Source organism: Trachypithecus francoisi, unplaced genomic scaffold, assembly GCF_009764315.1.
Source record: "Trachypithecus francoisi isolate TF-2019V2 unplaced genomic scaffold, Tfra_2.0 Lachesis_group11, whole genome shotgun sequence".
Taxonomy (NCBI): domain Eukaryota; kingdom Metazoa; phylum Chordata; class Mammalia; order Primates; family Cercopithecidae; genus Trachypithecus; species Trachypithecus francoisi.
Window position 1 is genome coordinate 16,714,107 of NW_022681456.1, and position 72,089 is coordinate 16,786,195.

Consider the following 72,089-nt stretch of genomic DNA (forward strand, 5'->3'; position numbering starts at 1 on the left):
TGAATAACAGTTGCCAAGAGAGATCAGGGGAACCTGGTGTTAAGGTTCTAAGTCAAATCATCGGTATGAACATCCTGCTCTATTTCCTGAGGCCAGATAGACCCAGGAGAGAGAAGGCTATAAGATGCCGTGGTTACAGGGTCCTGGATTTGGCCAATGTAAACAAAAGCAGCTATGAGTGATGTACTCAGATAAATTGGCGTGAACCATCATCGAGGAGCAAAGGCAGAGCCCAGTGACACGATTGTGTGTTAGGAAGTGAGTTGTGACCCATTGTCCAGGAGGGAACCATGAGATCACAGCCAACGGCGTGGAATCATAAATCAGTCCAGCAGTTAATATAGGGGTGGGAGCCAAGATACCTAGAAGACAGTAGGAACAAAAGCCAAGCTAGCTATGTCAAAGAGAATGGTTCAGGACAAAGACTATGAATGAGTTGAGTTCCAGTGGTTCATTTGTACTGAATGCTGACTGTGCAGCTGGGGTGAGACCTACCAGCTTAAAGGCACGTGGTCAGGCCAGGCCCCATTGACATAAACATTAGAACAAGACCAGGAACCAGCCATCGCAGGCCCTGGCACATAGAGCCAAAAATCTCCAACCAGATTGGGAGCTTGGGATCCTTTCCAGGGCAAAGTAGAGCCCGTTAATCAAGGTCCTGTTGAACTTCAGACCCAGCCCCAACAGAAGGTTCAGTCAGTGAAGATCCAGGTGGGTGGACAGTAGAGGAGTCAATAAACAGCAATCATTTCTAAAGAACTGAGATTTGAGACTGGGAACCTGTTATATAAAGAGTTCATCCACCCATCCATCCACCCATCCAGCCAGCCATCCATCCAACCATTCATTCATTCTTTTATGCACTGCGCAAGTGGAGGGAAAATGCAGTATCCCTGTACCCAGGATACTCACCTGGGAACCTAGTTGCTAGCATTGAGGTCCTGAAGTCTGAGCAAGGCCAGGTGTAAATCTAATTCAATGCTGGGCCTTTGAAGCCATGGACTACCACGTCACTCTCAGAACAGTGGCAGGATAGACCAGAAAGCCTAAGCCAAGACCAAGCTGGCAGGCAGGGTTTTATGGGACTCAGTTTCCACAGATTGGCTAATGCAGAAGCAAGACGCCAGGCCCACACATACACACATGCACCACCCCTGCTTCAAGTATCAGTCTAGTTGACCTTCCCAATATAGACAACTCTTGACTGCCAATGTATGGATTAGCCACCTAATGATCCCAACACCTAGCAAACCTCCCCCCACCATCACTCAATCTGTGCAAATTAAGTTCTGTGTTAGTCAAAGAAGAACATAATTAGGAAGGTAAATTTGCAGAATTCAAATTACATAATGCATTCCAAAGTCAAATAGAAATTATTATGGATTAGCACAGCTAGTGAGAGGGTGGAATCTGCAGGATATGCTCGTTCATGCATTCAGTCACCCGCTCAGCAAATGTTTATGCACGGAGAGGGTGGCCAGGGAGAAGGGGCTACAGCCCCTTGGAGTTTTAAGCTTGGTGCCGTATCAGCTGTCTACCTTACTCTGAGCCACAAGTGGACCAAGGGAGATTGTAAAAATAAGGCCTCATGAGAAAGAATCAGAGGAACAAGACACTAGATCTGTTGAGGAAAAAAGTGGGCAGGACATGCAGTGGAGTGAAAACCCCAGATCCAGTCGGGTGTCAGGGAGTATGAGCCCTTCTAGTCCCACTGGAGACCCATGCCTCTGTCCCCAGCATGCCCCAGCCTATCAGGTTAGATGGAGGCACTTCCTCCTCCTCCTCCTCCAAACTCATCTACCATGTTTCTGGGTGTGCAATGGGGCTCAGCACCCCTGTATTCCAGTCCTTGCCTCACTGCGATGACTTGGGTTCTAAGTTCCTGAGCCTGTCTGGCAACCTGACTCTAGACTCCAGATACCCATGACTTGATGCCTTGTTTGGTGCTCATGGCTCTGAACGATGTGTGATCAACCTGCTCAACCAGTCAGGATTACATTTGACCGTCTATAACCAAAACCATTACAGTGGCTAAACAGCTAAGGATTTATCTTCTCTAGAAACAGAAATCGTGGTATTGGTTGAGTGGCCCAGTCACATCAGGACCACTGTCTCAGCTTTCACCATTTGCTCATGATCACACAGTGGCTGCCCCAGCTCCACCTTCCCAACTCAAGGCAGTAAGAGGGTGGCAGAGACAATGCCAGCTGTGAACTCACTTGTCAAAAAACAGAAGCTTTCTGCATAGATCTCATTGGCCAAAACTGGGTCACATGGCCAGGTTGCTTAAATTCATCTTGATCCAAACTTCGAGGCTGGCACGTGGCTACTCCAAGCATAATTGCATTCTGTTAGCAAAGTCAAATGAGAGAATGAATATTGGGTAACTAACTAACAAGGTCTATACAATGGTCAAAACAGCTAAAAGGCAGGCATCAGCTTCTTCTCCAAAGATATTAATTAATAAATCAGTGGTGCTATAGATGAAACAAAGAACTTGCTTTTTTTAGGGACTATGTACCATCTCTCTCACCTCCTTTTGCCTGTGGGTGAGGAGTAGGCAGGAGGTGGCAACTTGGCAAGGATAAACATACACGACAATATCTAGCTTTTACTGCCTCCAAATGCTTTCAGTATGTTGTTTCATTTTATTCTGTTAACACCCCTGTGGAGTTGTCTTTATTGTCTCCATTTTTCAGATGTAGAAACTGAAGCACAGGTTGCTTCATTGAATCCACATTCCACGCAGCCAAGACTCAAAACCTCCACGATGTAGACACGGTGGGTTTATGAAAAAAGTCGGGAGCCCAGCAAGCCTTTTAAATTATGTTTAAGAACAAGCTTCTGGTATAACAGCACGTTCAAAACACTGCCAGAACATCTGTGGTATTCCCTTGTACTGAGATATGGAGGCCCGAACTCCCCTCAGCATCTGGGCCACTCCCATTCATCCTGCCAGGGAGCTCAAGCTGTTCCTCCAGGAAACCAGGAGCTATACCTTTTGCCTGGACTGATTCATCTTTCTTGCAAGTTCCCTGCATCTTGGGCCTGGCTCCCCTTCTAAACCGTTTTGTGAGTGTGTGTGTGTGTGTGTGTGTGTGTGATGCAGTCACACTCTGTCACCCAGGCTGGAGTGCAGTGGTGCGATCTCTGCTCACTGCAACCTCCACCTCTCAGGTTCAAACGATTCTCCTGCCTCAGCCTCCAGAGTAGCTGGGATTACAGGTACCCACCAGCACGTCTGGCTAATTTTTGTATTTTCAGTAGCGACAGGGTTTCGCCATGTTGGCCAGGCTGGTCTTGAACTCCTGACCTCAGGTGATCTGCCTGCCTTGGCCTCCCAAAGTGCTGGGATTACAGGCCACCATGCCCAGCCTCCCCCTCTAAATTTTATTAAGCTCCCTAAGGACAGGAACCATGTTAGTCTTATCGTCTGCTTAATCCCCACTGTCTAGAACGGTGCTTGGAGCTCAGTAGATGTTCGGTTACATGATTTCAGTAAGTCTATTTCTGTAAATTACTGTAAGACATCAATGCCTCCAATGCCTACAGAAGTGTCCAAATTACTTAATGTGATACACAAGCTCCTTGCTGTTATTTATGTTTTTAACTCTATTTTATTTTATATATTTATTTTTAGAGTCAGGCTTTTCCTTGGTCACCTAGGCTGGAGTGAAATGGCACCATCACAGCTCACTGCAACCTCCAACTTCTGGTCTCAAATGATCCTCTGTTCTCACCTCAAACTCCTGAGTTGCTGGGATGACAGTCAAGAGCCACCGCACCCAGTCCCCTCACTGTTGCATGAATGGATGAATAAGTTGATTATGAACCATTTTGGTAAGGTAAGATGATCATTGCATTTTGGGTAACAACATTTGACCTGTAGATAGTCTGCACTCCTGGGAATTATGACACACCTGCAAATACTTGGCATTGCTATTTAAGACATCTATTGACAGGGTACTAAGAGTTATTGACCAAGCACCCACCTTGGGTCAGGCACCAAGCTGGATCCCTCATGTACTTTACCTTGTTTAATCCTCCAACCAGCCTATGATCAAGGAAGGCATTTTGCCTTCTGGTGGTCTGACATAACCGAGTGAAGTGGAAGGACTGGTGGCCATGAAAGACTTAGACTAGAGAAGACAGGGAGGGATAAGAAAAAAGTGTTCAAAGATGAGGGTGGGGGCTGGGCGTGGTGGCTTATGCCTATAATCCCAGAGCTTTGGGAGGCCCAGGCAGAAGGATCACTTGAGACCAGGAATTCAAGATCAGCCTGGGCAACACAGTGAGACCTCATCTGTACAATTTTTTTTTTTTTTTTGAGACACAGTCTCAGTCTGTCTCCCAGGCTGGAGTGCAGTGGCGTGATCTTGGCTCATTGCAACCTCTGCCTCTCGGGTTCAACTGCTTCTCATGCCTCAGCCTCCCGAGTAGCTGGAATTGTAGGCACCCACCACCACGCCTGGCTAATTTTTGGATTTTTAGTAGAGACAGGGTTTCACCATGTTGGCCAGGCTGGTCTCGAACTCCTGAACTCAGGTAATCTGCTCACCTCATCCACCCAAAGTGCTGGGATTATAGGCGTGAGCCACGGCGCCCTGTCTACAGTTTTTTTGGTTTTGTTTTTGTTTTTTTTTAAATTAGCTGGGTGTGATGGCACATGCCTGTAGTCCCAGCTACTCAGGAGGCTGAGGTGGAAGAATTGCTTGAGCCTAGGAGGTCGAGGCTGCAGTGGGCTATGATTGGGCCACTGCACTCCAGCCTGGGTTACAAAACCAGGCCCTGTCTCTTAACCAAAAAAAAAAAAAAAATTACAGTGAGTGAGGGCGAATGATGAAAGCTGGAAGACTGGTGATGTGAGGGGGTTGCTACTCGGAGGGAACAGGTGGGTGAAACAGGAGCTCTGAGGGTGGAGATTTTCAGGAACACTTCAGTGAGAGCCATCGAGGCAGAGCCCAGTTGGCTTTTGTTGAGTCAGGGGCTTTCGGTCACAGATGAAGCATCTGTTGTCCAATATTTGTTTTTATTTCCCTGCATGGTTAATTATTATAGATGGTGTCTGATAAGGCAGCGGCCCTCCTGCCCGGAGAGCCAGGGTTATCTGCAGTTTTACAGCCCTGTCACACAGTAATGAAGCAGATAAACTCCTAGGTGGTGGCTGCTTGGACAGTAATTAAAAACTCTGCTGAAAAATATGAGCAAGAAGTGGGGAATATCTATGGCAGAAAGAGACCAAAGAGATACAGGAACAGAACTGGTGATTGGAGCTGGTTCAATGACGCCTGTGCTTCCAGAGCAGGCTGCCTGGGTGGTAGCTTGGCTCCTCTGCTCCTGGAAAGGTCAACCCTGCAAAGGTAGAGGCTTCTGTGCAGGTGCTCAGCCCTCATTTCCTCAAAACAACCCCAAGTGCTGGGTATTCGCCTATCCTGTCTCGGAGAAACAGCCTCAAGAGGCCAGTTGACTCCTTTGTAAGCCTAAATTGATGCAAGTCAGGTTCTGTGTTATTTCCCATATTTTAACTCAGGGGTCAGCTGTAATTTAAATTTTGTGTCATTTTTATGTATCACAAAATATCGTTCTTCTTTTGATTTTTTTTTTTTTTTTTTTTTTTTTTTTTTTTGAGGCGGAGTCTTGCTCTGTCGCCCAGGCTGGAGTGCAGCGGCCGGATCTCAGCTCACTGCAAGCTCCACCTCCCAGGTTCCCGCCATTCTCCTGCCTCAGCCTCCCGAGTAGCTGGGACTACAGGCGTCCGCCACCTCGCCTGGCTAGTTTTTTGCATTTTTTAGTAGAGACGGGGTTTCACCGTGTTAGCCAGGATGGTCTCGATCTCCTGACCTCGTGATCCGCCCGTCTCGGCCTCCCAAAGTGCTGGGATTACAGGCTTGAGCCACCGCGCCCGGCCTCTTTTGATTTTTTTCCCTACCATTTAGAAGTTTCAAAATCATTCTTAACTCGTGTGCTATACGAAACATGCAAGCAGGCAGGGTGTGGTGGCTCATGCCTGTAATGCGAATTCTTTGGAGGGGGGGCAGAGGTGAAACGATTGCTTCCATGAGTTCAAGAATAGCCTGGCCAACATAGCAAGACCCTGTCTCTCAAACAATTTTAAAACTTAGACCAGGTATGGTGGCTCACACTTGCAATTCCAGCACTTTGTCAGGCTGAAGTGAGAGGATGATTTGGGCTCAGGAGTTCAAGACCAGCCCAGCAACATAGTGAGACCCCCAACTCTACAAAAATTTCTAAAAATTAGCCAGGGGTAATGGTACATGCCTGTAGTCCCAGCTACTTGGGAGGCTGAGGTGGGAGGAGAGCTCAAGCCCAGGAGGTCGAGGCTGTGGTGAGCTGTGATCGCACCACTGCACTCCAGCCTGGGCAACAGAGCATGACCTGTCTCAAAAAGATTTTAAAAACAGGCAGCAGATTTGCTGCCTTTTTGTAATACATGAAAACGACAGGCAAAATTCAAATTTTCATATTCACAAATAAAGTTTTAAACAGCTTTATAGAGGTATAATTTATAGACCATAATTTTCTCTTGAAAAGGTCCAATTCAATGATTTTTTTAGTGTATTTAAGGGAGTGCCAAAAAGCTCAGTATCAAGATAAGTAGTATTTTATTACAATATTTTTAAAAATAAAAATTAATGCCAAAAATTCATGGTGAACCAAGCATCAATGTCTTAAACAGAGACAGACTCAGTAACAGTGCCATGCCAAGGCATACTGGAGTCAGAGGAAAAGGGAAAAATCCATAATACTGATCCTGCCTTTATTAAAAATGTTAATATTTTGTTCATCATGGATTTTCCCATTAATTTTGATTTTTTTTAATATGGCATTAAAATGTTTATGTTGATTGCTGAATTTTTTGGCATCACCTTAAATTTTGCAGCCAAAGCAAGTCCTGGGCCTGTGTCTGGGAGCCAGAGGCTGGAGGCAGTGGCATTTGAGGTGAAGGCAGTGAAAAGATAGACAGGGGAGAGCACAGCAAATTCCTAGTGACTTGGCTTCCTTGCCAATGTCAAATTTTTAAGTTTTCAGGAAAGTTTTTTTTAAAATTATAAAGATAATAAGTGGTCCCTTAAGAAAAATACAAACCTTCAAATAGTAAAAATAAAATTCACTCCAAATCCCATCACCCAGAGATAATTGCTACAAACATATTTGGTATTTGCCCTTCTAGATTGTTCTCTATGCATGCACAAGGAAATGGATCAGTATTCAGTTTATATAAATGAGAACATACTGAGCATGCTGTTCTGTAATGTTCCTTTTCATTTGACAGTATGTCATGAGCATCTTTCTATCTCAGTAAATGCAGACCCAAAGCATCATTTTTAATGGCTGCATAGTACTCCATCACAAGGACGCCACATTTAGAAAACAAACTCCCTACCCGTGAGCATCTGGGCTGTTTCTGATAAGAAGGGATTTTAAGAGTAATAACTTACTTCAAATCACTCCCAAACAACAGATTTCATCTTCGCCTTCTCTTCCTGCATACACACAGGACATCTTTTTTTTTTTTTTTTTTTTTTTTTGAGACGGAGTCTCGCTCTGTCGCCCAGGCTGGAGTGCAGCGGCCAGATCTCAGCTCACTGCAAGCTCCGCCTCCCGGGTTCACGCCATTCTCCCGCCTCAGCCTCCCGAGTAGCTGGGACTACAGGCACCCGCCACCTCGCCCAGCTAGGTTTTTTTTTTTTTTGTATTTTTTAGTAGAGACGGGGTTTCACCATGTTAGTCAGGATGGTCTCGATCTCCTGACGTCGTGATCTGCCCATCTCGGCCTCCCAAAGTGCTGGGATTACAGGCTTGAGCCACCGCGCCCGGCCAGGACATCTTTTAAAATGGTTGATATCATAGTGAAATTCCATTTTATATTTCGCAATGCTTAATGTACAGTGTACATTTTTCTATGCTATTCTATAATCTTTATCCAATTTTTTCTTATTCTAGAGGTCAGCTAACTTTACACTTTTTTTGTTCATGTTTGTGTTCTTTTAAAAAGCCTTTAAAGAAAAAACATTCTTAACTTGCTGGCCATACTTTACATTTTTTTTTGTTCATGTTAATATTCTTTTAAAAAGGCTTTAAAGAAAAAACATTCTTAGCTGGCTGGCCATACAAAAACAGGCCTCTGGCAGAATTTGGCCCATGAGTTTGCTAGCCTACATATGAGTCATTTTGACACCCTTCTCTCTATACTGCAGTGAAGGCTCTGTATACAGCTCTTCCTTCTATGGAATCATTTCCTTTGGACAACTTCCCAGGAATGAGATTACAGAATCAATGGACAGCATCTTTTTAAATGATCCCTGATATATATTACTGTATTATAAAATTGTACCACCCAGCAACTTGTGAACATCAAGCTTCTTTCAACCTCACCAGCATGTGATAGTTAAAAAAATTTTTTTAAATGTATCAGTTTAAATGTTATGCTGATTTAGCAGGTATAAAATAATATCTTGTTTTCATTGCTCTCTCTGATTGTTCTCAAAGTAGGGGATGTTTTCATGTGTTCGACTGCTCTTTGTTGAGAATCAGCTGAAAAGAAGTGATCCCAAACCCCCAGTTCAAAGATGAGACCCTCCTTTGGCTCTAACACGAGTTTGCATGTAACCCCGCTGCTGCATTCAAATGCCAGAGAGAAGCCCAGTGCAGCCTTATCGCTCTGTGGCAGAAAAAAAAAAACAAAACTGGAAAGTAGGTCGAGGAATTAATCCTGCTGGTTCCAGTAATTAGAGTAGACAATGGGGTCGAAAGTTCAGGCTGAGACTGGAATGCTGCCCGAGTGTCTCTTGCAAGACCTGGACACGTTGCCCCCTGCTCTCTTCCCTATCATCGGCAGTCCATAAGTGCGTTTTCTTTTTTCCCTCGTCTAGTTTAGGGAGACATTTCTGACTTTTCCTCCCATGTGAAGTCAGATGGACGACAGGTGGATATGATCCCACTGAGAAACCGCTTTGCTTCTAAAGGGAACTCTTCAAGGGTCTCCTCCTGCTTGTCTTTGGTAACAGGTGAGAAGTGTCAGTTTCTCTCCTTAGACGAGTCCAATACGAGATGCTGCCTTTACTTCCAACGCGGGTTTGCACATCACTCTTTATTTGCACATTCAATGCATTGAAATGATAAGGCTCATAGGGTGGGGCTCTGGTAGAAGTGTAAGATTTCAAATGTAAGATAAGGGTTAAACTTAATGATAGGGCCTTTCTAACCCTTTCCTAAAAAGCCTCTACCCAGGCTTTTTACATAAAGCACAAATGACAAACTCAACTGGCTATAGAACAAGATCATTAGAATCCAATTAAGTGGAGGAAGCCATTGGGAGGACAATAGGGAGTGGTAGGGACTATGGTGAACAGAAAAGTGCATTCTTGTCATCAAAGCATTTACACTCAACATTTTTTTTTTTTGAGACAGAGTCTCGCTCTGTCGCCCAGTCTGGAGTGCAGTGGCCGGATCTCAGCTCACTGCAAACTCCACCTCCGGGGTTTACGCCATTCTCCTGCCTCAGCCTCCCGAGTAGCTGGGACTACAGGTGCCCGCCACCTCGCCCGGCTAGTTTTTTGTATTTTTTTAGTAGAGACGGGGTTTCACCGTGTTCGCCAGGATGGTCTTGATCTCCTGACCTCATGATCCGCCCGTCTCGGCCTCCCAAAGTGCTGGGATTACAGGCTTGAGCCACCGCGCCCGGCCGACACTCGACATTTTTAAAAGACATGGTTTCAGCCCAACAAAACATGTTTGCAAGGCTGAATTGGGTCCCAAGGACCCCAGTTTGTGAATTCTGGAAGAGCCATCAGCTTCTTCCATCTTTTACACAGCCTGTAACTCCTTGTTTCTATCTCTCTGCTTTCCCACCCTTTCTCGGCATCTCTTTGCTAGGTTCATCTTCACTCCATTGTAAAAAGAGTCAAAGCCTTCTGCTCTTTTTACAGTGAGGATTGGGGTTGGCAGCCATCACTTCTCCAAATAATCTTATTATGATCTCCACCAGATGACAGCCATGGGCAAAATGGGGGACAGGCGGGCTCATCTGTACATCTCGAGTTGTAAGGAACAGAGATCCAATCAGGCTCACCTGAGCAAGACAGGATTTATTTAAAAGACACAAGTTTCTCAGAAACAAGGGTGAGAAATAACCGAGAGGCCTCCTGAGAAGCTGAGGGACTGGGGCGTGAGAAGGGGGAGACATTGCCGGGCTGTGACAGGGTTCTCAGGGGTAGAACTTGAGGGCAGGGACGTATAGTAAAATGAGTCTGTTTCACAGGATTTGGGAGCAAGTATATCATTTATTTAATATACATGAGATTTTGACTGTTTTAGACCGAGTATCCCAGGAATACAAACTACCCCTGAAACTCACAGAGAAACACTCACCCACCTGTTTTCCCAACCTGCCTGTAGAATTCAACTTTCCACCAACGCATCAGAGATGAGTTGATGATGCGTCATTCATTAAGTTTAACAAGCTGTGTGGCCACCAATTAAGAAATGTGGAAGGATTTCTGCTTCCCTAGTGCTGAACTGGAATACCACAAAATGAGCCTGGGAAGTGAAATGAAACCACCCCCTTGTCTGATGCCTGGCCTTGTGTTTCCAGGCTGGGTTCTGGCTGCACCCAGTTCCTGGGGTCAGGGCTGGGATGGACAATCCCAAATAGTAAAGAGTGGAATGAGCCAGAGATGAGAGCAAGCTGAGTCCTTAGAGAGACGAATGATCAGGGACAGTGAAGCTGAGTTGGAACAGCAAGTCCAAGGTGAAGAGAGTAGCACTAGAAACAGAAGTCCAAGCTAAAAGAGCTGAAAACAAGAAGAATGGGAACAGAGGAAAGTCATGCTGACATTGGTTTCTTAAAAATGCCAAGCATGGCTGGGTACAATGGCTCATTCCTGTAAACCCAGCACTTTGGAAGGCTAAGGTGGGAGGAGTGCTCGAGCCCAGGAGTTTGAGACTAGAGTTGGCAACGTAGCAAGACCTTGTCTTTACTAGAAATAAAAAATGAGCCAGGTGTGGTGGCATGTAACTATAGTCCCAGCTACTCAGGAGACTAAGGAGGGAGGATCACTTGAGCCCAGGATGTCAAAACTGCAGTGAGCCATGATCACACCATTGCATTCCAGCCTGGGTGACAAAGTAATACCCTGTCTTAAAAAAATAAAATGCCAAGCACTTTCCTGGTTCAGATCTTTGAGTATGTGATTCCCTGACCTAGAATATTCTTCACCTGATTACGTGCATGGCTGATTACTTTTCATGCTTGAGACCCCAGCTTTACTGCCATGTTCTCAGTAAGGCCTTCAACAGTGGATACCATTAATTTTGCATGCCTAACATTCATACTAGTTTTGGAGGTAACAACATCATTTTCAGTGTATTGGTCAGCTTTGATGCAGTAACAAACAACCCCAAGGTTAGTGGCTTCCAAGAACAAATATTTATTTCATGTTTGTTACATTTCAGCTGCTTCAACTCCATGCATCTCTCATTCTGGGACCCAGTCTAAAGGAACAGCCTCTATTTGGGACAAGCTGTCCATATGGCAGATGGAAAACAGCAGGTGACAGAACTGAATCACACAATCTCTCTTAAAGCTTCTGGTCAGACTTGGCATTTGTCATATCTGCTCACAGTTCATGGATCAAAACAAGTTGTGGCCGGGCGCAGTGGCTCATGCCTGTGATCTCAGCACTTTGGGAGGCCAACGTGGGCAGATCAGGAGTTTGAGACCAGCTTGGCTAATATGGTGAAACCCCATCTCTGCCAAAAAGTATTAAGATTCACCAGGCATGGTGGCGTGTGCCTGTAGTCCCAGCTACTCAGGAAGCTGAAGTGGAAGAATGGCTTGAACTCAGGGGACAGAAGTTGCAGTGAGCCAAGATCACAACACTGCACTCCAGCCTGGGTGACAGAGTGAGACCTTGTCTCAAAAAGCAAACAAACAAACAAACGAACAAAAAACAAGTTGTGTCCAAGTCTGTCAGGGGCGGGGAAGGATACACCACCTCTGGGAGGCACTGAAATTTATATGGCAATGGACAGGGATGTATAATCCCATTACAGAAAGGAGAGTAAACAGTTGGGAACAATAATACAATCTACCACAGTTACCTAAGAATATGTTTGGCTGCAAGTAACAGAAGACCACCTGATAAACAATGACTTTAAAAAATAGGGATTTATTTTTCTCACAAAACAAGAGATCTAGCTCAGGTAATTCCAGAGTTGGTTCAACCCAGCGATACCAAAGCCTGTATCTCTGTGAGTCTCTTGCATTTACTATCATGGTTGCAAGAAAGCTGATGACTGTCATTCCAAGATTTATGTCCATGTTCAAAACAAGAAGAAGTGGGAAGTGGTGGTACTGGCAAACCTATCCCTTTTATTCAAAAACAAAAGTTTTTCCAGAACACCTTCTTCCATCCACAGCAGCTTGTCTCATTGGCCAGATCTGTGGAATACACCTATCCCTTGCTGCAAGGGAGGCTAGGAAGGCAAAGATTTCACTTTTTCTAGTCTTGACAATGGAAATTGACAGAAGGAATGAGGTGGAAATGCCTGTCGGTTTGGCCAGCCAATGGGGTCCACCATGGAAACCCTATTTTCTTCCTGCATTCTACATGGCCTTGGAGCAACTGTCAGTCAAGGTTTCCTGCCCTTCCCTTCTCTCCATGCCAAATGAATGAGCCCTTGACCCAAATGAACCAAAGACAGACAATGACTGACATTGATATGTCATGTATGTGAGACACTTAAGAGACACTCCATTCTTTCTCCCTACATCCCTAGAATTTGTCTGGTTCTGGTCATTCCTTCACCCGGTCCAGTTTTTCCATTGCTTCTGCAAGTCTCCCACATCTTTCCAATACATTTCCAGCATCATTTTCTGTTGCTTACAATCACTGAACCCTGGCTGATACATCTTTTGCTATAGCTTGGATGTTTGTCCCTGGAAACTTCATGTTGAAATTTGATCCCAATGTTGGAGGTGGGGCCTAATGGCACAGATTAATGTACAGATTAATGCCCTCCCTTGTGGAGAGTCCTTACTCTATTGGTTTCCTTGAGAGTCTGGTACATCTCTCCTCTCTCTTCCGCCCTCTCCTGCCATGCAATCTCTGTACACACCAGTTCCTATTTATCTCCCTTTGGGTAGAAGCAGCACGAGGCCCTCACTAGAAGCCGATGTTGGCACCATGCTTTTTGTACAGCCTGTGGCAGTATGCACCAAAACAAAGTCTTTACAAATTACCTAGCCTCAGATATTCCTTTACAGCAACATAAAACAGACTAAGACATCTTTCCCAACCACTGTGTTTAAATAGGGACTCCCATGCTATTCTCCTACCTCAATACTTTTTTTCTGGAGACAGAAGTTTGCTCTCTTGCCCAGGCTGGAGTGCAGTGGTACGATCTTGGCTCACTACAACCTCTGCCTCCCAGGTTCAAAGTGATTCTTGTGCCTCAGCCTCCTTCAGTAGTTGGGTTTACCAGCATGTGCCACTACGCTTGGCTAATTTTTTGTACTTTCAGTAGAGATGGGGTTTCCCCGTGTTATTTAGGCTGCTCTCAAACTTCTGACCTCAAATGATCCCCCCACCTCGGCCTCCCAAAGTGCTGGGATTATACGCATGAGCCACTGCACCCGGCCTCTACCTCGATACTTTATATTTTTTAAGCACATAAAATCTTATGATTGCTTCGTTTATTTATATAGTGTCTTTTTCTGATACCAGACCGTAAGTTCTATGCAGACAGGGAATGCAACAGTCTTGATGACTACTACATGCCCTGGATCTGATATATGCCTGAATATATTTGAGTATTAATAAATATTTATTAACTAAATGAAGGTTGGCTTAGGCATTTAGAGGTCAGAGCTGGAATTTTAATGTTATTTATGATATCAGTTGTTTAAAGCATGCTTTATAGGTAACTTATTGTGGTCTAAAGGTGTAAGTTGGGAATGACGTTAAGAGCAGCTGGAAATGTCAGGGATATCGAGATGGGGGACTAATGCACCCCAGAGAGTAGATTACTGAATTTCCAGAACTAGAACACTGTTCCTAGAACAGTGGCTCTCAAATGCTTTTGATCTTTGGCTCACTTAGGCAAGGCCAAAGACCCTTCCCCCCACCTGCAGCCACCAGTTCCTGCTTTGTGACTCATGCAGTAGGAGTTTTTCAGTATTGAAAAGCATCATGCAGGAGCCAGGCTTCCAGAAGAACCCTGCGGCTGAGTTCTCGGTAATTCCCAGTAACACTCTAATTTTAGTTATGACTAGTCAATTGTAGTAACTCACTTAGTAGGTTCCTAGAAAGTGGCACTTAGTCATGCTTCAAGCTGGAAATCGACAGATATATGTGTAACTTGTTCATAAGAACCAGAGGAAGAATGTGACCTTTTGGGATCAGTTGATGGCTTGTAGAAAGGAGCTTAGACCCACTCAGTGGGCTGCAGGCCACATACCAAGAACTGCACCACTGGAACCCAAGGGCTGCAGAGTTGTTGGGGGTTGGGCTCCAGAGTCATACAACAAGAGTCTGCATACCCCAAGTGCAGATGGAATGGTCCATAGAATGAATAAACAATACCTCCCACATATAGACACATGAATATTTTTTCAGCGCTAGTGCAACACACTAAGTCATAGTGGCTTTTTGTTGTTATACCTTTTCTCATGAGAAAACACTCATGTGCAGATGGGTGATATTTTTGAAGGTTTAGAAAAGGGCATCCTGGCTGGGCACAGTGGCTCACACCTGTAATCCCAGCAGTTTGGGAGGCTGAGGCAGGAGGATCACTTGAGCTCAAGAGTTCGAGGCGAGACTCGTTTCTACGAAAAACTTAAAAATTAGCTGGATGTGCTGGTGTGGCACACCTGTAGTCTCAGCTACTCAGAAGCCGAGGTAGGGGGAGCCCAGGAGTTGGAGGCTACAGTGAGCCATGATCACACTACTGCACTCCAGTCTGGGCAACAGAGAAAGACCCTGTCTCTAAATAAATAAATACATAAATAAATAATAAAAAGGGCATCTTGGTACTAAGCATTGGGATAAAGTTGGGAACCACTGGTTTTGTGCCTCCCTCAGCTACAGAAGCCAGGGAAGGAGGAGTTCAGTCCTCCACAACCCATTTGGGTTGGTACTCAGGCCTCCTCCCTGGCCGTTTGGTTCTGGAGAATTATACTCACTTCCTCATTACCAAGGCAAGCATGCAGAGTTGGATTTGCATGGGTTAAGTGCATGTCTGATACAACCCCATGGTAATACGTTTTTAGTGTTATTTTTTAAAATTGCATTACAGGCCAGGCGCAGTGGCTCAAGCCTGTAACCCCAACACTCTGGGAAGCTGAGGCAGTCAGATCACTTGAAGTCAGGAATGTGAGACCAGCCTGGCCAACATGGTGAAACCTCGTCTCTACTAAAAATATAAAAATTAGCGGGGCATGGTGGCGCACGCCTGTAATCCCAGCTACTCAGGAGCCTGAGGCAGAAGAATCTCTTGAACCCGGGTGGCAGAGGTTGCAGTGAGCTGAGATCATGCCACTGCACTCCAACTCAGATGACAGAGTGAAACTTGAGGGGAAAAAAAAAAAAAAGAAAGAAAAAAAGTTGCATTACCAAAAAAAAAAAAAAAAGTCACCAGGAGTCCCTCCCTGTCCAACTCTCTGCTGCTCGGCCTTCTTTGGGCTGGCTTTGTTTGCAGGCAGGGCCTCCCACAAATGGCTGCTAGCAGCTCTAGGCTCACATTCTACCAGTTTAGTAACCCTACCGAGAAAAGAAAGCCTCTCTCCCCATGGTTTCCGCCAAAAAATAGCTGCCATTCATTGAGTGCTTCTTCAGAGCCAAGCCCACCTCCTGGGCACGTTTCTCAATCCTCTCAATTATTCCTCACAATGGCTCTCTGATATTGTCGCTATTATTATCCCACTTTAAAGTGAGGAGACTGAGGTTACGTAAACTTACCCAAGGTCACAGGGCTACTAAATGACAGAGCTAGAGCTGATGCTCTTAATTGTCACACTATACTGCCCGCCGTGACCATGGACTTTCCTGCAGTTATTCCCCAAATCTCTGGGATGGGGCAGGGCTCATATGTAACAAAACACAGAGTGGCAGCTCTGTTCCAGCTGCTTTATGGGTGTTATCTCACTTTTATCCCCATTTCACAGCTAAGGAAACTGAGGCTCAGAGAGGTTAATTAACTTTCCCAAGCTCACACAAGAATTAGGGCCGGGCACGGTGGCTCACAGCTGTAATCCCAGCACTTTGGGAGGCAGAGGCAGGTGGATCACTTAATGCTAGGAGTTCGAGACCAGCCTGGCCAGCATGGTCACACCCCCATCTCTACTAAAAATGCAAAAATAAGCTGAGCATGGTTGTGGGCACCTGTAATCCCAGCTACTCGGGAGGCTGAGGCACAAGAATTGCTTGAACCCAGGAGGCAGAGGTTGCAGTGAGCCAAGATCTCGCCACTGCACTCCAGCCTGGGCAACACAGTGAGACTCTGTGTCAAAAAAACAAGCAAACAAGCAAACAAACAAACAAAACAGAAAAGGGGACATCCAGGGAAGGGAAAGAAGCCAAGCAGGAGTGTCAGCATAGAAGCAGAAAAGGACACTAGTGTCACGTCATGGGCAGCCTCAAGAGCTGAGGATACCACCCTTCTTAATTCAGGTGGTTCAGGTAGACAGTGCCAATCCATACGGAGGGAACCTCTCTTTCCCATTTCTTAGGGAACCTGCCTTCCGCCTGCTAGAATTACATTTTAGAATTACAATTAGAATTCCCCCAGCTAGAATTAACATTCTGGGCAGGCTCCCAAAGGAATGGGGATGCTGTTACCAGAAGGGGGAGGCACCCTGGACGCAGAAAGAAGAGAGAGGTCGGCTATCATCAAATCCTTCCGCTCATTCATTCAATAACAAATACGTATTGAACATCAACAGTGTGCCAAGCCTGTGCTTGACATAGAGTCACGAACTCTTGGACTACGGAACCTGCCCTTCGATTTTCCCCTTTCCACTGCTGGATTCAGCTACCCTCTGCTTGCCTTCAATTGTTTCAGTTCTTCAGGTTTAAATTTCTGAAAGAGGCCAGGTATGGTGGCTCACGTCTGTAATCCCAGCACTTTGAGAGGCTGAGGCTAAGGCAGGCAGATCACTTGAGGCCAGGAGTTCAAGACCAGCCTGGGTAACGTGTTGAAACTCCGTCTCTACAAAAAAAAAAAAAAAAAAGTCACCAGGAGTCCCTCCCTGTCCAACTCTCTGCTGCTCGGCCTTCTTTGGGCTGGCTTTGTTTGCAGGCAGGGCCTCCCACAAATGGCTGCTAGCAGCTCTAGGCTCACATTCTACCAGTTTAGTAACCCTACCGAGAAAAGAAAGCCTCTCTCCCCATGGTTTCCGCCAAAAAATAGCTGCCATTCATTGAGTGCTTCTTCAGAGCCAAGCCCACCTCCTGGGCACGTTTCTCAATCCTCTCAATTATTCCTCACAATGGCTCTCTGATATTGTCGCTATTATTATCCCACTTTAAAGTGAGGAGACTGAGGTTACGTAAACTTACCCAAGGTCACAGGGCTACTAAATGACAGAGCTAGAGCTGATGCTCTTAATTGTCACACTATACTGCCCGCCGTGACCATGGACTTTCCTGCAGTTATTCCCCAAATCTCTGGGATGGGGCAGGGCTCATATGTAACAAAACACAGAGTGGCAGCTCTGTTCCAGCTGCTTTATGGGTGTTATCTCACTTTTATCCCCATTTCACAGCTAAGGAAACTGAGGCTCAGAGAGGTTAATTAACTTTCCCAAGCTCACACAAGAATTAGGGCCGGGCACGGTGGCTCACAGCTGTAATCCCAGCACTTTGGGAGGCAGAGGCAGGTGGATCACTTAATGCTAGGAGTTCGAGACCAGCCTGGCCAGCATGGTCACACCCCCATCTCTACTAAAAATGCAAAAATAAGCTGAGCATGGTTGTGGGCACCTGTAATCCCAGCTACTCGGGAGGCTGAGGCACAAGAATTGCTTGAACCCAGGAGGCAGAGGTTGCAGTGAGCCAAGATCTCGCCACTGCACTCCAGCCTGGGCAACACAGTGAGACTCTGTGTCAAAAAAACAAGCAAACAAGCAAACAAACAAACAAAACAGAAAAGGGGACATCCAGGGAAGGGAAAGAAGCCAAGCAGGAGTGTCAGCATAGAAGCAGAAAAGGACACTAGTGTCACGTCATGGGCAGCCTCAAGAGCTGAGGATACCACCCTTCTTAATTCAGGTGGTTCAGGTAGACAGTGCCAATCCATACGGAGGGAACCTCTCTTTCCCATTTCTTAGGGAACCTGCCTTCCGCCTGCTAGAATTACATTTTAGAATTACAATTAGAATTCCCCCAGCTAGAATTAACATTCTGGGCAGGCTCCCAAAGGAATGGGGATGCTGTTACCAGAAGGGGGAGGCACCCTGGACGCAGAAAGAAGAGAGAGGTCGGCTATCATCAAATCCTTCCGCTCATTCATTCAATAACAAATACGTATTGAACATCAACAGTGTGCCAAGCCTGTGCTTGACATAGAGTCACGAACTCTTGGACTACGGAACCTGCCCTTCGATTTTCCCCTTTCCACTGCTGGATTCAGCTACCCTCTGCTTGCCTTCAATTGTTTCAGTTCTTCAGGTTTAAATTTCTGAAAGAGGCCAGGTATGGTGGCTCACGTCTGTAATCCCAGCACTTTGAGAGGCTGAGGCTAAGGCAGGCAGATCACTTGAGGCCAGGAGTTCAAGACCAGCCTGGGTAACGTGTTGAAACTCCGTCTCTACAAAAAAAACAAAAAAACAAAAATTAGCCAGGCGTGGTGGCGCACGCTTGTGGTCCCAGCTACTCGAGAGGTTAAGGTGGGAAGGTCAATTGGGCCCAGGAGGTTGAGGCTTCCATGAGCCATGACCACGCCACTGCACTCCAGCCTGGGTGAGAGAGCGAGACTCTGTCTCAAAAGTAAACGAATTAATAAACACATTTCTCAGAGCATTCTGATTCTCTTGTGTTTTGAGTCTGACTACATGGGAGGTCATGAGCCCAGTCCAATTAGACAGAAAACAGCTGACCATGGCTCCTCAAAGCAGAGCACCACAGGCAGGGATGTCAACATAACCACCTACAGTCAGAGGGTCACTGCAGCAGATCAGCCACATCATCACCCTTGACTGAAGCCAGCGCATCACTCCCACTAGCAACAGATTCATACCCAGAGTTATCTTTTTTTTTTTTTTTTTTGAGACAGAGTCTTGCTCTGTTGTCCGGGCTGGAGTGCAGTGGCACGAACTCGGCTCACTGCAAGCGCCACCTCCATTCTCCTGCCTCAGCCTCCCGAGTGCAAGCGTCCACGCCATTCTCCTGCCTCAGCCTCCAAAGTAGCTGGAACTACAGGTGCCCGCCTCCACGCCTGGCTAATTTTTTTGCATTTTTAGTAGAGACGGGGTTTCACCGTGTTAGCCAGGACGGTCTTGATCTCCTGACCTCTTAATCCGCCCACCGTGGCCTCCCAAAGTGCTGGGATTACAGGCGTGAGCCACTGTGCCTGGTCCATACCCAGAGTTACCTTGATGGTGCTGGCTATAATCCTATACCCAGGACATTGGTTCAGTCACAAAGGTTGGGGAAAAATGATTATAAACTATCCTAATACAGACAGTGGTGATGGTTGAGATGCAAATTATCACTGAGCATTTTTTTTTTACCACTGCATTTGCATTAAGCCATTTGAATACTACTGAATGATTTATATGTTGAAAGGGACTCTATTCCCCATTGCAGATGAGAGGCACAATTAGCTCATGATTAGTCATCTCTGAAGAAGAGGCATAATGGACCCGAGTGGGAAAGTAGAAACTCACAGGTTCACCAGGCACAGTGGTGCACGCCTGGAGTCCCAGCTACTCAGGAGGCTGAGATGAGAGGATCTCCTGAGATGAGAGTTCAAAGCCAACTTGGCAGTATAGTGAGACCTTGTCTCAAGAAAGAGAATGGAACGAAGGAAGGAAGGAAGGAAGGGAGGAAGGAAGGAAGGAAGGAAGGAAGGAAGGAAGGAAGGAAGGAAGGAAGGAAAGTTATCTTAGGATTGCACATTGGGTCTGCCTTTTTAAAGAACAATTTGGCAATAGCTATTAAACACTGAATATACAAAATCTTTTTGATCCAGTAACTCTAGGAATTTGTCCTAAGGACTTAATCAGAGTTGTATGGGAAAACATTTCTCCAAGGTGGTTCACTGCAGCATTAATATAATACTAAGCCAGGTGTGGTGGCTTACGCCTGTAATCCCAGCACTTTGGGAGTCCAAAGCAGGTGGATCACGAGGTCAAGAGTTTGAGACCAGTCTGACCAAAACGGTGAAACCCCGTCTCTACTAAAAATACAAAAGTTAACCAGGCGTGGTGGTGCATGCCTGTAATCCCAGCTACTCAGGAGGCTGAGGCAGGAGAATCACTTGAACCCAGGAGGCTGAGGTTACAATGAGCTGAGATCACATCACTGTACTCCAGGCTGGGCAACAGAGTGAGATTCCATCTTAAAAAAAATACATATATGTGTATATATATGTATATATATTGTGTATGTGTGTGTATATATATAGTATGTATGTGTCTATCGTATGTATATATATTACTAAAAAAATTAGGCCAGGTTCAGTGGATCACAACTGTAATCCCATCACTTTGGGAGGCTGAAACAGGTGGATCACTTGAGGTCAGGAGTTGGAAACCAGCCTGGCCAACATGGTGAAACCCTGTCTCTACTAAAAATACAAATTTAGCTGGGTGTGGTGACGCACACCTGTAGTTCCAGCTACTCTGGAGGCTGAAGCACGATAATTGTTTGAACCCGGGAGGCAGAAGTTGCAGTGAGCTGAGATAGTGCCACTGCCCTCCAGCCTGGGGCAACAGAGTGAGATGCTATCTCAAAAATAAATAAATAAATAAATAAATACATTTTTCAAAATTAGGAGCAAACTAAATGTCTAATAATTGAGGATTAGCTAAGTAAATGATGGCACGTCCATGTGATAGACTCAGTGCAATCCAAAAGAAATTATGTGAAAGAGGATTAAATGACATGAGAAAATGTGGTATTTTAAAAAGCAAGCTGGTCAGGCACAGTGGCTCACGCCTGTAATCCCAACACTTTGGGAGACCAAGGTAGGTGGATGACGAGGTCAGGAGTTCAAGACCAGTCTGGCTGAGATAGTGAAACCCCGTCTCTACTAAAACTACAAAAAATTAGCCAGGCATGGCGGCAGGTGCCTGTAATCCCAGCTACTTGGGAGGCTGAGGCAGATAATTGCTGAACGCCGGAGGCAGAGGTTGCAGTGAGCCAAGTTCATGCCACTGCACTCCAACCTGGGTGACACAGTGAGACTCCATCTCAAAAAAAAAAAAAAAAGAGCAAGCTATAAAACATTATGAACAATACACCATTTCTGTAAGGTTAGTTTTAAAAATGTTTGGGCAACAGGGTAGAGTGGAGGAATAATATAGTGATTAAGGCCAAGGCTTTGTGCTCAGACAGATAAGAGTTGAATTCTTAGCCCTGCTACTTACCAGCTTAAATACTGTAAGCCTCAGCTTCCCCATCTGTGAAATGGGACTAGGACAGGGACTATCTAACACCTAGGGCATGACGCTTATTAAACAGATGTTCCTAACTAGAATGGTGGGCAATGAACAGTGTGTGTGTGTGTGTGTGTGTGTGTGTGTGTGTGTGTTAGCTCACTGTGGATTCTTTCTTGATACATTCAATTCTTTCTGAATTAGGCAGGTATTGCTATTTTAATTAGGAACAAAGTCATTAACATAAAAAATAAAAGGCATAATAGTTTAGAGAGGAACCCCAAGAATATTATTCAACATCAGAAATGTCATCAGGACAGAAGGAATGTCAACTGTTTGCTAATTTGCCACGCAAATTTTGCTCTCAGAGTCGTCTGTTTCAAATCATGTTGTGGCATTTCTGTTCCTCTTTTTCTTAAGGACTTGTTCCAAGAATTTAAAAAAAAAATTTTTATTTAATAAAAGAAAAAAGGAAAACCCCCAAACTTCAAGCCATGTGGGTGAGTACAATTTGCAGAAAATATTTCCAAAATGTTGTAGCCAATATAGGCCATGTTTTAAACCTCAGATATCTAAGCAAATATCTAAGTTTTGCTTATAAACCATATGAAGTCCTTCAGACTGGTAACACCTGGCTTGTTGGAAATTATTTAGAGGGAAGGTTCCAGGGACATTCATTAGTTTTGCCTGCCCGGTCTCCAATCCCCCTCACCTCCCATCCCCATCATCTGGCATCTGAACCTGGATATTTATCTGGGAAACTACCTCCTTCCATCTAGAACCATGTGATTCAGTGGGGCCCACTCATGTCTTGGTTTGACTCAGTTCTGACCAGTAAGACTATTACATTGTTCTGGCCACCAGGATTGGCTCAAGGGTGGACATATAATCCAAGCTAAGGCAATCAGAGTCAAGGAATCTTAGCCCCGGGATTTTTGCTAGAATTATTGACAAGTAGATGCTCTCTTTCCACTGGGGTGCTAGGTGATGGCATATGAGGCTGAAACTGCTAGAAACAGTTTTAACACCATGTAGAGAAAGCCTGCTTAAGAATGGAACAAACACAAAGGAAGAAAAGCCTAGAAATGGACACAGTCAGATTCCTGCTGATAGCCTTTAAGCACAGAGATTCAGCCATGCCTAATGCTCGCAAACACTCCTCTCTGTGTAAGCCAATTTGAATTGGTTTTCTGTTGCTTACAACTGAAAACGCCCTGACTACTACAGATCAGTCTGAAGTGACAAAAACATTAATTCCATTACATGTTCCAAGAGCCAACAGTGTGTATAGTATTTCAGGTGCTAAGGACTCATTCAGTGTCTCTTAAGTGGAGCCCCTCCACAACTGGCTTCAGAGGACACCTAAGAGCCCTTTGTAATTAGCTCATTAAGGGAACTCTGGCAAAGTGGTTGTCAACTTGCTTGAAAACAGTCGTCTTGGCTGGGCGCGGTGGCTCACGCATGTAATCCCAGCACTTTGGGAGGCCAACGCGGGTGGATCACCTGAGGCCAGGAGTTCAAGTCCAGCCTGGCCAACATGGTGAAACTCATCTCTACAATAAATACAAAAAAAAAATTAGCTGAGCATGGTGGCACATGCCTGTAGTCCTAGCACTTTGGGAGGCCGAGGCAGGTGGATCACCTGAGGCTAGGAGTTCAAGACCAGCCTGGCCAACATGGTGAAACCCCATCCCTACAATAAATACAAAAACAAATTAGCTGGGCATGGTGGCACATGCCTGTAGTCCCAGCTACTCGGGAGGCTGAGGCAGGAGAATTGCTTGAACCCTGGGGGTGGAGGTTGCAGCAATCCAAGATCACGCCATTGCACTCCCACCTGGGTGACAGAGTGAGACTCTGTCTCAAAAACAAAAAACAAACAAACAAACAAAACCAATCGTCTTGAGTAGGCTAAGCCCTTCCCCTGCTACCTCGAATACATGATACGGCTTTGCAAAACGTTTTTCAGTGTTAGGACAAATATCGGCCTACATTCAACCTCTGGTCCAATTAATACAATTCTCACTAAAATTTGTAATGCTCACCTTTATTTGTAATCCTTTTATCTGAACAGAAACAGTAACAAAAACAAAACATTGCAAAGAGGTTGTATTTTAGAGAGAGTGAGAGAGACCAGCCACTGTTATGCTTCATAATGGGTTCTACGGATAATGGTGAAGCTATTTATATTTCATTTTACTATCCTGTTTCCACTCCTTTTGCTGTGTTTAAGAAGCTATAGATTGCCTCTAAATGCTGAGTTCCTGGGCAGTTGTTATTTTTCCTTTGTCAAAATGTTTTAAAGGATAGTCAACAACCGAAGAAGTCAATTCAAGTTGAAACGAGCCTTTATTGAATTCCCAGTGATCACAGGACAGGGCCAGACCTGGGGAAGATGAAAAGATGAGGAACCCCAATTCAAGTTTCCTGGAGATCACTGTCTGGTTGGGGAGATAGGAATGTGATTTAGTGTGGTAGGCCTAGTCTATTTGCATTCAAATCATGGTTCTGTCACTCTAGCCAGGTCCTTGGGCAAGTTCCTGAATCTCTCTGTCCCTCAGTTGCTTCATCTGTGAAATGGGAAGGATCATGATAGTACCTACCTAATAGTCATGTTCTGATGACTAAATAAGCTAGCATACAGGAACTTCTCAGAAGAATGTCTAGCACTCAAAAAAATGTCGAAGTTTTCTTTCTTTCGTATTTTAATTTGTGTCTGGTTCTGATGTTTCCCCAATACTTCTCAGGTATACCTTGGGATCAAAAATCAGCATGGTGATTTTTGGCGATGGTCACTGTGATGGTTAATATTAATTCTCAACTTGATTGGAGTGAAGGATGCAAAGCATTATTCCTGGATGTGTCTGTTAACATCTGACTGGGAGAGGCAGACCCACCCTCAAACTGGGTGGGCGCCGTCTAATCAGCTGCCAGCACGGCTAGGATAAAAGCAGCCAGAAGAACATGAAAAGACTAGACTGGATGAGTCTTCCAGCCTCATCTTTCTCCTGTGCTGGATGCTTCCTGCCCTGGAACATCAGACTCCAAGTTCTTCTGCTTTTGGACTCTTGGACTTGCACCAGCGGTTTGCCAGGGGCTCTCAGGCCTTCGGCCACAGACTGAAGGCTGCACTGTCGGCTTCCCTAGTTTTGAGGTTTTGGGACTCGGACTGACTTCCTGGCTCCTCAGCATGCAGACGGCCTATTGTGGGACTTCCCCTGTGATCGTGTGAGTCAATACTCCTTAATAAACTCCCCTTTATATACACATCTATCCTATTAGTGTTGTCCCGCTAGAGAACCCTAATACAGTTACATATACCCCAAAATTCCCTCACAAGTCCCATGGGAAGCAGCTACACTGGCCATCCATAGATCATCTCTCAATACAGTAAGTCCTGCCCAGCCAGTTGATCCCACGTTATTATTTGGTTGGGAACCAGATGAAGCGTTTCCTAGTATTTAGAGGTCAAATTGTAGGAGAAATGTTAATCTTTCAATATTGTAAAAACATGTATAAATACTGGACACCTACTCAGGGCAGCAAAGGGCCACATGGGAAAAGAAGCTGGTGATTCCTGAGACTGGTGAAGGATCAGCCATCTGCAGCTGCCACCTTAACCTCACCCTGGACATGCTCCCATTCCACAGCCTGCAGAAGCAAACTGCCTGTCCTTATTATATTATTCTGACTTTCTCTTCACAAACATACATGACTGAGTCCATGTACATTAAAGGCTTATGGGATGCAATTTTCTGTGTTTAATTTTTTTTTTTTCTTATTTTTTGGAGACAGAGTCTTACTCTGTCTCCCAGTCTGGAGTGCAGTGGTGCCATCTCGACTGACTGCAACCTCTGCCTCCCGGGTTCAAGCAATTCTTGTGCCTCAGCCTGGGATTACAGGCACACACCGCGCCAGGCTAATTTTTTGTATTTTAGTAGAGACAGGGTTCTACCATGTTGCCCAGACTGGTCTCAAATTCCTGAGCTCAGGCAATCCACCCCCTCGGCCTCCCAAAGTGCTAGGATTACAGGCGTGAGCCACCGAACCCAGCCCAATTCCCTATATTTAATTCTGCTTAATATTAAGACAGTTCGGAAATGGTAGATATCCGGCCACATTTGGCATCTGGGGTTCCCAATCCACTTTTACCTGGTAAAAATGTTAGAAAGTCTGACAGCTGGAGTTCCAAGCATGAGACTTGAGTCCAAAGCCTGGCACCACAGTTTACCAGGAGGTGACCCAGGGCTGGTCACTTCATCTCCTTCAGCGTTAGTCTCCTCCTATGAAAAAGAGGATCTTGAAAATATTCACTGCCGACAGTTGCTGAGAGATGAAGGTTAAGTGCACATAATTGTTAGATTTTAAGTGCATTCACAGCCAGGTGTGGTGGCTCACACCTGTAATCCCAGCACTTTGGGAGTCTGAGGTGGGAGGATCCTTGAGGTCAGGAGTTTGAGACCAGCCTGGGCAACATAGTAAGAACCCATCTCTACAAAAAATAAATTTAAAAAAACTAGAATCAGCCGGGCATGGTGGCTCACACCTGTTATCCCAGCACTTTGGGAAGCCTAGATGGGCGGATCACCTGAGTTTGGGAGTTCGAGACCAGCCTGACCAACATGGAGAAACCCCATCTCTACGAAAAATACAAAATTAGCCAGGCGTGGTGGTGTGCACCTGTAGTCCCAGCTACTAGGGAGGCTGAGGGAGGAGAATTGCTTGAACCCAGGAGGCAGAGGTTTCAGTGAGCCAAGATTGCGCCATTGCACTCCAGCCTGGGCAGCAGGCTTAAACCCCATCTCAAAAAAAAAAAAACTAGAAAGTGCATTCATGTATCATTTACTATCTCGACAAATTTAGCATGGTACCAAGGTCTAAGTGAGTCTGAGAGACTAAGTCTAAGGGTTTAAGTCAGTCCCTGACCTCAAGAAGCACCCAGCTATGTGGAGAAGGTGTCATAGCAAATGTATAATGCCACTATGGCGTGGCAAGTGTGATCACCATTATCTCTGAGTACCTGCCAATACTCCAGTCTTTTTGTAGCTTCAAATAAAATGATCTGTTTTGTTTTGACAGTTAATACATGCTTGGACAGCTTCTGTTATATATTTTGGAAGAGAAACACAATTTGGGTTATATATACACTCTGAATATGTATATCCTTCCAAGCCATGATATTAGGAGGATTGACCAGTACAATTAGTCTTTTTCAAAAAAGACTTATTTATTTTTAACGTTTATTTTAGGTTTAGGGGTACATGTGCAGAGTTGTTGTATAGGTTCATTGCATGTCACGGGGATTTGCTGTACAGATTATTTCATCACCCAGGTAATAAACATAGTACCCAATAGGTAGTGTTTCTATCCTTTCCCTCCTCCCATCCTCTACCCACAAGTAGGCCCTGCTGTCTGCTGTTCCCTTCTTTGTGTCCATGGGTGCTCAATGTTTAGCTCCCACTTATAAGTGAGAGTATGTGGTATTTGGTTTTCTGTTCCTCCGTTAGCTCATTTCAGATCATGGCTTCCAGCTCCATCCATGTTGCTGTGAAGGACATGACCTCACTCTTTTTTATGGCTGAGTAGTATTCTATGATGTATATGTACCACATTTCCTTTATTCAGTCTACCGTTGATGGGCATTTAGGTTGATTCCATGACTTTGCAATTATGAATAGTGCTGCGATGAATATATATATGCATGCAATGAATATATACATGCATATGTCTTTATGATAGAACAGTTTATATTCCTTTGGGTATATACCCAGTAATGGGATTGCTGGGTTGAATGGTAATTCTGTTTTAATTTCTTTGAGAAATCGCCATACTGCTGTCCACAATGGCTGAACTAATTTACATTCCTACCAGAGGTGTATAAGTGTTCCCTTTTCTCTACAGCCTTGCCAGCATCTGTTATTTTTTGACTTATTAATAATAGCCATCCTGACTGGTGTGGATGCTCTCTCATTGTGGTTTGGATTTGCATTTCTCTAATGATTAGTGATATTGAGAATTTTTCTATATACTTTATTGGCCACATGCATGTCTTCTTTTGAAAAGTGTCTGTTCATGTCCTTTGTCCACTTTTTTAATGGAACTGTTTGTTGTTTTGTTTGTTAATTTAAGCTCCTTATAGATTCTGGATATTAGACATTTGTCAGATGCATAGTTTGTGAATATTTTCTCCCATTCTGTAGGTTGTCTGTTTACTCTGGTTGATAGTTTCTTTTGCTGTGCAGAAGCTCTTTAGTTTAATTAGGTCCCATTTGTCAATTTGTGTTTTTGTTACAATTTGCTTTTGACATCTTCATTATGAAATCTTTGCCAGGGTCCATGTCCAGAATGGTATTTCCTAGGTTACCTTCCAGGGTTTTTACAAGTTTTAGGCTTTATATTTAAGTCTTTAATCCATCTTGAGTTGATTTTTGTATGTGGGGTAAGGAAGGGGTCCAGCTGCAATCTCTTCCGCATATAGCTAGCCAAGTATTCCAGCACCATTTATTGAACAGGGATTCCTTTCCTCGTTGGTTTTTTTGGTCAACTTTTTCAAAGATCAGACAGTTGTAAATATGTGGTTTTATTACCAGGCTCTCTATTCTGTCCCATTGGTCTTTATGTCTGCTTTTGGACTGGTACCATGCTGTTTTGGTTATTGTAGCCTTATAGGATAGTTTGAGGTCAGGTAATGTGATGCCTCCAGCTTTGTTCTTGTTGCTTAGGATTGCCTTGCAATTTGGGCTTTTTTTTTTTTTTCTTTTTGTTCCATATGAACTTTAGAATGGTTTTTCCTAATTTAGTGAAAAATGCCATTAGTTTGATAGGGATGGCCATGAATCTGTAGATTCCTCTGGGCAGTATGACCATTTTAACAATATTGATTATTGCTGAGCATGGAATATTTTTCCATTTGTTTGTGTCATCTCTGATTTCTTCAAGCAGTGTTTTATAATTTTCATCATAGAGATCTTTCACCTTCCTGGTTAGTTGTATTCCTAGATATTTTATTCTTGTCGTGGCTATTGTGAATGGGATTGTGTTCATGATTTGGTTCTCAACTTGGATGTTGTTAGTGTACAGAAATGCTACTGATTTTTGAACACTGATTTTGTATCCTGAAACTTTGTTCAATCAGTCTTTTTTGGTTCAGGAAAATAATTTTGAATGACTGTTCATGATTAAATCAAACAGATTTGTTTTCCACTAGCAAATAGTAGTTCATCGTTATTGAGTGCATGCTGTGCATATTTTCTACTGAAAAGTAGTCCAGTTTGGCATCACATGGGCTCTAGCATTTATTAGCCTCAGGGTCTCCTCTGAAAAATGGGCCGGAATAGCACCTACCTGATAGGGTCAATGTGAGGATTCAGTAGGGTGGCTTGGTACCACAAGAAACATTCAATAATGGCAATAATCACCATTGTCCTTGCAGAAGAAGCCTGGGCAGGAGAGAGGTTTCTTTTTTTGTGCTGAAAAAATCTTTGTGACTGTTCTGACCTCTTCAGGGAGACCAGTGGTGTCCAGTTTAAGAGGGGTTATGGCCGGGTGCAGTAGCTCATGCCTGTAATCCCAGCACTTTGGGAGACTGAGGCCAGTGGATCATTTGAGGTTAGGAGTTCAAGACCAGCCTGACCAACATGGCGAAAGCCTGTCTCTTCTAAAAACACAAAAATTATCCAGGCGTGGCAGCTTGTGTCTGTAATCCCAGCTACTTGGGAGGCTAAGGCACGAGAATTGCTTGAAACTGGGAAGTAGAGGTTGTGGTGAGCCAAGATCATGCCATTGCACCCTAGCCTGGGCAACAGAGTGAGACTCCATCTCAAACACACACACACATACACACACACACACACACCTCCCCATAAAAGAGAGGTTAGAGTCTCATGTCAGCATGTAAGGCAAAAATGAATCGGGTTAAATTACCCTTGAAAATTCTCTTCCCGGCCAGGGGCGGTGGCTCACTCTTGTAATCCCGGCACTTTGGGAGGCCGAGGGGGGCAGATCACGAGGTCAGGAGATCGAGACCACCCTGGCTAACACGGTGAAACTCCATCTCTACTAAAAATACAAAACATTAGCCGGTCGTGGTGGCAGGGGCCTGTAGTCCCAGCTATACTCGGGAGGGTGAGGCAGGAGAATGGCATGAACCCGGGAGGCGGAGCTTGCAGTGAGCCGAGATCGCGCCACAGCACTCCAGCCTGGGTGACAGAGCAAGACTCCGCCTAAAAAAATAAAAAGTAAGGTATATATGATATTGTTTTTTTTTGAGACGGACTCTCGCTCTGTCGCCCAGGCTGGAGTGCAGTGGCCAGTTCTCAGCTCACTGCAAGCTCCACCTCCCGGGTTTATGCCATTCTCTTGCCTCGGCCTCCGAGTAGCTGGGACTACAGGCGCCCGCCACCTCACCCGGCTAGTTTTTGTATTTTTTAGTAGAGACGGGGTTTCACCGTGTTAGCCAGGATGGTCTCGATCTCCTGACCTCGTGATCCGCCCGTCTCGGCCTCCCAAAGTGCTGGGATTACAGGCTTGAGCCACCGCGCCCGGCCTATGATATTGTTTAGAGAACATTCAGGTTAGAGAGCCACTAAGTCAGACCATAGAAGGGAGTGGAAGATATGTTTACCTACAGCTGCCTGGGCATTGCAACGGTTCTGTCTCTAAGGAAGCGAGTCTCAAGTAGGGGCAATGTTTGTCCCCTGGAGGACATTTGACAATGTCTCGAGACATTTTTGATCATCATTCCCAGAGCAAGGTATGCTGTTGGCATCTAGTAGGTAGAGGCCAGCGATGCTGCTCAACATCCTGCAGTGTACAAGACAGCCCCAAGAGCAAAGAATATCCAACCTGAACGCCAGCAGTGCGAAGGTTGAAAAGCTCTGCTCTGCTATCAAGTCACACTTAGGAATGAGGGATGGGTAGAGCCTGCTAGGATGTTTCTGTTTGTCCTGGGGTTTAATTAGATGCCATATATAAGAGCCCTTAGCTCAGGGCCTGGCACACAGTAGGTGCTTAATAAACATTTGCTGGGTTTGAGGTTAAAGCTTACTTGATGGGGCCTACTCTATACACTCTGTTTTTTTGAAATGTGGTGGGGAAGAATTCACCACCTGCTTCCTGTCTTTCTAAGCAAAGCACTTCTGTTTCACCCTGTTCACCAGTGTTGGTTCCCATGGTGGTATCTTATCCGAGAGGCTCTGAAGCCAGAACAAAAATCGGTTATGATTCCACTGTACCACTAGGACCAAAACTTTCTTGGTTTTTGTTTGTTTGTTTTTTGTTTTCTTTTGCTTTTTAAGAGAAGGGTCTCACTCCAGCCCAGGTTGGAGTGCAGTGGCGTGACATCACGACTCACTGCAGCCTCAAACTCCTGGGCTCAAGAGATCCTCCTGTCTTAGCCTCCCAAGTAGCTAGGACTACAGGTACGTGCCACTACACCCCACTAATTTTTTAAAAAAATTTTCGTAGAGTTAAGTCTTGCTGTGTTGCCCAGGCTGCTCTCTAACTCCTGGCTTCAAGTGATCCTCCCACCTTGGCTTCCCAAAGTGCTGACATTACAGGTATGAGCCACCATGCCCAGTCCTAGTGCAGAAACTTTCTAATTTGGATTCAAAACTAACAACTGTTCAGCTCTATATGGACAACCTTCTCTTGCACCACATGATTTCTGCAAAAGGAACTGTCACAAACACAAACTCTACTTCCCCCTAACAGGCTGGATCTGAAATGGGAGTTCATGAGTCCAAGGCAAGGGAGTTGGAGGGTGGTTGGACTGCACAGCCTAGAAAACTCTCAAGGCCCACAAAAGCAAGAAATTTGCTTTTAAAGGAAAGAAATATTTCCATTTCACTTCAACTCCTAATGCATCACATAACTCTAACATCATTCCTGGTCCAACTGAAATATTTGAATCCAAATAGTCCTTAAGTCATTTGGATCCCATTCAAATGTGAATTCATCTATTTAATCACTCTTCCTCTTATTTTTGAAATAAAGACTAATATTGAAAGTTAAGAGTCTATTTGTTAATTTTTTTCATTTAAGATTTAATATAGGTTTGATCACCACTGCTTTCTTCCCCATCATTACCTTCTCATCATTGTCTTGAAGTTCCTAAACTTGTCTTTTTCTATTTTTAAACTTTCCCTTTATTTAAGTATTGTGGACAGCAGGCTGACTGAATAATGATGAATATGATTAATATTCAGACTTAACAAGTCTTACTAAAAGACCTTTTTATTCCAAAGGAAGGGACGTGATGTTTTGGCAGCATATGGTGTCACAGTGACAGAGTCAAATGCTAGAGTAACCCAATGCAGGGATATAGCATGTCTTAGCCATACTTACACTGAGAGGGAGTCACATATGTAACAGCCTATTCAGATAGGTCCAGAGAAGGAAAGGGATTTTCCCACCATGGCATCTTTCTGTTTCACATCTGTCTTGGGAGTTTTCGTGAATTGAAATGCTGACTTGGTGTATCTGTACGAAATGGAGTGAGACACATTATACTCAGAAGCACAGCACCTTCTCCTTGAAGCTCTCCTTCTACTAGAACAGCTATGATAGAAGAGAAGACTATACTAGGATCCAGGAATGACAAATACACAGCCCGTCCACCACTCTCCGTGGCCCTGCTCACGGCAGACATTACCATTCCATCACAGCACCCTTCCCCTCCCCATATAGAGAACCCAGACTTAGAGTCACAATATTCTCCCAAAACCATTCAGGCAATCACTGCCAAGTGATGTCAGGGTAAGCATGCAAAACAGAAATGATTTTTAACCTCTATTAGGTAAAGAAGGATACACTTAGAAGAGCACGGAAAGATTGTCACCACCACATTCTTTTCCAGAAACCTTTTCAGTGCTCCAAATCCTACTCAACTGCCCTGAGTAACTGAGAGCTTGGCCTGCTCATTTGCCCAAAGGTTCGGAAGAGAAGAGGGAGAAGCTGGTTTTGCTTTCTACATGGCAATTGGGTTTGAAAATTTGCCTCAGAGTTACTGAGTGTGTGGAAACATAAATTGAGTGAATTCACTGTTTTTTTTTGTTTGTTTGTTTTTTGTTTTTTTTTTGGAGATGAGGGATGGCTTTTGCTCTGTTGCCCAGGCTGGAGTGCAGTGGCACAATCTCAGCTCATTGTAACCTCCACCTCCCGGGTTCAAGTGATCTTCCCACCTCAGTCTCCCAAGTAGCTGGGACTACAGGCATGTACCACCACCCGCAGATAATTTTTGTATTTTTTTGTAGAGACAGGGTTTTGCTATGTTGCTCAGGCTGGTCTCAAATTCCTGAGCTCAAGTGATTCACCTACCTTGGCCTCCCAAAGTGCTAGGATTACAGGTGTGAGCCACCATGCTTGGCTTAACCTTATTTTTTAATACAGCCTGAATCCACAGTTTTAAGCAAAATGCAGATTTTATTTATATGTAATTTTCCTCTTGAAATCATACAAGATACGCTCCCTAAATAAAACAAATAAAAAACCCTACGACTACTGTTTTTCCTCCTTGAATTTCCAGTGTTATTACTATAGGGATTTTTTTTTTTTTTTCCCAAATAAGTCCCTAGTACCACTTTATCCATGAGGCCTCAGTCTGAGGTGGAGCTTTAAAAACAATCTAGAACTAAGATCAATTCTACCATTTTATAATTTGCTCAGTAAGATGGGAAAAAAAAGTATATGATTTTCAAGTACTTTCTACATTCTTGACTAAAACCGGCAGTTTTTTTTTTTTCTTTAAGCAAATGAAATTCTCTGGGTACTTACTGTAAGAGGATTTTAGTCATTGGAGACATTTAAAAAAAGATCTCAAGCGAGAATTTTTCTTCACATTTTTTTCAAAGGGATATTTACCCTGGAAAATGCTACATTTAGAAAAATTGTGCCTTAGATGACAACAAGCCCACTAAGTTTTGCTGATTTGAAGTTGGGGGGAGGAGAGTGGGGTGGAGGAGGTTGGAGGCTGTGTGAAGAGAATTCTATTTACCCATGAGCCAAGCATGATTTTGGAGTTCATTTTCATTCATTTATTTTCATTTATTCATTCATTCATTCATTCATTCAATCAATCAACAAACACATATTGAGGGTCTGCCATATGCAGAGTGCTGTGCTAAGCAATAGAATTATAGCCATGAACAAAACACTGTCTTCAACTTCCCAACCCCTCTCAACCTGGTACTGTCAGAGAATGACACCCTAATGTCCTAAGATGGTAGTTCTCAATGGGGGACAACATTACCCCCCAGGGGACTTGGACAATGTCAGGAAACATTTTTTGGTTGTCACAACTTGGGGATAGTGCTGCTGGCATTTAGTTGGTAGAGGCCAGGGATGCTGCTAAACATCCTGCAATGCCTAGGACAGCGCCCACAATAAATAATTCTCCAGCCCAAATGTCAGTGGTAAGGACCCTGCCCAGTCCAGGCGCAGAGACTCACACCTATAATCCCATTACTTTGGGTGGCTGAGGCAGGAGGATCGCTTGAGGCCAGGACTTGAAGACCAGCCTGGGCAGCATAGCAAGACCCCATCTCTACCAAAAATTAAAAAATAAAAAATTAGCCATGCATGGTTAGGTTCACCGGTAGTCCCAGCTACTTGGGAGGTTGAGGTGGGAGGATTGCTTGAGCCCAGGAGCTGGAAGCCACAGGGAGCTATGATCACACCACTGCGCTCCAGCTCCAGCCTGGGGTACAGAGTGAGACTTTGTCTGTAAAAGAATACAAATTAAAACAAACAAACAAACAAAACCACCTACCCTAAGGCATCTAAGGTATGTAATGAATTAACTTGTAGCTAATGGCTCTAGTTAAGCACCATCCTTAGGTGAACCGAGAGAGTAGTAGCTCAATTCATTTTCAGTCAGGCTTTATTTTGTCATGGAACTCTGATCGAGAAAGGTTGGTACCGTGGCTACTCAGAGCATGGTCCATGCATCTACATCCCCTGGGAACTTGTTAGAAATGCAGAGTTGGCCAGGCATGGTGGCTTATGCCTATAATCCCAGCACTTTGGGAGGTCGAGGTGGGTGGATTACTTGAGGTCAGGAGTTCAAGACCAGCTTGGCCAACATGATGAAACCCCATCTCTACTAAAAATACAAAAATTAGCCAGGCATGGTGTTGGGCACCTATAGTCCCAGCTACTCGGGAGGCTGAGGCAAGAGAATCACCTGAGCCTGGGAGGCAGAGGTTGCAGTGAACCAAGATTGTGCCACTGCACTCCAGCCTGGGCAACTGATCGAGACTCTATCTAAAAAAGAAAGAAGATGCTTTGTGTCTGGAGTTCAGCGAGTGAAGAGTGATCAGAGCTGAGAATGGTGAGGCCAGCAGGACATGAGGGACTTTATTCTAGGAGCAAGTGGGAACAGTTCTTCTGGGCTTGATCCTCAGCCCCTTATCCGGTGTGGCACAGGCAGGGATGCTATTTGTGACCATGGGACAGGATGAGGCTGTTCTAAGCAGCTGCGAGAACTGGTCAGACCAGGGTCGGAATCCCACGAATGGTAATTGTCCCAGGTGACCCAAGTCTGCCGTGAGACAGAGCGAGAACAATGCCGATTGGGCCACATGGCTCCCCCACCCCACTGACTTAAGGCTACAGAGTCATTATGTCAATATATTTTTGTACAGATTTTGTAGTTTATGACACATTCTGGCAACGTTTAGATGCAATTTCAATGAGCCAGAATGTAGTACTGTAAACCCAAAACTGGATATCCCTTAAAGCTGTTAGAATCTGGCAGGAGACCTGCTCCCAATTACAAGCACAGTTTCCAACTTCACTGTTCCCATCCTCAAAGCACTGAAAACAAAATCCATTTTTAATGAGGAACTACCAAACACTTTGCATTCTGTTAATGTCCCCTTTGGGCTTCCAAGCACCAGCATACCTTACACACAAGGATTGACCCCTGCTAACTGATTACCAGGGCAAGGGAACTTCTGCAGGTTTCCCTCGCCGGCACAAGTATGACGACTGAATGAATGGGCATTAAGTCATTCTGTTGTCATCTTCTTCCATGTCTATCAGCACATGGACGGCCTATGGGGCCGGGTGGGGATTCAGGTTCAAAAGAAGTCATTTGCTCACACAGACAGTATACATTCAGCTGCCTGTCTCCCTAGCATACGACTCATCTTACAAACCATCCATTATCCACTCGGTAACTGGCAAATGTGAACTTGGCCAATGTCGAAGCAGAATGATGAGATTCAAGTTAGAAGAAGTGGGAGAAAGTGGGAAAGTACAAAGAGGAACCAGACGGTTTTCCAACCTGTAAGAACATGTTGTATTTACCAGGCCCGGTACAAAAGCCAAACTCTGTTCCCGTTGTTTGTCTTCTGCTCGGGGGCCTGGGTTATGTTTGGTGCAAATAGGACAGTGCACCCCCTCACTTCCATCTGATGATTGGCGTATTGTTTAGAGACGATGAGGGGTAATCTTGTGCTCTGGAGGAAGTTGGCAAGAAAGTTTAATTCTATTAAAAGAAACGCGCGGTCAGGATTTGGTTTCCTATTCTGAGTCAAGGCAGAGAAGAGAGTCAGAAATTCCAACCCAGAGGGTCAGGACGGGCTCCAGGACCTCTTGAATCACATCTGAAACATGTTCCCCAAGCTCCTTTCTCCTCCCTGTTCTTACAACTGGCCAACTGGGATTACACAACTTGCACTAATTTTATCCCACATGTGGCTGTTTCTTATTAGGAGCCTGTACCTTTTTTTTTCCTATGCCATGTCATCTCTCTTGAATCAGGTGAGTAACTCCACTTCTTAACAGGGAGATTCTGTTCATTCTCTTGGCTGGAGTCAAGAAATGTGCACTTAACTTTTTCTTAAAGTGTGAACCTTTATGTTTTTAACCCCGTCATCTGCCTTTCTCTCGCTTAAGTCTTGCTTTCCCCATTTGAAGAGCTCTGCTCAACCAGCAACCAATGGAAAAGTGAACATTGGGTGTCAATCAACAGAATGTTTTTGGTCACCCAATACCCAACAACTGTTTCTAGAGGGTTTTGTTTTCTCCCCCACCAAACTGGTGCCTTTTTTTTTTTTTAACTGAATTCACCAGATGTTTTGGCAGTGCATAAAACCTGGCTTTCCTGCCTTCCAACTGGATGAAATTGGATCCAAATCACAGCACGTTGCCTCCGCTTCACCAACCAAGTTCTTAATGGTTCTTGAGAATAATGCAAAGATTGAGATCAGTTTTTCTTTAGGCATTGGGACTATCAGATACAGGTGTTAGCATTTTCCGGCTTCAGGGCCTTGCAGTGTTTCTAGGGAAGCCCCAGATCCATGAGTATGAGTGGGTTTCCCTACTGTTACCTTGCTTCATCATTTCAATTTTTCTGGCTGTGTATCAGAAACTGCAAAATCGCACCCCAAAACCCCTCTGTGGAGGGTGAAATGCAACAGTGGAACACGCATGATTCAATCACATCTGGAGGAAAACTGTTAGGCAGTTTCAATTCCATCTTTGCAACTCCAGGCCTCCCCGAGCCAGAGGGAGAAGCAGGACTCCTTCATCGGCCTCCAGTCCCTCTCCCCCATGCCCTGTTTGGCTTAGCACAAGCCCGAGCGTGCCATGCCACCTCGCCAGACCTTGCCAAAATCCGTGAATGGCACAGAACGCACATTAAACAGATGGAATGCAACATACATGTAAAGAAATAAGAGCTTTGCCAGGAAAGTTGGCAGCGGCTCCAGAATGCTTTAAACAGTGTGGGGAGGGGGTGGGTAGGGAGAGGGAGCCCAGAGTCGGAGAGGCTGCCTCCTTCTCCAAAGCTGTTTCTTTTACAGCCATGACCTGTTCTGCCAGTCAAGATAAATACCGTGTTAAATGCCCCCTTTTACTGGCTCCTGGTACCTTGGCAATGCAGTTTGAAATATGACCTGCTCTCATTGGAAAAATGTCCTTTTAAGTGAGTGGAAAGGAGGTACTCCTAACCAGTAAGTAGGAAGGTTGTGGATGGCGGAGCGTTCTGAACACAGACACGCTTGGGAAGTAGATGGAATCGCCATGGAGTCAGTACTGCTCGTTTATAAGCCACTGCCTTTAGAAAGTTCGTCGCAGACACAGAGTCACGACTGGGGAGCGTGGAGCTCGATGTCAAGGCTTTTCTGGCACCTTTGGCTTCAGCAGGAAAAATGAAACGGCAGCCCAGCATGGCTGGCTATTTCACAAGGCACCTCGGGACAACCCCGCCTTTCCTATACAAGAAGAAAATGTACAGGGCTAACCAGGTGCGGCCACAGTTCAACCCACTCAGGCTATTTAGCTTTGCCGGTCCCCACAGTCACAGGACGTTCGGTAAACACGGCAGCCACTTGCCACACACGTGAGAAGCTAGATGGATCTGCCCAAAAGGTTTGCCATCACAGCAGACGTTCACGAAACAATTTCTGCATGCCAGGCACATGCCAGGCATAGTTAATGAATCATCCCCCTATCTCCCTAGGTAGGCAAAACACTACCCCTGTTTCCCCTATGAAGAACCTGAGGCTCAGAGAGGTTGAGTAACTTGTGCAGGATTTCACAGCTATTCAAAAGGAAGCTGGAATTTGAACACAAGTCTGTCTGGTTGGTTGGACGTCGTGGCTCACGCCTATAATCCCAGCACTTTGGGAGGCCAAGTGGGGTGGATCACTTGAGGTCAGGAGTTCGAGGCCAGCCTGGCCAACAAGGTAAAACCCCGACTCTACTAAAAATACAAAAATTAGCTGAGTGTGGTGGAGTGCGCCTGTAATCCCAGCTACTTGGCAGGCTGACCAGGAGAACTGCTTGAACCCGGGAGGCGGGAGTTGCAGTGAGCCAAGATCAAGCCACTGCACTTCAGCCTGAGCAAGAGAGTGAGACTGTGTCTCAGGAAAAAAAAAAAAAAAGTCTGTCTACTCTTAATGATTAGACTGTAAGGGCCCCATGCTGGCTTCTACCAAAATGCTCAAGGTACACATGTTGCAGAATCGTCTTCTTCATCCTTAGAACTGCCCAGTATAGGCAAGTGGTTGCATTCCCCATTAAAGATGCTACAGGATGTATCAGTTTCTTGGGGCTTCTATCACAAATTATCACAAACTAGGTGGCTTAAAACAACAGACATTTATTCAATCACAGCTCTGGAGGCCAGAAGTCTAAAATCAAGGCATCGGCATGGCTGTTCTCCCTCCAAAGGGACTAGAAGAAGCCTTCCTTGCCTCTTCCAGCTTTGGTGGTTGCTGGACTCTTTGACTTGTGGCTGCATCACTCTCATCTCTGCCTCCATGGCCTTCACCTATGTGCATGTCTTCCTCCCTTATAGTCTCTTATAAAAGCATCTCTATTGGATTTAAGGCTCATCTTAATCAAGATGGTCTCATCTCAAGCCCCTTAATTAATTATACCTATAAATATTGTTTTCCTTTCCTTTTCTTTTGTTTTAGAGATGGGATCTTGCTCTGTCACCTGGGCTGGAGTGCAGTGGTACCATCAAGGCTCACTGCAGCCTCGACCTCCCAGGACCAAGCTATCCTCCTGCTTCAGCCTCCTGAGTAGCCAGGACCACAGGCATGCACCACCATGCCCAGCTAACCTTTTTACTTTTTGTAGGGATGGATTCTCCTTATGTTCCCCAGGCTGGTCTCAAACTCCCGGCCTCAAGCAGTCCTTCTGCCTCAGCCTCCCAAAGTGCTGGGATTACAGGTGTCAGCCACCATGCTGGGCCTCTTTTTTCTAAATAAGGTCACATCCCCAGGTTCTAGGAATTTGAACCTGGATCTTTTGGGAGGCCATTTTTCAGCCTACCATGCAGAAAGATGCCAGTGGCACATGAGGTGATTCATTCAATAAGAGTCTTTCCAATTTTGCAGATCTGCAGGGATCATTATAGAATTTAAAAAAATATTTCCACCGTTCCATATCCTTTTTTGAAACCAACGAGTATCATAACCAATATTTAAGAAACTCTCACCAAATCCCGCCACTTAGTAAGTGTCATGTAGTCCTCATAAGTACCCTGCAACAGATACTGTTCTTCCTCACTGAACAGGGTAAGAAAATAAAACTATGAGAGGTTAAGAGCCTTGCCTAAGATGTCACAGCCAGGAATGGGTAAAGGTGGGATTGAACTTTCAATCTTTCAGGCTCTGGAGTCTTGAGTTTTTATGCAGGATGCTAAAATGCCTTTTCTTGGAAATGTAGGACTTGGTTAAGAAGCTGAGGTTTGGAAGGAAGTGGAGGTCTGGGGTGATGGGACAATTTATGCTATGTTTAGCCAAGAATTATTCTTGCACAGAATTTCCTGAAAGGCTGAAAGCAGGCTTTTGATTGGAAAGGTAATCCACAAGTTGGTTCACCTGATGAAGCTGAGGATCACTCCCCTCAACGCTTTCACTCTCTCTCCCTCTCTCCCTCTCTCTCTTTCTCTCTCTTTCTCATGGCTGAAACTGGTACCTTCCAGCAGAGACACCAGGAAGTTGGAGGCAAATGAGAAAATATCCATTTTCACTGTCTCACAGATTTCAGTTCAGTAACATCTGCCAATCATATATTCTTATCGCAGGGATATTTCATTTTTGCTGTGCAATCATCTGACTCAAGAGACTGGGTAGATGGAAGGTAAAACCAGAGATGCTTACTTGAGGATGGCTGCAAATGGCAGGTGACTTCTCCTGGCATCTGGCGACCACATCCACCGATTCAGACTCCATGGTGGACAAGATACAATTTCTCTTACAGTCAGAGCTGCTGAGGGCTAAGTGCTTAGAGCTTCTCAGCAGCCCTGTGAAGTCAGATCAATAATGACCTGATCTAGTACTCAGGGAGGGCAAGTTACACACCCAGAACTGACAATCGGCAAGTGCTAGAATCCCTCCAGGTTGCCTGAGTTCAGAGTCTGAGATCTTAGTTGCTGCAATACTCTCTCTCTAAGCCCATGTCTCAAGAATTGCCACTGTTTCAATGAAAGTAAATATAGATAAAGCAAAGAAGAAATTAATTCATTCACTCATTCATCCATTCATTCATCTGTCTCTATAGTGTCTGCACTATGTGCCAGGAAAGCCAACAGGAAAATCCCTTCATCCATGTGTGTGCCCCTGATTCTGTGTGCTGGGCACCTTGCCCGACTCATGGTTCCTACCTTCCAGAGATTAAGACTGGAATGTATATCAATTAATCCAGGACAGTATGGCAAATGCAAGAGAGACCAAGAAAGAGACAGGGCCACCAAGGATTCCTGGAGAAGACACTTGAGTTGAGATTTGAAGGAAAAGGTAGGTGTCAGCCAGAGAAGGAAGGGCTAGCCCACATTTTATTTATTTATTGAGACAGAGTCTCACTCTGTTGCTCAGGCTGGAGTGCAGTGGCTTAACCTCAGCTCACTGCAACCTCTACCTCCCGGGTTTAAGCGATCCTTCCACCTCAGCCTCTCAAGTAGCTGGGACTGCAGACGCTCACCACCACACCCAGATAATTTTTGTATTTTTAGTAGAGACGGGGTTTCACCATGTTGACCAGGCTGGTCTCGATCTCCTGACCTCAGGTGATCCGCCTGCCTCACCCTCCCAAAGTGCTGGGATTATAGGCGTGAGCCACTGTGCCTGGCCTGGCCCACATTTTGGGTGGTTGGTTGATGTTCAGCAGGCACATGCCAATGTGACTATGCCAGGTTACATATTTGATTACCTCCATATTGATTGGTAAACAGTGAGGGCTCAGAGCCCACCGAGTGGCCCCTCCCTACCTCCTCTGTCTTGGATCTCTGCTCACTTCCCCACGATGCAGACACTAAAGGGGACAGCAAGAAGCTCTGAGACTCTGCCCCACTCCTGCTCTTTAGTCCCTTCCAGTTGGTGCTGGTGCCCTACAGGGTGACACGTATTTTGATTTTTTTTTTTTTTTTAACTCCTGGGCTGGGGAGCAATTGAGTAAGATGGCACGTAGGCCTGGGACATGCTGGCAGTCACCATGGCTGGAAAACAGGAAGCCACAGAAGTGCTGGAGGTGAGGCTGCAAGACTCAGAATGAGCCCCTGGGGAAGGACCTTGTGTGACATATGAGAGAGAATAGACTACCTTGAGGATAACGTGGAGACATTGGGGTTTTTGTAAGCATGCTATTTTTTATTGATGTGTAATTATACATAGTATAACAGACTCTTCTTAAGTCTACAGTTTGATGAGTCTTGACAGGGTGTATACCCCCGTGTGGCCACCACCCCTCCACAGGCATAGGTATAGAACATCTCTCTTCCTCCAGAAACTTCCCTCTGTCCCTTCCATGGGAGATTTTAAGCAGGGGAGTGGCATGGCTACACTTAGCGTTTTTCAAATTTGCATTTGGAAAATTGTTTTACCTACTTCTTGAGCCCCTCTTGCGTGCTGCACACTGTTCTAGCTGTAGAGAAGAGGGACGGGGCACATTCTGGTGGAGGAGCTCCCTTTTGGGGAAAGGACAAAGGCAGTCAATGGTGTGCAGAACCAGCTTGATGGGCACACAGCCTCTGCAGTCAGAGGGGCCCCCAGGCTTGGTTTAATGCTCTGCCGTCGCCATGTTTAAATTCTTAATAGTTTTTGGGCGAGGGGCTCTGTGTTTTTATTTTGCACTGGGTCCCACGAACAAAGCAGCTGGGCCTGACGTTCCAAAGGAAATTAACAGGAGTCGAGAGAAAGAGGATCTAGAGGGTCTGAAAGAGAAGATCCTCATGGGAGGAATGAGGAAAGAAGTCAGCCAGGTGACGAGGGAAGGTTGCAAGAGGGATTCGCTTCCCTCAAATTCTCTGTTTAGTGATAAGCATAAGATAGGGGAGACATTTCATATCTGCCGCTGTTCTTATAACTCTACCCACAGCCCCAGTAATTGTATATGGGCTCAATTAATTACAATGATTAACGCATCTGACAAGCCAAATATTAGCTCGCGAGAACTGAGTACACTTATAAGTATTAAGTACAGATACAAATAATTAACAATAAGCTCGCTGGCGTTATTATCTTCTAATTGACTATAGAAAAAAATTCAAACCTTAATCCAGAGCAAAATGAAAACAAAAGGAAAGCGAGACCTCTGTCAGCGTTAGAAACGGAGGTGTTGTGTTGTAAGGAGAGATAGGGCTCGGTGGATTTTCACCTGCACTGATGATGAATTTCATCAGCCTTCCTTTGCTGACGTCAAAGCCAAAATAAGTGCCTTGGTCTCTGTTTCTCCCTGCTGGGGCCAGATGTCCAATGGGAGGAGTTTGGCAGAAGATAAACTGGAGGTCTGATTACTAGAGGCAGGAGGAGCAAGGTTGGCATTGCCCTGGAGAAATCCATCTCTATCATCCTCAGACAGACCGCTTGTCGCTGGAATTTGGAACAAAGAGAAGTTGAGTTGAAAGGACTCCAATCCTCTCTTGGCAACTGGGTCTTCTTCCTGAAAGGAATCCTGAAGTTGGGCAGTTCAACTAAAAACCCGAAACTAAATACCTGAGCTGCCATGATATTATTGCCAGTAAATATTTCTAAAGCCAGGGAATCTAGAAACAGTTTTCCTGACTGATGTTGCTTTCCATATACTATTAGGCTGGTACAAAAGCGTTTGCAGTTTTGCCATTACTTTTAATGCAAAACTGCAAATGCTTTTGTACCAACCTAATACAAAAAAAGGAATTATTTGCAATTACCTGAAAAACTTGGTTCTAAAGTCTCTAGTTTGGTCTAAATGATGTGGCTTTGCTGCTTTGGGCTCCCCAGTTCTCTGGATACTGCAGAAGCCCTTGTCTGCATTGTGTTAAAGCCTTGTTACCTTTGTTGGCCTTTGTAACTCACTGCAAACTACATGGGAACCTTAATAGCTTCTCCCTTGCTCAGTTTCTTTTTAGCTCCTGATCAACTCCTGCAGGGGAACATACTATACCTATCTTGATCATAATTGTGGCTGCCATTATTCTGTACTGTCTACATGCGGGCTCTGTGCGCAGAGCTCTGCCCCCCGTTATCTTATTTAATCCTTCCAACAGGAAATTGTGCTGGCTCTACCTGCAGAATATATTCAGAACCCAACCACTTCTCAGCACCTCCATGCCACCTCACTGGTCCAAGCTCCCATCTTCTCTCACCTGGATGACTGCAAGAGGCTCCTCACTGGCCACCCTGCTGCTGCCCTTGACTGTGGTCTATTTTTCAACACAACAGACTGAATGATGCCTTTGAAATACAAGTCAGCTCAGGTCATAAGCCTCCGAGGGCTCCCCATCTGGCTCCAAGTTGAATCCAAAACTTCTCCTCTTGCCCTTGCACACACTGGTCTAGGCACTCTGGTCTCTTTGCATTTTCATGAACAGGGCCGAACACTCCTGCCTCAGGGCCTGTGGACTCCCTGTTCCTTCCCCACAAGATACCCACGTGACTTATGCCCTATCGTCCTCCAGGCTTTGTTGAAATGTCACCTTCTTAGTGGAGCCTATCGTGACCATGCTATTCAAACTTCAGTCTTTAGGCCAGGTGCCGTGGTTCATGCCTGTCATCCCAGCACTCTGGGAGGCCAAAGCAGGAGGATCACTTGAGCCCAGGGGTTCAAGACCAGCTTGGGCAGCATGGCAAAACCCCATCTCTACCATAAATAAATAAATAGCTGGGCATGGTGGGCATGGTGGCACACACCAAGACCCCATCTTTACAATAAATAAATAAATAAATAAATAAATAGCTGAGCATGATGGCACATCCCAAGACCCCATCTGTACTATAAACAAATAAATAGGTGGGCATAGTGGTACACACCAAGATCCCATCTCTACCATCAATCAATCAATCAATCAATCAATAAAATAAATAACTGGGCATATTGACACATGCCAAGACCCCATCTTTACCATAATTAAATAAATAAATAGCTGGGCATGGTGGCACACACCTGTAGTCCCAGCTACTCAGAGTAGGAGGCTACAGTCAGGGGATCCCTTGAGCCCAGGAGTTCATGCAGTGAGCCGTGATTGTGCTACTGCACCCCAGCCTGGGCAACAGAGCAAGATCTTGTCTCTAAAAAAATAAAAAAAATAAGAAAATCCAGCCTTTCCCTCGGCTCTCCTGTTCTACCTTTTCTCATAAAACATATCACCATCTATCTTAAAATTACTTATTATGTTTACTGTTGTTTGTTTTAGTAACCACTAAGAATAGCATGGGGCACACCATAGGTGTACAATAAAATTTTTTTTTTTTTTTTTTGAGACGGAGTCTCGCTCTGTCACCCAGGCTGGAGTGCAGTGGCCGGATCTCAGCTCACTGCAAGCTCCGCCTCCCAGGTTTATGCCATTCTCCTGCCTCAGCCTCCCGAGTAGCTGGGACTACAGGTGCCCGCCACCTCACCCGGCTAGTTTTTTGTATTTTTTAGTAGAGACGGGGTTTCACTGTATTAGCTAGGATGATCTTGATCTCCTGACCTTGTGATCCGCCCGTCTCGGCCTCCCAAAGTGCTGGGATTATACGTTAATATTTACTGAATGAATGAATAAATAAATGACCAATGAAGTATATCCTATAAGCAGTCCCACATTACAGAGGAAGAAACTGAGGGCTCAGAAGGGTTTACCTAACCCTTTACCTTTCCCAAGGTAAGTCAGTTACTGTCAGAGCTGGGACTTCAGCCCAGGTCCTACATCCAAAGCAACTTACCTGCCATGTTTGCAGCAATTATAAGTTAGGCCCACTCTTTATCATAAGCTACTGTTCAGTAAAAGACCATTTCAAGACCCTGCTTACCTTGTAAGACCTGGTCTGACATTTGACCAATTCAGTGTTAATTAATGCCCACTGTGCTAGGAGTCATCAGAAGTGTTAATTTTCCACAAGTGCAAAACAGGATTTTTACATGAGAAATTATGAATTCATCATGTAATTAATGTACTTTGTTTATTGATTTATCTTGTTTGAGACAGGGTCTCACTTTGTCATTCAGGCTGGCGTGCAGTGGTGCAATCATGGCTCACTGCAGCCTCAACCTCCCAGGCACAGGTGATCCTCCTACCTCAGCCTCCTGAGGAGCTGGGACTACAGACATGCACCATCATGCCCAGCTAATTTTTGTACTTTTTGTAGAGATGGGGTCTTGCCACATTGCCCAGGCTGGTCTCAAACTCCTGGACTCAAGTGATCTGTCCACCTTAGCCTTCCAAAGTGTTGAGATTACAGGCGTGAGGCACTGCACCCGGCCCTAACTAATATACTTTGAATAATAGCTTCCCCAAACTCATATGTAATAGAAATATTTGGTGCTCTGGGACAAAGACGAGACAGAGGGGAAAAAAGGAAATATTTGGAATAGTCTAAAAGAAGTGGAATTTTAGCAGATGATTTTTAAAGTATAGATAAGGTAATTACATAGCAATTATCTTAATCTATGTACTTAACTGCCTAGACTCAGGGGACATAATCCAGAAACTCAGGGGAAGTTTTTCCCACTCACTGCATGTCCTCTATGGTCAGGAGATGAGGCTTCTGGAACTTTAAACGCAAATCTTAATAAATTACACATAAAATTACCACAGAACGTCACAGTTCCACTCCTCCCTATAAACCCCAGAGAACTGAAAACAGGTGTTCAAACAAAAACTCATACAGAAATGTTCATAGCAAAATTAATCATGCTAACTAAAAGATAAAAACATCCAAAATGTCCATCACCTGATGAATGGATCAACAAATTGTTGTCTATCCATACAATGGAATATTATTCAGCCATGAAAAGGAATGAAGCGCAGATACATGCTACAGCATGGATGAGGCTTGAAAACATGGTGCTGAGTGAAAAAAAACAGACACAAAAGGCCACATGTTAAATAATTTCATTTATATGAAAAGTCCATGACAGGTCAAACCACAGAGACAGATAGAAGATTAGTGATTTTCAGCAGCTGCGGTACAGAAGGATTGGGGAGTGACTGCCTAATGGTCACAAGGTTTCTGCTTGGGGTGATGAGAATGTTCTGGAATGAGATAGTGCTTATGGTTGTTCAACATTGCCAGTGTACTGAATGCCAATAAATCATATAATTTAAAGTGGTACATTTTATGTTATGTATATTTTCCCAATTTTTTAAAAAAGTAAATCTTTAAATTCTGGCCTTGGCCCCAGGACATTTCAGCTTGGTTCTGATTTGGCAGGCAGGTAGCTAAAGATTAAGTCCCTTCATGGCGATTATTGACTAGGAAGAGCTATGATGTATCAGACTAGGCTGTGTAACAGACTTGCATGTGTGGCTAGATTTTATTGCCAGCCCTGTGGAGTCAAGGCCTGATTCTCCCTTTCCTCAGAAATGGTGTGGTACATCTAGTACAATGCTCTTCTGACAAGCTGAACAGCCAATTTCTTTCTTTCTTTCTTTCTTTCTTTCTTTCTTTCTTTCTTTCTTCTTTCTTTCTTTCTTTTATTACCAAAGCCATATACCCTGTTGTAAAACATCTAAACAATATAAAAGGGACATCTCCCCTCTTACCATTTCTATCCTTGGGTTTAATCACTACCATCTACAACCTGGTGTACATCCTTTCAGACCTTTCTCTACTCATGTACGAAGATCTACATATAAATGTGCACATCATTGTTGAACTTTTGGGTTTTTTTACAAAAATGAATTCATACTATATATAGTGCTGCAACTATATATACTCTACATACTATATATAGTGCATATATATATAATATATATATATTTGGCTGCAACTTGCTGTTTTTTAAACTCAATACCATATCAGAAAAAGCTTTCCACAGGAATACATATAGATTATCTCTTTCTTCTTAATGGCTACAAAGCATGGATATATGACCATTTATTTAACCAGTCCACTCTTGTCAGATAATTATCTTGCCTCCAATTTTTCACCATTGCAAGCCAGGCTGTGAGGAACACCCTGTTCGTATATTCTTGCATACTGGTGGGAGTTTTTCTGTGGGAGTGATTCCTAGAAGTGAAATTGCTGGGCTGAAGTAAAATTCTTTCTTTTCTTTGACTTTTTAGCAGCACGTCAGTTCGGGACACAAACGTATATTGTCTCTGGCCTCAGGACAAAAAAGCTAGAACTTTGAGCTTTAGATGGGGCTTTGCTTAACTCGGCATTCACCCTGCATCCTGCAACCATAGCTATTTTCATTCATTTTATAAGTTCGTTGTCTCCAGATTGACTCCAGCAGAGGGAAAAGAAATCAGGTCCTTCTGTGCCATTCTTCAAACATTTAGAGGAAATTGATTTTCCACATGGGCTGTAGCCAAGCGAGGGATGCGCCGGCACAGAAGTCCCCGTGACAGGCTATTACTACTAACACTTGCAACAATTAGGTTCAACCCAACTTGAGGTATTTTATTAGTGAGTGTAATTTCTCATCAGGCTAATATTGCAAATTGCCAAAATCAGCAGCAATTCTAAAATAGGATTTCCTTCATAATCCCTTTTAAAGGGACCTTGTGGAGCCTTGAAGTGCTTGGAAAAAGAAAGCTTTTATTCTCCAAGCAAGGACAAAAGGCTGCTGGCCCAAGAAGCTGATAGCTTGCCTTACCTTTCTGCGCTTACCTTTCTTACGTGCTTTCTCATGGCATCCAAGGGGACGCTTTCACCTGCAAAGAGCAGAAATGCAGTTTCAAACTGGTTTCAATAATACAGTAATGTCATATGCCCCTTTAACCTAGAAGTTTAAAGGTGAGGTGAGTTTAGGGTTGGTTGACTCGACGTCTCAACAGTGACGCTGGGAATTGGGTTTTTTCCCCCAAAGTGATTAAAAGCACTGGTTCCAAAGCCAGTATGATATTGAATAGCTAACCTCTTGATAGCTATGTGACTTTGAACAAATTGCATTACGTCTCTGAGCCTCAGCTTTCTCATTTGTGGAAAAACTGGATAATAATGACACAACAACTTGTATGGTTCTTGTGAGTATGTTCAAGGCTCACTGCAGCCTTGAACTCCTGGGCTCACATGATCCTCCCGCCTCAGCCTCCACCCAGATGATTTTTTATTTTTATGTAGAGAAAGGGTCTCACTGTGTTGCCCAGGCTGGTCTCATACTCTTGGGCTCAAGCGGTCCTCTCACCTTGGGCTCCCAAAATTGCTGGGATTACAGGTATGAGCCACCACCATGGCCAGCCTGATTTTTATTTAACCATTTAAAAAATGCAAAAACTGTTAATGGGCCATGAAAACAGGCAGGGTCCTCTCCCTGAACTAAAGGAAATCAGACATTTAGAATACTCTCTGGCAAGTTCTAAATGCTCGATAAATGTTTGTGGCTTTTGTTATTACTACCATCACCACCATCCACTCTCTGCACTTCCCCTCTCCGTATTGGCTTCATTGCCAGTCTGGTAGCAAGACGGCTGCAGCACTTTAAGGAGTGGCAGCCAGAGAAAGGAGAAAAAAATCTCGGCCGGGCGCGGTGGCTCACGCCTGTTATCCCAGCACTTTGAGAGGCCAAGGCGGGTGGATCACTTGAGGTCAGGAGTTCAAGACCAGCCTGGCCAATATGGTGAAACCCCGTCTTTACTAAAAATACAAAAAGTAGCTGGGTGTGGTGGTGCATGCTTGTAATCCCAGCTACTCTGAAGGCTGAGGCAGGAGAATCACTTGAACCTCGGAGGAGGAGGTTGCAGTCAGCCTAGATCACGCCACTGCCCTCCAAACTGGGTGATGGAGTGAAACTCTGCCTCAAAAAAGTATATAGATAGATAGATAGATACATAAATAGATAGATAGATAGATCGATCAATAGATAGAACTCTTTTTTTTTTTTGAGACGGAGTCTCGCTCTGTCGCCCAGGCTGGAGTGCTGTGGCCGGATCTCAGCTCACTGCAAGCTCCGCCTCCCGGGTTTAGGCCATTCTCCTGCCTCAGCCTCCCGAGTAGCTGGGACTACAGGCGCCCGCCACCTCACCCGGCTAATTTTTTTTTTTGTATTTTTAGTAGAGACGGGGTTTCACCGTGTTAGCCAGGATGGTCTCGATCTCCTGACCTCGTGATCCGCCCGTCTCGGCCTCCCAAAGTGCTGGGATTACAGGCTTGAGCCACCGCGCCCGGCCAATAGATAGAACTCTCTATATATCTTCCAGGGATACTTTATTAGGAGCCAGATCATTCCCTGACATACGTCTCCCATCTCAGTGATCAGAATGGGTCACATGACCTCTGCCAGAACCAATCACTAGCAAGGGGAGGGATTATTTTTGACCAATCAGGCCCACTCCTGCAGCTGAGGGCAGAGTCAGTTTGCCTGGAGTCCCATTCTGAATGGGGACTGGGTGAATGCCGGACCCAAACACGGTTTTCATTTGGTTGGTTGGGTTTTAATTTTTAGGGTCTTGCTCTGTCGCCCAGGCTGGAGTGCAGTGGTGTGATCACGGATTACTGCAGCCTCAATTTCCTGGACTCCACTGATCCTCCTACTTTGGCCTCCCAAAGTCCTGGGATTACAGGCATGAGCCGAAGTGTCTGGTCCAAACAGGGTTTCTGTTAGGACAGAGGGCGGTAAGGCATGGATGCTGGATGGGCAGCTAGCAAGGCAGGTACACTCACTCTCTCAAACCCCCAAGGATTTATTGCAAACAGAGGAACCACTAATCCATTTTATATATATCATCTCATAACAAGAGCAAGGCTTTTGAGGATTTGGGCTGGAGAACGTTGGCTCTGCTGACCTTTAAGTCTTCTTAAATAACCGCCGTGGTCATAACTCATTGGATTGTAGGAATTCCAAACAATTTTATAGCACTTTTGAGTTTACTACACACTCTCCCCATCTGATCCTTTATTTGCCTTTCACTGTTCTTGGAGGCAAGGACTATCATCTTCATTCTGCAGAGAAGATGAGACGTGATTGGTCTAAGGGCACATAGTTAAGTCTTTGAAACTTAATTTCTGACCTCCAGATTCTGGGCCCTTTTCCACCCTACATCCTGGTTGCAGTGGAAGGGACAGTGGCAGCAGTTGCATCCTGGGAAGAGTTAGTGACTGTGAAGGTAGGTAACAAGGCAACCAAGGGGATTTTACTGAGAGTCAACACAGCCTTAAAAACTGTGCTTGGGCCGGGCACAGTGGCTCATGCTTTTAATCCCAGCACTTTGGGAGGCAAGGTAAGCAGATCACTTGAGGTCAGGAGTTCTAGAACAGCCTGGAAAACATGGTGAAACCCCGTCTCTACTAAAAATACAAAAACTGGCCAGGCATGGTGGCACACATCTGTAATCTCAGCTACTTGGGAGGCTGAGGCACAAGAATCACTTGAACCCAGGAGGCAAAGGTTGCAGTGAACTGAGATCCCACCACTACACTACAGCCTGGGCAACAAGCAAGACTCCATCTGAAAAAAAACAAAACAAAACTGTGTTTGGCCAGGTGCAGTGGCTCACACCTGTAATCCCAGCACTTTGGCAGGCCAAGGCAGGAGGAGCCCCTGAGGCCAGGAGTTTGAGGCTAGCCTGGGCAACATAGTGAGACCCCACCTCCAAAAAAAAAAAAGAAACCTGGGTCAGTGGCTCATACCTGTATAGCACTCTGGGAGGCCGAGGTGAGCAGATCCCCTGAGGTCAAGAGTTTGAAGCCAGCCTGGCGAACATGGCAAAACCTTGTCTCTACTAAAAATACAAAAATTAGCTTGGCATGGTGGCATGCGCCTGTAATCCCAGCTACTCAGGAGGCTGAGGCAAGAGAATTGCTCAAACCCAGGAGGTGGAGTTTTCAGTAAGCCACTGTGCTTCAGCCTGGGCAACTGAGCCAGACTCCATCTTAAAAAAAAAAAAAAAAGAAACCAAAATGCTAACAGAATTGCTTCTGGGTAGTGAGATCATGAGTGGTTTTTCCACCAGCTTCTTTATCTTTTTTCTCTATTTTCCATTCTTTCTATAATACTCATTTTATAATCAAAGAAAAACATACAGTAAAAGCCAGAAGGGAACTGAGTAGTTTTGCAGGCTAAGGTTTCTTATTATATAGACAGATTCTGGCAATGAAGGACTAAGTGAGGCATAGCAGGGCTGTTTGCAGAGTGAGGGAAGGAAAACCACATCCTGAAGGATCTTCCGTCTCTCAAGGTGGCTGTGCAGCCTCAGCATAGCTGACAAGTAGCAAATAGTTGAAGTCCTCCAGGTATATAGTGGGAAGTTCACAAGCTTTGAGCAAATTAACCACTCTGACCTTTAATGTCTTCATCTGTTACATGGGGATAATAATGCCTCATAATACCTCATACTGAATTTTAAATTTATTTAATTTGCATTGATTTCAATGCCTCATAACATAGGATTCAAATTCTTTCAATCACATGACAAATTGACCTGGGGGCTGGAGATGCAACAGTGACCCAAGAGACAAGGTCCCTGATCTTGGACATATTTCATTCTAGTAGAGGGTTAGGATGGGGAGCTGAGTTGCCAATCTGAGGAACGGCAAGTGCAAAGGCCCTGGGGCAGACAAAAGCTTGGAGCTTTACACCAGAGAGGGGTCTTACGTGCCTGGAGCTTGGTGAGTAGGTGGAGAATGGGAGCATTTGTAGGCTGGGGTCAGACCTTGCACGCCTGGGCAAGGAACTTGGATTTTATTCTAAGTACAATGTGAAGCCACTTAAGGGGTTTCAGCAGCAGACTAGCATGATCTGATTTAGGGTTTATGTCTTAAAAAGGCCACTCTAGCTGCTATGCAGAGAATAGATTGTAGGAGTATGTGAGACGATCAATACGCAAAAGCACTTAACTTTGGGTCTGGCACAAAGTAAGTGTCTTAATAAGTAGTAACTGTTTTTCATTATTATCCTCATTATCCTTATGATTATTACTACTCTTTTGTCTGGCTAGAGCTGATTTGGGGTTCTTGGACATTTTGCTTCACATATTAACAAAGCATTCAAACTAACCAGTGAATTTCTCAAATTTACTTTTCAGGTGTTTTTATGTCCTCAGAGAGGTGATGGTTAAAAGTCAAAAACAAGCAATACCTGCAGCCAGAAAGAACAGTAGACAAATTCCTGAATCCAATACGGTTTCATCCTTCAAGGGTAAGTGCTGGTTATCTTGTAGCTTAAAGAGGACTCTGACTCTTGATTACAAGTTTCTATCTCCACCAAAGTCCTGGCTGAGCACGGACCCTGTTGTGAAATCCAACATATTTGGACATATTTAAAAATACCTCCCTTCCTCTCCTACCAACCCCTCCTTCCTGCAGACTCAGATCAGAGATGGCTGCCTCTGGGAAGCCTCCTGTGACCCCAGGCCACACTCCACACCACAGCTGTGTTCTCCTATGTTCTTGGGGCTTGAACAAGGCCACATAGCATAACCTCATCACCTTAGTGAAAGTGAATTTCCTCCACTAGACTCTGAGTAGAGCTAGACTGTTCAGTATGCTGGCAGTAGCCATGTGTGGCTATTTAAATCTATGTTGCAATTAGTACAAATTAAATGAAATTTAAAATTCAGTTTCTCTATCACACTAGCTTCATTTCAAGTCCTCAGTAGCTACCAACAGTGGGTACCATATTTGACAGTGCAGATATGGAATGTTTCTATAACTGCAGAAAGTTCTAGTGGACAGTGGTGCCCTAGGGGGCAGGAGTCATGTTTTATTTATTAGTTTTGGACTAGCAAGGTGCTTACCACATAGACCTGGGCAGTAGGCACACCTGGGTTTAAATGATAGCTCCTAATCTTACTAGCTGTGTGACATGGCCATGATAAACTTCTTTGTACCTACTTCACCGTGTGGTCATGAAGCTTATATAAATTAAGACATATGGAGAGTTTAAAACAGAGCCTAACAGGGACCGGGTGTGGCGGCTCATGCCTATAATCCCAGCACTTTCGGAGGATCATTTGAGCTCAGGAGTTTGAGACCAGCCTGGGCAATATAGTAAGACCTCATCTCTACAGAAAGTCAGAGAAGATTAGCCAAGCATGGGGGTGTGTGCCTGTAGTCCAGCTACTTAAAAGGCTGAGGTGGGAGGATTGCTTGAGCCAGAGAGATTGAGGCAGCAGTGAGCTATGATTGCATCAGTACACTCCAGCCTGGGTGACAGAGTGAGACTCTGTCTTGAAAAATAAAAATAAAACAGAGCCTAACACTAGCAAGCATTAGCTACTATTATTATCAAATTCATTAAAGTCACCAACACATAGCAGGCCCTGTTAAATGTTTATTGATTGCCTGAACAAATGAGCGAAAAAAAAAACGACTGAATGAATGGCCTTTATTTTTGGCTTTAATGAAAGCAGAATATCTCTTTTGAAACCAAATATGATTGCTATTAATAGTAGCTTCTACTTGTTCAGCACTTACTGTATACCAGGCACTGTGCTGACTGCTTTCTACAAATTTCTCCCAACAGCCTGATGAAGGAGGAAGGAGGTTCTGTTGTTAACCACCCCTTTTCACAGATGAGGAAACTGACGCTCAGGGAAATGAAGCAATTGCTCTCCCCAGGCAGAAGCCCAGAATTTGAAGCTATGCCTCTCTGACTTGGCAGAGTTACTATTGCATCTAGATTACTGGTGGCCAGGATTGCTTCTAGAAGTGATCTTGCCTTCCTGTCTCTCTCTAGTTCTTCAGTCTCCAAGGAGTGGGAGGATTGGGGGTGAATACAGGCAGCCGCTGTGATGCGCTCCTTCCTCCCTGACCTTTGGGAAGGGCCTGTGGCTCCTCCATTGTGAGCACACACCTGCAAGGAGGAAGGCAGGCTGCTCAGTTTTCTTTCCTGTTCACAGAAAGACTTTTGACCCTGGTTTCTCGGATTCTTTTCTTCCCCTATCCATCCCCAGGGCGCCAGCCCCTCTCCCTGTGCCCACCCCTCTCCACCTCCCCACGCACACCACGGAGCAATGGCGGAGCGGCAGACAAGGGCGCCTTTCTTCAAAGTGGTTCGCCTTCATCTCATAAATTCTCAGCCCCGGCTTGATTGGCTGCACGAAAGGGAGCTAGGCCCCCACTCTCCTCCTCAGATACAAAGTGAGTTGTGTGCAGTCTGCCCACGTGAGGTCAATCACAGGGGCCCGCGCCTCTCAGAAATCCCAAAGGACAAAATACCAAAGAGCCTGGTCACAGGATCAAAATTATCTATGGCAAGACAAAGGAAAGCAGATAGCTGGGAAAATCAAGACAATGAAGAGGCAATGTGAACGAGATCTCTCATTCCTTAACCTGAGGACTTGAAAGATGCTTAACCCTTTCCTCCTGCCTAACCTTTTTAGCTTCCAGCCAAATAGAGTCTACCCACACATGAAGACTGTGCCCAAACCTTGAGGGAATGGCCTCAAATTCAACCATTCCTGGTGTTTCCTTTTGCCACTTTCAAGAACTTGCATTTCCCATAGAGCATGATTCCAATGTTTCCAATTTTTAGGCACTAAAATTAGTCCAACTGTGTCTTCTAATTCTGTAGACACAACCCAGCTTGTGCAAATGTCCCTCTCTTCCATTTCTGGGTGGATTTTTGCATATTACAGACTGCCAATTTTGTCGAGTGTTCTTGGGGGAAGATAGAATTTTAAAATCATCTAGCTGCTTACCGTGAATCAAATACCGTGGGGCCCAAAGTTCTGGTTTAGAGAGAATGCTGCACATAGCACCATCACGAAAAAGAAAAACACAGACAAACGTCCTACATACATCACCACTGCACACGTGCTAAGAATATGAACTGTAATTTATTGAACACTTACTATGGACGTAAGCATTTCCCGGGCTTTTCTTTATTTGGCAGAATTTTATTTGATCCTTGCAGCAATCCTCCCTCTGAGGCAGATAACAGTTTTATCACCATTTTATAGAATAAGAAACCCAGGCTTCTCAAAGTTAGGTCATTTGCCCAAAGACGCAATGAAAAATGAATCCTACTGAGATTTGAACCCAGATCCCTCTGATTACAAAGGCTCTGAATTAAGCACTGAATTTCAGTATGTAATAAGTAGTAGTTATTATTATTATCACAAAATACAACATATTATTTGTAAAAATGGAAAGGTATAAATTCAGGCAACAAAATTGCATGTAATCTGTGATACTTTTTAAAAAAGGATAAGTAGGCTACGCATGGTGGTGGCTCACACCTGTAATCCCAGCACTTTGGGAGGTTGAGATGGGCAGATCACTTGAGGTCATGAGTTTGAGACCAGCATGGCAGACATGGTGAAACTTCATCTCTGCCAAAAATACAAAAATTAGCTGGGTGTGTTGGGACATGCCTGTAGTCCCAGCTCCTCGGGAGGCTGAGGCAGGAGAATCACTTGAACCTGGGAGGCAGAGGTTGCAGTGAGCCGAGATTGTGCCACTGCACTCCAGCCTGGCCAACGGAGCGAGACTCTGTCTCAATAATAATAATAATAATAATAATAATAGTAATAAATAAAGAATAGAGGATAGATAGATGATAGCTGGATAGGAGGAAAAATATTAGAACAATCTTTGCCAAAATGTGTAGTGATTTTCTCTTGTGATTTTTTTGCTTTCCAGTTCCTTTCCCACCCCCACCCCTGCTTGGTGCTTTCCTTTGCTTTCCAAGTGTTCTCCATGAAGCATGTATAACTTGTACCATTAGGAAAGAAATGTGTGTGTGTGTATGCATGTGTGTGCACACTCAATGCATGTGTGCTTTAAAAGCAAGAGGGAGTAGAGAAAATGGCAAAACTAGGCCAGAGAAAGCTGGAATCTCAGTTATGTAAATCCTGCCCAAAATGGCAATTTGGGGGAATGTAAAGTCATCCAAAGCCCTGATGAATCAAAAGTCCTAAGCCATCTGCCTCCTAGACCAAGTGCAGCCAGGTGCCGGCAATGTGAGAAAACCCTTTAGACAGTGCTCCAGGGAGCGTGCATTTCCCTAGAGGGGGAAAACAGAGAATGGTAGAGCTCACCCAAGCAAAGATAAAGGTTTCCTTCCTCACAGACCCTCCCAGGCTATTGCGTTTGCTGCTCAGATTCAGGCAGCCCCAACTTTATCAAGAAACACCAGAGCAGTCAGAGAAGGGGCAGAAAACCTTCAGCCTGGCCCCCAAGACAAACCCCTAAAAGTCTGGCAGGAGGCAGCCTCTCTGATTCCAAGCCTATATTTTTCATTTCTTGTTTTAACAGTCATAAACGCCTTCCGATGCCAAAGCAGAACATGACTTTAATCCAGATAAAATAAAATTCCTAAACCCTGAAAACTATACGGAGATTTACAGGCCAATTTTAAAAAGCGAGAGCCTCAGTCGCTTCCAAGAGCGGCACATATCACATAGCCGGCACTGGGTGCAGCCCCGTGGCCCTCCTGGAGATGAGGTCCCAGGACATGCCACTCAGCCCTGAAATCCACAGTCTCTTGGCAGAGAGACAGCAAGCAAATGTTGTTCGGCGTGTGGACTCTTCTCAGATTCCCGGGCTCTGGGGTCTCTTGGCTTTCAGGAGTCCTAATATGTTCCAGCTCCCCTCTCTCTGCCTCCCCTCACCCCCAGCTGTTGCAGAAAACCACAGTCAACCTCTTCTGGCTCTAAGCAGCCAAGTTTTCTCTAAGTAAACACAGAATGTAGGAGAAGATCAGCTCTGTTCCATTCCCAGCACTGTGGGTTGGGTCAAGGCTGGCCTGGCAGCAACCCTGAGAATCGAGCTAGGGTTGGTTCCAGGGTAACCATGGACTGCTGCCACTTAGGGGAGCCTTTCTATGTGCTAGATGCTTTATTACCATGATCTCATTGATTACTCAGGAGTTGCTATTAGTCCCATGAGATTGGACCTTTACCTATTGAATTTAATCTTTTTGCCCCTCTAGGTTCACTCATCCTTTTGTCTCTGAGCCTTTGGGGCTGAGCTGTTCCAGTTGGCTACCATGTCCTCTGGCCCCTAGTTGGGTTTGTCTAAGGAGAGAAGAGGCACTGGCAGGAGATTGGAGGAAGGAAGACAATGAATTTGGGACACTCGTCCCCCACACTTCTCCTTTCTATGTTACCGTGGGCTGGCTGTGCCTCTTCCAAATGCCACATCTCCTGTTGGGTGACCTTCTCCATACAGCTCCCCCTTTCCAGGTTTGGCAACTGACCCTTCTAGTCCTGGCAAGCCCAGGGGTAGTAAAGTGCCTCCCTTTGCCAACCCAGGTATCGCACTCTACCCTGTTGATAGTCCCAAATTCTGCCCACACCTGTGCAAATAATCTGTTAAACTCTCCTCAAGTTACTCAGTTTGAGTGTGCCCTGTTTCCTTCCAGGCTCCTAACCAATGCATATGTATTGTCTTCAGATTATAGATGAGGAGATGAAACTCAGAGAATTTAAGTCACCTGCTCGAAGTCGATTATCTGGGATTTGAATCTGGGTTGGCCTGACTCCAGAGTCCCAGCTCTTAATCTCTTAAATATTGTATAAAAAAAAACTATTATTCACTGCCTACTATGTGCCACACAGTTTGCTAAACACTCTGTACCTTTATTTCACGATGTCTCACACTTTATTATAGGTACTACTTACTATCCCCATTTTACAGATGAGAAAACTGAGGCTCAGAAAGAGGGCTTCACCTGCAAGTCCACAAAGTTAAAAAGGAGCAGAGTCAGGCCAGGCACGGTGGCTCACACCTATAATCCTGACACTTTGGGAGGCCGAAGTGGGAGGATCACTTGAACCCAGGAGTTTGAGACCAGCCTGGGTAACATAGCGAAACCCCATCTCTATAAAAAATAAAAATAAAAAATTAGCTGGGCATGATGGCACACGCCTGTGGTCCCAGCTACTCAGGAGGCTGGCGTGGGAGGATCGCTTGAGTCCAGAAGGTCGAGACTGCAGTAAGCATGATCATGCCACTACACTCCCTCCCGGGTGACAGAGTGAGATCCTGTCTCAAAACACAAACAAACAAAAAGGAGCAGAGCTAGTACATGAACCCAGGGCTGCCCCAGTCTTTTAACCACTTCAAGTTCTCTATTGCAGAGGGGTCAAAAACAGATCTATGCTGCAGCTGGGAAATTAGTATGGGGTGGGACTCGGGTCTTAGCCTTGCGCATCTCCTCAACCCTGGAAGCCATCTTATCAAGGCTGCCCTCTAAAAACGCCTCTCTGCACTGTGATGTCCCACAGAAATCCACAGTATACTCTCTGGCTTTCTCCCCAGGCCCCAGCCCAACTGTCCTAAATCACTTGGCTGGGTCCCCTTTCTTCTCTCGTTCACCTTAAAAGGCCACCCCCATCTGTCTACCTATCATCATCTACTTTATTAGCTTTATTAAGGTATAATTGACATGCAATAGTCTGCACATGTTTAAAGTTTAAATTTTAACTTCTGCGTACCCCTGTGAAACTATCACAACAATCAAGATCATGAAAATATGATCACTCCCAAAAATGGCCTCATGCCTCTTTGTCAGCCCCCTCTCCTGTCCCACATCGCAGTACCCAGGCAACTACTGGTGTGCTTTCTTTCTAGAATTTTATAGAAATGGAAACATGCAGAAGTTTCTTTCATTCGTGTAATTAATTTTAGATTCATCCATGTTTGTGTATCAATATTTCATTCCTTTTTGTGGATGACTAGTATTGTGTTATATGGATATACCACAGTTTGTTCTTTTTCCTTCCTTCCTTCCTTCCTTCCTTCCTTCCTTCCTTCCTTCTTTCCTTCCTTCTCTCTCTCTTTCTTTCTTTTCCCTTCCTTCCTTCCTTTCTTTCTTTCTTTCTTTCTTTCTTTTTCTTTCTTTCTTTCTTTCCTTCCTTCTTCCTTTTTTCCGTCTCTGTTTCCTTTTTCTTTCTTTCTTCTCCTTTCTTATTTCCCTGTCTTCATTCATCTACCTATCTTTCACTTTTTAGAAGTAAGCCTATTTGGAAAGATGTCCATCACAGCGTCTATATTTAATAGCAAAAATAGATCTAATGACCTACATCTCAGCCTAAATGGAAAGTAGTAAATAAAGTTTGTTTATACTCACACAATGGAACACTATACAGCCATCAAAAATAATGAGGTAGTTTTATATGATACCAGACTACAATGAGCCAAATTGTGGCCAGTCTCAACCAAAGAATCACATACCAAAGAATCACCAGTACCAAATCCACAAAGCTTTGGAAAATAATTGACATCTGAATTGAAGTCTCTTTGAGCAATCTGTACGATCCTCAAGTCTCCCTCATTGTAACAGCTACTTCCTTAAATGCTTCTCCCAATTTCAACCTGGGCTATTACATTCTTTTCTTCAGGCACTCCTTCCTTCTTGATTCATCCACTCCTCCCCACTTTTTTTTTTTTTTAAATTGTAAGAGACAGGGTCTTGTTGTATGACCCAGCCTGGAGTACGATGGTGCCATCATAGCTCACCGCAACCTGGAACTCCTGGGCTCAAAAGATCCTCTCACCTCAGCCTCTTGAGTAGCTAGGACCACAAGCAGGTGCCACCATGCCTAATTTTTTTTAAATTTTTGTAACAATGAGGGTCTCACTCTGTTGTCCAGGCTGGTGTGCAGTGACCCCATCATAGCTCCCTGCAAGCTCGAACTCCTGGGCTCAAGTGATCCTTCTGCCTCAGCCTCCCAAAAAGTTGGGATTACAGGTATGAGTCACCATGCCTGGCCTTACTCCCTTTTTGATCTACTCTGTTCTACCCCAGGGGGCTTCAAGTCCTTGTGCAAATTGCAAGTCAATGTACTCACTCTTAGCTTCTCCAGTCCTTGATGTGTCCAACAAAAGGTCTAGGGATTAGGCAGGCAAAGGCAGAATCTTCTTTAGAAGAAATAATAGATGAAAAGCTGATAAATACTTAGTCATATTTTCATCCCTGATATATGCATACAGACACACACACACACATACACACGAAGATGCTTATGACACGTTGTTGAGTGCAAAAACAAGTTGCAAAACATTCATCACACTTATTATACTTTATTTATTTCCTTCAGAAGGTTATGAAGTCCCAAAGGACAAACGTTGTCCCTGTAATCCAGTGCCTGGGGCATGGTAGATCTTTAAATATACTTTTTTATTGCTTCATTAGATATTTTGCAACATGTTAGCAGTGCATATCACTGAGTGATGGAATTGTAGGTCATTTTCACTAGCTTATTAATATTCTTCCATATTGTTTGAATATTTAATGAGAGCTTGCATTTCTTTTCCTTTTGCTTTCTCATTGTATCTTATTTATTTACTTGTTAATGTTATTTTTATAATCTGATAAAGCAAAAAGCTTTTTGAATTAAAAAAAGTGAATGGAATGGTGAGAATTTAAGATATTTCTTTCTAGTAGGGAAGAGAGATTTGGAGACTTTTGGCACCCATTAAATTACATCCATTAAATAATACTGTAGGCAAGAAAACAAAACTCAAGCATCACAGAATCAAACCAATCCTTCAAGTTAGCAGAACCTCTGTGTTTACTTGGTGCATGCAGCCACCACACTGACCCTTTCTCCAGCTTCCCCAACAGACTGAGATCTAGTCTGCTTCAGCTCTTCTTGTTGGTTTCTTACAGCCTTTGGACCTCATCAGATGAGCACTAGATACAGAGTCCACTGCGATAGCCAGAAGGTCTGTGCCATTCTTGTTTAACAGATATCTAATGTGCCCTGCTACTGTCCTTGATTCAATGGAAAACTGAAGAAATGGAAAGAAAAATTACTCACTGACACCTGGATAGTATGTTTAAAGTTTCTTTACTTTGAATACTTCTGTCTGCCCATCCATCCATCCATCCATTCATCCATCCATCATTCATCTACCCATTCATCCATCCATCCATCCTTTCATCTATCCATCCATCCATCCTTCCTCCATCATCCATCTATCCATCATCCATTTTCCACCCTCCATCCATCTACCCATCCATCCATTGTCCATTGCTCAGTCATCCAAATTCCATCATCCATCCATCTCTCTTCACCTACTATCTATCTATTCTTCCATCCATCTGTCTATCATCTATTATCTATTTCTTTACACATAAGACCCTCCTTTTCCTTTGACAATCTTTTACCTGGCCATTGATGCCAATGAGGCCAATGGATGTTAATGTTCTGGTATAGCTGGAAAAAGACACAGATTAATAGCAAACATTATTCTCTGCTAAGAATCTATTGGTAACGAGGCACTAGGCACAATGTAAAGAAATCAGAAAGTGCTAAGCTCATGGCCTGACACATACAAGTGGGAAAAAACATTCCTTTGAGTTCATTCCCTTGTTAGTGCTTGTAATTACAGATCTTTGCTACTGCTTCAATGAAACCTCATGCGTTCATAACAACTGGTGTGAAGGGCAGGTTAAGAGGTCTTTCTGTATTAAAGAGACTGTTTAGAATCCTTAAACAAAATGAACCTTTATTCCTTTTGAGTACAGAGGAGACCCTGACAAAGAAAGGGTTTCCAAGTAGTGGTACTTTTCTTCTGCTCTAATCAACATTTAAAACTCATCTGGATTTGGCAGGAATTTATTTGGGTAAGAGTGAGGTGCTAAAAGCCTTACGACAATTTATTCTTTTGAAGACATGAAACGCACCCTGTACAATCTTCTTGACACGGTTACTCTGGTAAACTTTTATTCACAGGTACACTAAAGGTAAACTGCAGCTCAGGCCAGGTCGAATTATAACAAATGCCATTATTAGCACAGTTCAAATTAACGAGATTTTCCTTTGCTTTAGTTTCAAAAGAGGCTAAAAGCCACTTAGTAACTCGATACCTCTTGTGAATCTCATTACTACAACAGTTTTTAAAACACAGTTTGGTCTTTGGTTACCATAGGAAATTGAAAAGGTCCAATGACTATGTTCCATTTCAGATCCAAGTTTTATGACCAGGAATTCATTTAAGCTTTGATGATTTTTTAATTTAAAAAATCCCCCACCAATGCTAGAAAAAAAATCTATTAACACACAGTGAACACATGAAAGGGATCCTGACCAGTCAAGTCTGTATAAGCTAAAGAAGGGTTAGTGACGAGTTTATTGTCTGAGTTCTATGCAAAACCAAAGATGAAAAGTAAACAAAACTTTCAAACTTTACCGTGTTTCTCTCCAAGCTCCTACTGGCCACAGAGGCAAAAGTTTTTCCTTGTGTTTTATGTCTGGCAACCTCTTAAATTAAGTTGGATTTGTCCCAAGAACCAAATAACAAAATTAATTCATGAACTAGGGCCCTCCAGAATGTCTTTTTCTTTCATTTTGTTTAGTTACTTTTATAGTCCTTTCTTTCTTGGAAGTAATTTGGATTTGATTGCTTCTTCGTGAAATTCTAATGTCAAGACTGTGTCTAATTTCTGTTTTATGAAGAAATCTGGAAACTATACAAAGGAATGAATTGAGATGCAGAGTCAAATAAAATCTGTAATGTGATAACTCTATCAACTCTGCCTGGAAAGATACTGTATTTCAATTAGATCTTGAGACATGTTCTTACATAAACTGACAGCATCTGATTGACAGTGTTCATCTTCCTGGAAAACACAATTTACAAGGACAAGGTGGTGAGCTTGGTTCTGTATTCCAAAGGTACATTGGGTTCCTTGCCTCACCTAAGCCAGAATTGAAGTATGATGTAGCAGACAGGCTTGCTTACACATTAAATCAGAATTGCAAACGTATTAAAATCCCCACCAAAAAAAAAAAAGATATTTAAAATTTAAAGTAATAATAATGATTCTTAGCATTTAAACAGTACTTAACATCTTCAAAGCACTCCATAAACATCGGTTCCAATTCTCCAGGCGTGCGAGTGGTCTTTGATGTGGAGAAGAGCTCCGTGCACAGTGGGGGAGATAAAGCTATATCCAGAAGAACTGGGCCCAATTAGCTAATTGTAACACTTTCGTTTCTTTCCCCTGTTCAGTTTCATTTTTTTTCCAACTACCTTTTGTTCTCATTTAGAGCCCTCACAGGGTCACCTACGCAGGCCTACTGGTAGTAACTAAGCTTCCATCCAAACCCATCCACAAGCCCCTTGCTGCATTCTTTCCGCCAGTTGACAGTGAAATAATAATAACATAATAATAATAAACCAAAGTTCAAATGTATTACGATTTGATTTCTTTTATTCTCTCCGATTTTTCAATGGAGTAAAATGTCCTTTTATTTATAAGATGAGAGGAGGTACTCTGTTTTGTAGATAGTAGATTTGGTTTTATTTTGATTTTTGATTCTTTCTTAGCCAAACAAGAAGTTGTCAATCCTATGTCAGTTTCCACAACTCTCTTAGGAAACTGGAAGCCTGTAAGAAATCCAATAATTAGGAGGGCGCTAGTCTTGCTGATTCTGAGCCCCTCAGCAGCATGGATTTGATATTCGTCTCCATCAGTAATACTCAGTGCTGGCAGGGCTGCCGTGAGGGCAAGGACTCTTCTGAAGCAGGTAACTTCCCCCACTCTTGGTGGAAGTATAGATCAGTATCACCTTTTGCAAAAACTTACCAAAATTGCAATCTTTCATGTCTTTTGACCCACAATTCTATCTCTGGAAGTTTGTTTTAATGAAAAACTCATGCAAGTTTGCAAATAAATATGCAAGCTCATGGATGTAGCGTTGTTTGTAGTAGTAAAAAACAGAGGCGCACGAAGGATCCACTAATAACGGAATGATGGAGTCAAGTGAGACACACCCAATAGTGGAATCCATGATGCTGTCACTTGCAAGTTAATGATAATATATCTACTTGCCCTCACGTGGAAGAAGCTCCATGGGGCTCATTCATCCAACACACATTTCTTTTCTTTTCTTTTCTTTGTTTTGCTTTTTTTTTTTTTTGGAGACAGAGTCTTGCTCTGTCGCCCAGCCTGGAGTGCAGGGTGCAATTTTGGCTCACTGCAACCTCCGCCTCCTGGATTCAAGTGATTCTTGTTGCTCAGCCTCCCAAGTAGCTGGGATTACAAGTATGCACCACCATGCCTGGCTAATTTTTGTATTTTTGTATTTTTTTTTTTAGTAGAGACCAGGTTTCACCCTGTTAGCCAGGCTGACCTCAGGCTATCTGCCTGTCTCGGCCTCCCAAAGTGCTGGGATTCCAGGAATAAGCCACCATGCCGGGCCCCCAACACACATTTCTTGAGCACATATTATGTGCAGGGCATTGTTCTAGGTAAAAAAGATGCAATGGGGAACAAAGGAGACCATGTCCTTACATTCTAGTGGGAAAGATTTCACAAGCAAATACATGCATAGTATCAGGCAATATATATTTCTTAGGTTAGGAAATAAAAAGCAAGGGGCAGTGAAAAAACACCTTGGAAAACAGTTTAGTAGGTTCTTATAAATATATATACTTACTCTATGACCCAGCAATCTCACTTCTGGGTATTTAGCCAAGAGAAATGACAAAAAGGTATTTAAGGGCTGGGCATGGTGGCTCACGCCTGTAATCCCAGCACTTTGGGAGGTTGAAGTGGGTGGATCACGAGGTCAGGAGTTCGAGACCAGCCTGGACAATATGGTGAAACCCCATCTCTCCTAAAAATACAAAAATTAGTCAGGTGTGGTGACGCCTGTAGTCCCAGCTACTCGGGAGGCTGAGGCAGGAGAATCACTTGAACCCGGGAGGTGGAGGTTGTAGTGAGCTGAAATCGCCCCACTGACTCCAGCCTGGGTGACAGAGCAAGACTCCATTTCAAAAAAAAAAGTAAAGTAATAATAATGACATTTAGCATTTAAACAGTAAAACTAAACTAACACTAAAACTTGTATGTGGATTTTCATAGTAGCTTTATCTGTAATCATACCAAAACTAGAAACAACCCTGATATCCTTCAACTGGTCAATGGATAAACAAACTGTGATACATCCATACAATGAAATACTATACAGCAGTAAAAAGGAATGAACCACTGATCCATGGATGGGCCTCATATGTATTATGTGAAAGAAACTAGATACAAATGGCTCTGTGCCTTATGATTTTGTTTATATGACATTATGGGAAAGAAAAATTGGGCAGAAAATGGAGTAATCATTGCCAGGAGCTAAGGATGAGGAAAGTGATGGATTACAAAGAAGCAGGAGGGAATTTGGGGTGGGGAAGGTGTTAATGGAACTGCTCTAAACCTTGATTATGGCAATGCTTATATGACTGTAGATATTTTGTCAAAACTCAGAGAACTACACTAACAATGGCGGGTTTTACTACATGTAAATTACATCTCAATAAACTTAAGGAAAAACAAGGTGTAAAAGGAATATAAAAGATAATTCCATTTTTGTAAGTAAAATAGTAATAATACATGATAGAATATGCTTAGGAAAAATACCTAGATGAATATCCAGCACGCCAAATTGTGTTTTTTTTTTTTTTTTTTTTGAGACGGAGTCTCGCTCTGTCACCCAGGCTGGAGTGCAGTGGCCGGATCTCAGCTCACTGCAAGCTCCGCCTCCCGGGTTTACGCCATTCTCTCGCCTCAGCCTCCCGAGTAGCTGGGACTACAGGCGCCCGCCATCTCGCCCGGCTAATTTTTTGTATTTTTTTTTAGTAGAGACGGGGTTTCACCGTGTTAGCCAGGATGGTCTTGATCTCCTGACCTCGTGATCCGCCCGTCTCGGCCTCCCAAAGTGCTGGGATTACAGGCTTGAGCCACCGCGCCCGACCTTTCAAATTGTTAATAGTAGCTATCTGGGTTGGGAAAAGGGCTGTTTCATTTTCTAAATTGCATATTTCTTTGATGTTTGAATATTTTATGGAGCATGTGTTACTTTCAAAATTAGAGAGAAAATCAGATTATTATACAAAATTTAATTCCCAGTGCTAGCCACGTTGCTGTGGAGGAGGCACAGAACCTACTAGAGATACTTAGACTATGATTTGACCCTAATTCTGACTCGGGAAGCAGTTGTCTGCTCCAGGTGCTGAAGATGCAGTTTGACCCCTGCAGCTCCTCAAGAAACCTAGGAAAATCCCTCCTCTGTGGTCTGGTGACCCCAACCTCACCCCAGGCCAAGCGGCAAGGTGCTACTGTCCCCTCTCAGCTGCTGGTGGGAGGTACTGGCCCTCCAGCTCCCATGGAAGTGAGTTTTTCTGAACAGAGGTGGAGTGAGGCTTGGAGATGACAGGGCCCTCATCCTCCTGCCAAGGAGAAGAGCTGCCTGTGGCCCAAGGTGATTTAACGTCTCTGAGGATAACAGCTTAGCATTTATTGACACTTACTTTATGCCAAGCACTGGTGGGGGCTTCCTGTATAGTACTGGATTATTGTGTATTCCTTCCTTCAGCAAATATTTGTTAAATGCCAGCAAAATTATAGGCACTGTGGATATGGCAATAAACAAACAGGGGAAAAACCCCTCAAAACCCTGCCCTCATGAGGTTTACATTCTAATAGATGGAGGGGAAGACAGGCAAAAATATTTAAAGATAAACGTATGATATGTTAGGTGACTTTAATCGTCTCTCCATTTTTCAAAAATTTTTATTTATTTATTTATCTTTTTTTTTTTTTTGAGACAGAGTCTTGCTCTGTCGCCCAGGCTGGAGTACAGTGGTGTGATCTCGGCTCACTGCAAACTCTGCTTCCTGGGTTCAAGCAATTCTTCTGCCTCAGCCGCCCAAGTAGCTGGGACTACAGGAGCGTGCCACCATGCCCGACTAATTTTTTGTATTTTTAGTAGAGACGGTGTTTCATCATGTTAGCCAGGATAGTCTTGATCTCCTGACCTCGTGATCCTCTTGCCTCAGCCTCTCAAAGTGCTGGGATTGCAGGAGTGAGCCACTGCAACTGGCTTATTTTTTATTTTTGAGATTGAGTCTCACTCTGTCGCCCAGGCTGGAGTGCAGTGGCATGATCTCAGCTCACCGCAACCACCACCTCCTGGGTTTAAGTGATTCTTCTGCCTCAGCCTCCCAAGTAGCTGGGATTACAGGCACCCGCCACCATGCCTGGCTAATTTTTGTATTTTTAGTAGAGACGGGGTTTCTCCATGTTGGTCAGGCTGGTCTCAAACTCCTGACCTCAGGTGATCTGCCCGCCTTGGCCTCCCAAAGTGCTGGGATTACAGGCATGAGTCACTGTGCCCAGCCTAATTTTTTTTTTTCCTTTTTTGAGACAGAGTCCCACTCTGTCACCCAGGCTGGAGTGCATTGGTGTGATCACTGCTCACTGCAGCCTCAACTGCCCATGCTCAAGTGATCCTCCCACTTCAACCTCCTGAGTAGCTGGCACCACCAGCATGCACCACCAAGCCTGGCTTTTTTTTTTTTAATTTTTCTGTCACATGTAAAGACCCATTAAATTTTCCGTATTTTTTTGTAGAGACAGGGTCTCACTATGTTGCCCAGGCTGGTCTGGAACACCTGGCCTCAAGCTATGCTCCCACCTCGGCCTCCCAAAATACTAGGATTATAAGTGTGAGCCACCTTGCCCGGCCAGTCAGGTGACTCTAGATGCTAAAAGAAAAGTAAACACAGTGAGGGGTGTGAGAAGGAGGGGCATGATGTCTTCAGTGCAGTGGTCTAAGAGGGCTTCTCATATGGGAGCATCTGACCCAACCGAAGCGAGGAAGGGAGCCGTATGAATGCCCTGGGCAAAAGGGCTCTGCAAGGGCCAGGGACCTGAGTGTGTGAAACAGCCGCAGGGCAGTCAGCATGCCTGTAGCAGGGTGTGCACTGGGAAGGCTGGAAAAAACGAGGTCTGAGGGCCAGAGCACAAAGCCTGTTTCCATAGGATCCTGCAGGCCATGGCAACGTGTCTGAGTGAGATGGGAGCCATGGAAGAGTTTAGAGCAGTGGTGTGACATGATCCTACTTAGATTTGAACAGGATCCCTCTGGTTGCTGTGTGGAGAATAGAACTTAGGAGGGCTAGGGGCAGAAGGAGTGAGAGCAAAGAAGGGACTGTGGCTTAGGTCTGGGTGGTGGCATATTCTGGACATTTCATTTTGTCCTTCGGTTTTCCCATCTGTAAAGACTGATCATAATAGTATCTACTTCGAAGGGGTGTTGGGAGGATTCAATAAGACCATGGTGCAAAGTAACTGGCTCAGTACCTGGCACATTCGAAGATCTTAGTAAACATGCCCGTGCTTATTATTATTACTAACTTTCCCGTGAGGTCCATATAATTACGCCCACATTATGGATAAGAAAACAGAGTCTCCGAATGGTGAGGCCACTTAAGAGCGGGTGGCTGCTAAGTGGCCCAGTGGTATTGCTGCAGGTCCCTGTAAGACAGCTGGGTGGGGGGTCACACCTGGCTGGTGAAAAAGGGGCAGAGAGTGTCTGAAGCACTGGGGGCAGGGGAGTTCTCTTGCTTCATCTTAGTACAGGAGGTCATAGTGGCCAAAGTTCATGTTCTGCCTTGTACTTCCAGGGTGTGTGCCCTCGGGTAAATCACTTCACCTCTCTGGGCCTCAGTTATCTCATCTGTAAAATGGGTTCTGGGATAGGACTTATCTCCTAAGATAGTTGGGAAGATTAGATGCCTAGCATAAAATGAACCTTATAAACACACTCAGAAAAGAGCCTCCTGAAAAGATAGCATGATAAGAAGTAGTATAAATGGGTGTGTCTTGGTTAACTGGCTCTGCCAGGAGGTGGGAGAAGAAAGTCTTTCTTCTGTTAGAATTTTGAATAGTGACTGATTAGATTATAATGAACAGGCTCATCAGAAATGCACATGCTAAGTAAACAGTGAACTCCTCATAAAACCACAAATACAGAACAACCCTAAATATGTTTTGAGTTGTTGCATGGTTAACATGAAATAAAATCTGCTCATTGGAAAATCATTTTAGGGGTCTATATATTTTTGTAAGTGAGGGGAATATTCACCAAGGTTTTTTTTTTTTTGGTAGAATAAAGAAGGGGTTTCCATGTTCAGTAACCATTGTGAAATGCTGGTAGCAAATCCCCATAACACAACTCGCTAACATTTACAGAAGCTGTTGTGATTAAGTGGGAAGCAAGCTACCGAAAAATCTACAACAAGAAGTCAGCAAAGTAAGATCAAGAGACTATAAAGTAAACAATATATAGAGAATGAAATGTAATTTATTTCCTTGGAGAAGCGATCTGTACCGACAGCAGCAACAGAGTGACTCTGTACACAAATTCCATTTCCATCCACGATAGATTCTTGTAGTCAGCGCATCTGAAGACAGAGAAATTGTGCACGCAATTTAAAAAACCATCTGATGATGACTCTCCAGCATCTTAAGAGATTGGCAATCCATTTTAAGAAGGGAAAGCTGAGACCCAAGCAGGAGAGGTGAGCTCCCCTGCTGGCATCACCTTTGATGAGATTTTACGACCCAAGTGACTAGAGAAGCCCAACCAACACTGGGGCAAAGGAAGACAAAGGGATGACTTGAGTTTCACATGTGGTATTTTGTTTTTATTTTGTTGTTTTTTGAGATGGAGTCTCGCTCTGTCACCTAGGCTGGAGTGCAGTGGTGCAGTCTCGGCTCAGCAACCTCTGCCTCCTGGGTTCAATGCTTCAGCCCACTGAAGAGCTGGAATTACAGGCATGTGCCACCATGTCTGGCTAATTTTTGTATTTTCAGTAGAGACGGGGTTTCACCATGTTGGCCAGGCTGGTCTTGAACTCCTGGCCTCAAGTGATCCGCTTGCCTTGGCCTCCCAAAGTGCTGGGATTACAGGTGTGAGCCACTGTGCCTGGGCAGGGGTGCTTTTAAATAAAATTATCTCTTGCAGAAAGCAAGATCTCGCCCCGGGGGCAGGGACCCAGCCAGCAGGAAGCCAGTACACCTGTGCTTGGGAACAGGAACTGTCTTCTCAGGCCTGAGGACTCAAGGTGCCAGACAGTTTGGAGAAACTGAGTGTGATCCCTGGAGGATGGTGGGTGGCCTTTGTCTAACATGCCAGGACCTGGATGTGGGTACTCAAAGAGGAGATCAGTTGCCTTCCTACCCATCCAGACCTTGCTGAAGTCCCTAATTAAGGTCACCATTAAAGAGACATTTGTCTTCCTTATAAAGCCCCTCCAGGAGCCTGGGCACTTGGACCTGGCCTGGAGCATAGAAAACAAAAAGGGTGAGATGTTCTGGCAGAGTTGGCAGAGAAGTTGGCATCTTCCCTACCAGAGTGAGACCTGGCTCAGGGCCACCTGGACAGCCCCTTACTTTCAAGAGCCTTGAACTTACACTTAAAACACACCCCTGGAGAAAAAAAGTTAGAGAATCCACCCCTCTTGAACACTCTCCTTCCCCTCCCCTCCCCTCCCCTTTATTTTTATTTTTATTTTTTGAGACGGAGTCTCAAGGCTCCGCCCAGGCTGGAGTGCAGTGGCGCGATCTCGGCTCACTGCAAGCTCCGCCTACCAGGTTCACGCCATTCTCCTGCCTCAGCCTCCCCAGTAGCTGGGACTACAGGTGCCTGCCACCATGCCAGCTATTTTTTTGTTTTGTTTTGTATTTTTAGTAGAGACGTGGTTTCACTGTGTTAGCCAGGATGGTCTCAATCTCCTGACCTCGTGATCCGCCTGCCTCGGCCTCCCAAAGTGCTGGGATTACAGGCGTGAGCCACCGCGCCCTCCCCTCCCTTCCCCTCCCCTCCCTTCTCAAAACAGAGTCTCATTCTGTAACCCAGGCTGTAGTGCTGTGGCATGAGCTCACTTTCTTTTCTTAAAAATGATTTTGTTCCCCTAAAACCTGAGTTGGCTGTTGTACATTGGGACCCTTCAGGTTTCTGGTGTGTGTATGTGCGTGTGTGTATATATATGTCTGTCCAGAGAAAGCAGAATTTAGTTCCAGTTGACACATTTCACCACCTGTGATGGCCATAGCCTGCAATGTGTAAGAAACTTAGTGGAGGCCAAAAAAATTATAAATATAGAAATATAGTTCACCTTTTTTTGGTCAAGCAGCAGCAATGTCATCAAAGAAAAATATCAGGGGACACTGTTCACAACTTCCTTAGGCCTTATTATGGGGTATTTGAAAGCAATTCATTGTGGGCTGCTAGAATCAGCATTACCCGAGGCAAACAGGCCTTCTTAAGTGTACAAAAGGTGTAGGTAAAATGCCACTAAATCCAGTTAAATTAATCTCATTGGAACTTCTAACAACTCAAATCATTGCTTAAATTACTTCTTTGGTGGTGTTTCTTGGAGTTCGGCCTCCTCCTTTGTTTTACGAAAGGAGCTCTGGAGGTTAATGATAAAGCTGACATGTATTAACACTTACTATGTGTCAGGCAGGTACCAAGTGCTTCATGTACAGTAACTCACTGAATGGCCACAATAGTTCTAGGAGGCTGGTATGAACATGACCTTGCTTTAGGGATGAGAAAAGCCAGGTACAGAGAGTTTAAATCACAGCCCAAGGTGGTCAGAAGAGTAGTGGCAGAGCTGGGATTTGAACCACATCTTGTCCAACTCTAAAGCACTTGCTCTTACCCATGCCTCAACCAGTGACCTGCAGACACTGCCTCTCCAAATTAGTGATAACTGCTGTTGTGTTTACTTCATCCTCTGTACTGTCTTAGGGAACAATTAGGAAATCCTTAGTGGTTATGAGCAAAACTGTTTTTTTTTTTTTTTTGAGGCGGAGTCTCGCTCTGTCACCCAGGCTGGAGTGCAGTGGCCGGATCTCACCTCACTGCAAG

The 72,089-nt window shown here is 44.4% G+C and overlaps 1 long non-coding RNA gene across 1 annotated transcript; it reads left to right on the forward strand.

Annotated features, from left to right (window-relative positions):
• The first annotated feature begins 24,262 nt into the window (after positions 1 to 24,262).
• LOC117090958 lies at positions 24,263 to 54,020 on the forward strand. Its single transcript, XR_004440175.1, has 3 exons — positions 24,263 to 24,847; positions 52,503 to 52,615; positions 53,991 to 54,020. It is a non-coding gene; the product is annotated as an uncharacterized LOC117090958 (long non-coding RNA).
• Positions 54,021 to 72,089: the final 18,069 nt, after the last annotated feature.